This window comes from Centroberyx affinis, unplaced genomic scaffold, assembly GCF_046629955.1.
Source record: "Centroberyx affinis isolate AG114_WGS23_722 - 3 ecotype Tasmania unplaced genomic scaffold, CSIRO-AGI_Caff_v1 ptg001728l_1, whole genome shotgun sequence".
In the NCBI taxonomy this organism is placed as follows: domain Eukaryota; kingdom Metazoa; phylum Chordata; class Actinopteri; order Beryciformes; family Berycidae; genus Centroberyx; species Centroberyx affinis.
The window spans coordinates 174-72,262 of NW_027280135.1; the positions used below are offsets into that span (position 1 = coordinate 174).

Here is a 72,089-nt window from a genome sequence, read left to right on the forward strand (position 1 = left end):
GAGAGAGAGAGAGAGAGAGAGCGCCGTATCAAAATGCCGGTAGTCTACCTTAGAAAGGATGAAAGCCGAAAAAAGTTTATGGCAGCAAGAGGTTTTACTTTTCAACAGAGAAATGTGTTGCTGCTTCTCCTGAGTTTTGTTCAGCAAATTTGAAAACTGACAGCTTGAATTTCAGGTCGTACTTTTTTCTCTGTGCCACCATGGAGATCAACAAATGTGACTGACGTTTGAATGCAAGTAAAAAAAAAAAATAAACTGCTTCACAGCGTCAATGGCAACCGGCTTCTAATTGAGACCGGCCTTTATTTGTCAAAACGTGCAGCCACACCCGGCCAGTGAAAGGGACTCGGCGTTTAATTGAAGTTTTGTGGTAAACAGAAGAGTCTGATCAACACTCCGCATAAAGAATCACTGTCTCAGGTTTCACTGGTCGCTCTCCCTCCGTTCACCTCCGTTTGTCTCACACACCATCCTGACACGACACTGAAGAACAAACCTGGGAGGAAAAGGTCGGTGTTTGAAGGAACTGAATCACAGTGTGGAGATTTTAATTTTTGTGTTTTGAATCAAACTTTATTGGCAGGCCGAGGAGCGGATCCTGAAAAAAGTTCGGAGGAAAATCCGCAACAAGCAGTCGGCCCAGGACAGCCGGCGCCGCAGGAAGGAGTACATCGACGGACTGGAGAGCAGGTAGACCCACTGACTGACTGACTGACTGACTGACTGACTGACTGACTGACTGACTGACTGGTTCACTGACTGACTGACTGACTGACTGGAGAGCAGGTAGACCCACTGACTGACTGACTGACTGACTGACTGACTGACTGGTTCACTGACTGACTGACTGACTGACTGGAGAGCAGGTAGACCCACTGACTGACTGACTGACTGACTGACTGGAGAGCAGGTAGACCCACTGACTGACTGACTGACTGACTGACTGACTGGAGAGCAGGTAGACCCACTGACTGACTGACTGACTGACTGGAGAGCAGGTAGACCCACTGACTGACTGACTGACTGACTGACTGGAGAGCAGGTAGACCCACTGACTGACTGACTGACTGACTGACTGACTGACTGACTGACTGACTGGAGAGCAGGTAGACCCACTGACTGACTGACTGACTGACTGACTGACTGACTGAATGGAGAGCAGGTAGACCCACTGACTGACTGACTGACTGACTGGAGAGCAGGTAGACCCACTGACTGACTGACTGACTGACTGACTGACTGAATGGAGAGCAGGTAGACCCACTGACTGACTGACTGACTGACTGACTGGAGAGCAGGTAGACCCACTGACTGACTGACTGACTGACTGACTGACTGACTGACTGGAGAGCAGGTAGACCCACTGACTGACTGACTGACTGAATGGAGAGGAGGTAGACCCACTGACTGACTGACTGACTGACTGAATGGAGAGGAGGTAGACCCACTGACTGACTGGTTAACAGACTGACTGACTGACTGACTGACTGACTGACTGACTGGAGAGCAGGTAGACCCACTGACTGACTGACTGACTGGAGAGCAGGTAGACCCACTGACTGACTGGCTGGTTCACTGACTGACTGACTGACTGACTGACTGGAGAGCAGGTAGACCCACTGACTGACTGACTGGTTCACTGACTGGCTGACTGACTGTTTAAATGACTCATCCTTTAACTGACTGACTGTTTGACTGAACCCAGCAGCTCAGTGGTTTTCCTCAGTGATTAGACAATATGTTGCTGAAAAGACTTTTGATTTAAATCTGCTAATCTGTTTCTGCTGTACGACAGGAAGATTACAAACCTACAAAGTCCTACAAAGTGAGGACATTTTGCCGGTCTTTGCCGGTGCCAGTAATATAAACCTGTGTGTGTGTGTGTGTGTGTGTGTGTGTGTGTGACAGGGCAGCAGCTTGCTCAGCTCAGAACAAGGAGCTGCAGCGGACGGTGGAACAGCTGGAGAAACGCAACATGTAAGAAACAAGTCTTACTAACTGTTAATTAACTGTTACCTAGGGCTGGGCGATATGGTAATGTCAAATCAATATCATGATAATCATAAGGATTTTTCTCAATATCAATATATATCACGATATGGTTCATATATGCAAAAATCACATTAAATAATCAAATGAATGTTCATCTCATTGAACCGAATGGTGATGTTAGGTGTGATGTCAAACAAAACTGAAATATTCAAATAATATTCCTACCATACCTCATTTTATGAGAATTTTTAAGTAAAATTAGCTTGTCATCATCAATTCAGACAGCAGAAATGTGTCACGATATTAAAATATCTTCATATCATCACAATATGATTCCACTGAAAGACGATAAACGATAATATTGAATTATCACCCAGCCCTACTATTAACTACTGACTTATAAAGGAAACTGAAGGAATTCATATTGGAAGCTACATATGTTGTAATGGATTACATTTATTGAGTGTGCATTTTGTCAAACAAGCCGCTCTCTGCAGCTTGGTTTACGGAGGTAAACGGTGGCAGAGGGAGAAGCCTTGAGGTCAGAGAGGCTTTTGACCCGCAGGTTGCCGGTTTGAATCCCAAAGGAAACACTGTGTGGTGAAATGAAGTGAATGAGTAAGGGATGAATGCATCAGCAGAGGGCAAAGAGTTCAGGTTGTTTTCAGTGTGAGTGAAGTGTTCTGCGAGCTGCTTTGTGTTTTTGGAAGACGCCGCAAGCTGAAAAAAGTTAAACTCCGAGCGGAAAGACACCGGCCGTTTTTTTTTCTCTACTGTCCAATCAGATCAACGGGGAGGCGGGGCTTCTCCGGTGAGTCTTGTAAACAATAAACATGGAGGATCAGCCGGAGTTACAGTGAACTGAACAGAAAACAGCAGCTGAGAGGAAAATTAGAGCTGAACTAGAAACGTCTGGAAGCTTTTATTATTTTTAAAGATTTTTTGGACATTTTTGCCTTTTATTTGATTGACAGTTGAGACAGACAGGAGAGAGAGAGAGAGAGAGGGAGGGAGAGAGAGAGGGAGAAAGAGAGCGAGAGGGAGGGAGGGAGAGAGAGGGGGAGAGAGAGAGGGAGAGAGAGAGAGGGAGAGGGAGGGAGGGAGGGAGAGAAAGGGAGGGAGAGAGAGAGAGAGAGGGAGAGAGGGAGGGAGAGAAAGGGAGGGAGAGAGAGAGAGAGAGGGAGAGAGGGAGGGGGAGAGGGAGAGAGAGAGGGGGAGAGAGAGAGAGAGAGAGGGAGAGAGAAAGAGATGACATGCGACAAAGATTTGAATGTGGGGCGTCTTGGCTCCCTGGTATGCAGCTGAATGTTTATTGTTTATAATAACTCTAGCTGGACAATAAACAACAGCTGGCTGGGTGACGGACAGCTGACCGTCAGCTGATTCTGCGGTTGCCTAGCAACAGCAACACACAGACGCAGCAGCAGGCCGCTCTGCTTTGTGGCAGTGCAGCGTCTGGACTCTCTCTCTCCTCCACTCTGCCTCTGACCCCCTGCTGCTCTGAGGCCTGCAGGCTGGAGTCACTTCAGGAATCAACTCATCAATTCCAAATACAGATTTGGGTCAATCAGGAATTGGAATTTGATTTTGAAACAAACCTACAGGAAGCAGAATTGGAATTGAATTGGAATTTCAGGAAGTTGAACATAATTCAATGAAATTCTGTGAAATTCCAGGTTTTTGTTTTTTTTTCTTACCACATATCTCAGATTACACTTATTATTATATATTATCAATACTGAATATCATAAAATGTTAAAGGAACCTTTCACATGTTATCGTAACAAGTTCAACAAATCAAATACTTTTAATCATATGATTGAATGTGTTTGATTTGTTGAGCTGTCTTTTATTTGATTCATAATGTTTGATTCATAATGTTTGATTCATAATGTTTGATTCATAATGTTTAGCATCGAGACAAACTCTCTTAGAAGTGGAATTTCATGGAATTTCATGGAATTCAGTTCTGTTTCCTGACGTTCCGATTCACATTCTGTTTCCTCACAGCTGAGAGACTTTCACACTCACACTGCAACTGAACTGGAGTTTAACATGAATTCTCACTGAATGTTCATTAATGGTTGCAACCCTGGGGTCCAGTGGTAGAAGTTCTAGTTGTTCTAGTTGAACTGTTTGAACTGATTGAACTGGTTGTACTGGTTGTTCTGGTTGAACTGGTTTCACAGTGTGGCTGACTGGTCTGTTCTGGTCTGTTCTGGTGTTCAGGTCTCTGCTGGCTCAGCTGCGGCGCCTCCAGTCTCTGATCAAACAGACAGTCAGTAAAGGAGCTCAGACCAGCACCTGCATACTGGTAGGAAACACATACAGCACACTCACTGCTTCATTATGTGTGTGTGTGTGTGTGTGTGTGTGTGTGTGTGTGCAGAGAGATCAGAAGACTCTCCTCAGGGAAGGTTTTATAAAGATTGTTTATACTGGTGTTATAAGAGATTAACTTAACTCTGTGTGCGTGTGTGTGTGCGTTCTTATGCTTGAGTGTGTTTATCTGTGTAAATATATCTGTGTATATGTCTGCATGTGTGTATATGTTTGTACACGTGTGTGTTTGTGCATATGTGTGTGTGTACGTGCATGCATGCATTTATATTGTGTGTGTGCATGTGTTTATGTATGTTTTCATGTTTGTGTTGGTGTGTTTGTGTGTGTGTGCGCGTATGTTTACACGTTTGTGTATGTGGTTTTGTGCATACGTTTGCTTGTGTGTGCATATGTTTACGTGTGTGTGTGTGTGTGTGTGTGTGTGTGTGTGTGTGTCCTCAGATCATCCTGTTCTCTCTGGGTCTGATCATCATGCCGAGCTTCAGTCCGTTCAGCCGCGGCTCGTCTGCAGACGACGACTACAAGCCAACAGGAGGTCGGTCTGCTTCACCTCACTGCTCCTGTTTCTGTTTCATGAGCCGAGCCGAGCCGAGCCGAGCCGAGCCGAGCCGGGCCGGGCCGGGCCGGGCCGGGCCGGGCCGGGCCGAGCAGAGCAGAGCAGAGTGCTGTGATGTCCTCGTTCTTCTCAATAGACATTTAGTGTCACACAATGAGGCTTATCCCGGTGTTGATCATATTCGGGATATGGCGTTTACATGAAACACAGAGAAATCTGGTTATTCATATCCCCGTATACATGATAAATACTAGTATCCCGGTTACTGATGACTGCATGCTGCAGGCGCCTGTGATGTTTACAACACAAACCGGCAATTTCGAAATCTAATCTGATACAGCATGCGTTGCACAAGGGAAGCCGATGTCAACACCACCGTGTTCTGTAGTGGCCAGCGGACGGTGACCGAGCATCTCGTCCAAAATTTTGTAAAATTTGAAAGTTGCTGGATCAGAGCCACTTCTTTTGTTTTGATGTTTGGCTGTAGCAATGTTTCTTTAGTATTTTCCTCCTGACCTGACTCGCTCCACTGTACGTGTTGGAAACCGGCCTCCTGTAGTCTGTATACTACAGACTTGAACAGCTCAGCATTTCCATGCTTTCTCCCATCTAAATTGCCAAGTATATTTAATTCTTTCATCACCGAAAGACAAAACTCTGTTTCCTCATCGCTCCAGAAGTGAGACGCTCTCGTTGTTGTTGTTTGTGTTTTCCTGTTAGTCTCTTGGCTGAAGCTGTGCCTGTGCAGGTAGTCTGCAGCGGTCAGAAACCAGGATCAGATGTTTACATGCAACAGAATCCCGGTTTCCCGGAGTACTCCGGCTAGGATAATCGGGTTTCTCAAAAAAGGGATAAGGGCTTATCCAGGTTTCTGAAATCGGGATATGATGTTTACATGCGCAAACACAAAAACAGGATACTTCAAAAACCCGATCATAACCGGGATACTCAAGTCCATGTAAACGCAGTCACTGACTCACACACCGCCCACCTACAAATGAAGTGTTTTTTGTTTTTTATCACGTTGCGTCTATACTCTAAACTTAAACTAAACTAAAACTAAATGGCTTTCAGATGAAATAGGATAGAGTTGGATAGGAGTTCATTCCTACTTGTATTTACATTTTACATTTTAGGTGTTTACCCGACGCTCTCATCCACAGAGACTTACGATGACTTACGCAACAGTAAAATAAGCTTCAGTTCCTAGATCACCAACATTACAAACAGCCAACAGAGTAAGCAGTCAGTGGGGGTCAGAGGTCACAGTGTCCTGACGACCCCCCCAGTGAGAGGAGAGCAGTGGAGGTTAATTTGTTTTTGATGAGAGCGAGAGGAAGACGTGGGAGAGGAGGAAGAGTTCACAGGCAGAGTTTGAAGCTTTCTCTCTGCATAAAGAGCCAATGTTAACTTTGAATTCAAGTTTATCAAGTTCATAAAAAAGTGGTACAGAAAAACACCAAATCATTTTATGTCATGTAAAATAAATAATTTTTTTCTAGAGACTTGGTTTGCGGCAAGAATCAATACTTTGCAATAGAAATAATCTTTTTTTTTTTTTTTTTAAATCCACCAGTTATTTCCAGAAACATCCTGACAGACCCCGCCTCCTCGCTGCCGACAGACGAGGCTGCCGACGGCACCGGCGTCCAATCTGACGCCTTATCTCCGCCGCCTGACCTCAACCAATCAGGACCTCCGGACGGCGGCGGCGGCGGCGGCGTCCTCCAGCAGCCGATAGAAAACCCTGAAATCCCAGCCTTCGAGGGCGCGGTCCAGGAGGGGAGCCAGTCGGGGAACGGCTCGACTCTGGTCGGCGGGCGGGTGGAGCCGCTGGCCCTGGGTCTGAGGTCGGCGGCTGGGAAAGGAAGCCTGGATCCCGCCAAGCCGGCTCACGCTGACGAGATGTAGACAGTTAGCCTGTTAGCTTAGCGTAGCGGCGCTCCTCCTTGGTACCCACATTTACTTTTACATTGTAGGCATTTCGCTGACGCTCTCATCCAGAACAGCCTAAAACGAGTGAGTGGGTCGGGGTTCGGACACGTTGGCGGTTGCTGGGGTCGACCCTGTGACCTTTCAGTGACGGGACGGTCTCCCTAAATACTTGGCCAAGGGTTCCCTAACTTTTTCATGTCAAGGACCCCAAAAAGATGACTCATTTGACAAAGGTTTGGTCCCAGAGAACCCCATCTGCGGAGAGTGAACCTCCCATCAGAACGTCGTTATCATACACGCTCTCCCGGCGCCAACGTCTTATGAACGGAGCAACAGTGTTCCCCGTGATGCTGGGACCCTGGAACCTCCTCAGTGTCCCCTCATGGTCCCTGGACCTCAGTTTGAGGGATCACTGCAAACAGCCACCCTGCCGGCAAGAAACATCCAGAATCTGTTGCTGTGGAGAAGTGTGGCGTTCAGCCCGGCGTCCCACCTGGATCCTGTTCAGGACGTCTTCCCCTCTCAGCCTCGGCCTTATTACCAGATGGAAACAGGGTTCACCAATACGTTTGTGTTGGTAGTTTGAAATTCAGTCTGTTATGTTTTTTCTTCACAATGCACTTGTTATATCTGTACTGACTCTTTAATTAACAAAATCAACCTAATTAAAGCCCCTGGCATTTTAGCATTATTAGCAGTTCTCATTAAATCCAACTGCTAATGCTAGCTGCAAGCTGCTCCCCATTGGTTTCAGTGAGCAGTACCAACAATGCTAACAAGCTGTTTGTAAAGTAGCCTAAGGACAAAAAGACATTTTTTTCCTAAAGTGCCTGCCGAAGAACATTAACAGACTAAAATTGAAAATGTCATTTTATTCCTAATCTGTTGTTTCAGCTGGGATGGGGGGTAGAAATGAAATTATGGTGATTGTGCTCAATCATTTTTGAAGGGATTTTTCCAGACTGTTTTCTACTTGTAATGTGGGTTTGACGGGATGTTTTGCTTTGGTGTAACATTTAAATTTTTCAGTACCAAGACACAGTAGGACATTTCTGCTGTTGACCTTTGACCTTACCTGTCCACTAGAGCAGTGATTCTCAACCTTTTTCATATCAAGGACCCCTAATTTAGTCCACATTAGAACCGCAGACCCCCATTTGATGAGATTTTGTCTCTCAGACCCAAATCTGAGAATATTTTTACTGTCAGATGATTTTGTCCAGAATTCCATGACTGTCTGTATTGCAGGTAGAGAGATAACAGAGAAACTATGATCTGAACAGTCATTCTTCTACATTCTCTAATTGTGTTAACTTCTTTTAAATTAAATAATGGTGAAGTTTAACTCATTAATTCATCAATTTTCTGAGGACCCCCTGGAACCCACTTCAAGGACCCCTGGTGGTTCCCGGACCCCACGTCGAGAACCACTGCACTAGTGTGTGGACTCACCACCAGTATTCAGGGTATTTATTTACCCACACTCTATCAATAACTGCAAAATTAATTATTGAAAAACTGTTTCCAGAACACAAAGGAGTAGAGAGGGAGATAATTGGTGTATTTTTAAAACCGTTCCCAGTGCAGCCAGCCACAGTTTTCTGCTGTTTGCCACTGGAGCAGCTGGGAGCTCGGTGCCTTGCTCAATCCAGGGATTTCAGACAGTACAGGAAGTCTTATCAGTGCGGTTTACCAGAACAGCTGATGATAATGTTTGTTTTCTCACAAACTTGTAAGAGGACATGTGGACTGAAAACTACAAATGTTCTACCAAAGTGAAGTATTGTTTTGCCTTTTTGTAAACGATTTTGGACTTTCTGAGCGCGGATCCTCTTTTTTTTGGAGGATTTGTTGAGTGTTCGTGAAGTATGAATGTTTTTTTGTTTTTTTTTGCCAAAAGTTGAAAGTCCTCATGAATGATCGATGGAACTGCTTTCCTTACACATACTTAGAGCATTTCTGTCTGTGCCTGTTTCAATGCAAGCAAAGTGAACTGGGTTTATTTTCAAGAGACTGCTCCAATAACAGGATGAAAAATTGCTATTGTTTTTCTGACCTTTCCACAAATGCTTGTAACGCTGTGTTCAGGTACCTTGAACCTATTAATGAGATTTGTGTTTTGCTCTGTGATGATTCAACTCTCCTGTCTTCAGCCTGTGCTTAAGAAATGGCCTTTGGCCCTCTTTAGCTCCAAGATAAACAGTTTCTACAATCCAAACAGTTTTATCTGAAGCATAACACTGCAGTGGAATAACACCACTCCGCCTAAAAGCTTTGCTATCTTTGTGTGGGATACCTTCATTCATTAGCTCATAGGCTTTACGTTTTATATTTATTAAAAGGGAACAACCAATGGAGGCTGCGTCTGATTTCTTTTTTTAACTCTTAACTAACCAGGCAGCGTGACTAACAGCATATTCTAATTTGCAGTAAAGCTGAATGTAACTCTGGTAACCATATTTTGACTTTTGACATTTTGTTTGCATTTAAAGCTCCACTAGGCAAGATGTTTATAAAAATTCACCTGTCAAAATCTCACACTGGCGCTGCAGTCTCATCTCCACCGACTGTAGATTCTCCCTGTTTGTCCAAATTAAATTCTGCTGTCAGTTTGCTCACTGGTGGGAAATCTCCTCCACACAGGAAGAGACCGATCCAAACTGAAGAGGGAAATCCAGAAGAGTCTCCGTCCTCCAGCCCAACACACAGTAAGAAGACATTTAGCTTACTGATGTCTAGTTACAGCTACAATAATCGTTTTCTGTGTCTGGAGACTCCGGTGGGCCGGGAGATTTTGTTCCAGAACAGAGTTTGGGCCGGAAAATGAGTTGAATTAAATCTCAGCAGCTGACCAAGTAATCGTTGAGTCATTTGTATTGATTAACAACTCTATTAACCTCCACAGATATATAATGGTCATTTTGTGCTATGAGGAAAAGCCTTAGTAGTAATTGCTCCAGAAAGTAGGCTACATGTCAGGCTTTACACAGATTTGGTTTGGTTTAGTTATTCTTTAAGTTATAATAATGTTAAAAGTATCACTTATTGTTTGATGTTATCTATTAAAACACACACAGATTGCGATCTGATATCTGATATCTCCCTGTTTGGAGGCACGAATTCCAGAAGTGTGTCAACAGGCAGCAAACCACTGATGTCAGCAGTCCAAGATGATAAAAACAAAAATTTATATTTATTTTAGTTATTTTCACACTAATACAATCAACTCAACTTACAAAAAGTGTGTAATATCTGCTGCAGTTTGTTTACAGTTGATTTTAAATTCATGAATAAAAATGATTGCGTTGGCGTTCCAACGCTTCCAAGTTGTAGCAACTAGATTAGATCCACTTAATTACTTCCACTTAAATAAGAAGTGAACATTACTGCATAAAGAGGAACTTCACATCAAATCCAATTCTGTGTAAAGCCTGACATCTAGTGGTAACTGTAGTGCTATTGGCTGATCTTTGGTACTGGGTGATGTCACCTTCTATAGAGTACAACAGCTGGTGACAAAAGATCAGCCAACAGTAGATGGCCAGTTAAGTTCCCTACTTATCACCATTAGATGAGGCTTTACACAGATCTGTGTGGAGTTCAGCTCGTCTTCAGGTCACAGTGAACAGCAGGAAGCCGCTGAAGGTGTTGTGGCTCTCGTTGTTGTCGTACAGTCCTTTGTTTGCAGGGAGACGCAGGAAAACCACGTCGCCCTTCTCCAGCTCCAGAGTCACTCCGTTGGACATGTGTTCAAAGTAACCGTTGTTGACGTTGATTTCGTAGGTCAGCATTATCCTCTGGTCGTTCTTATATAAAGCAACACCCATGTGCACCGCCGACCGGTAATCCATGCCGGTGAATCTGAAGTAGTAGACTCCTTTTGTCGGTGCTGTGAAGAGACCTGCGGTGGAGGAGAATCAGAGGAATCGGCTTGTTTTGTTCACTGTGGACAGACTCGGGAGACTCAGGTTAGACTCAGACGTCTAAAGGGAAGAGTTCAGGTCAGAGGTAGGGACTCGAGTCACATGACTTGGACTCGAGTCCAAATCTGAGATTAAAGTCAGAAATTTATGAGAAAAAAAATAAACTCTGAAATTTGCAAGAAAAAATTGAGAATTTCTGAGATTAAAGTCAGAAATTTATGAGAAAAAATTAAACTTGATGCCATGTTTGTTGCTCCTCATCATGTTCAGTCTGTCTGTGTTGTGGGAGACTGAAGTTTTCCACCTGGTTGATCCTGCCTCGCAAAAAGAGAAGCAAAGTGGTTCCTTGCCAAAAATATGATTTTTCCATTTCTTTTCTCGCAAATTTCTGACAAATTCAGAGTTTCTCCTCAGAATTATACTCCCCTCTCTCTCTGGCTACGGTTAAAAGAAAGTTCACCCACACTGGCCCTGATCAGCTGTCCTAGCCGTGTCATTAAACAGTCTTCATGATAGTATTCCTACCTGTGACCGGGTTGTAGGCCTGGCCGACGTTAGTGAAGACGTTGGTGTAGACCAGCGTGGTGTCGGTGTTGAACGGTCCCAGCGGGCCGGAGTCCGTCAGAGCTGCAGAGAACGCCACCTTCGGTTTCTCTGCCAAAACACAACAATTATCTTTCTTCTCTTTTTCTCTCTAAGCATAAACAGTTAAGCAATATCACACTCTTTTCTACAACAGTTCTGTAAACAAAGCTATTTGTCCAGTAATGGTAATTTGAGACAACAGATTATGGTTTCTGTGTTTTATCCATCTCAGTTCCTCAGGACTTCACTACAACACAGAACCTGTTTCTATCAGAACAGCTGTAAGGCGGAGTGATACAGACTGTGAAAAGTCCCAGCTGCTGTTAGACTCATGGAACGCCTCCTGTCCAATCAAATTACTCGACCGGAACTAACTGTTGTGTAAGATATTATTTAGAAATGATAATAATAATAACAAGATTATTTACAAATTTTGATGTATATCTTGCTTTAATCCCAACCTTCAACAACATAATGAACTGTAATGAACTGAGCAGTTGTGTGTGCCTGTGTGTGTGTGTGTGTGTGTGTGTGTGTGTGTGTGTCTAATAGAAGTATGGGAGGGTGTTTATGCACTCTTAAATAGGATGTGTCTTTTTTAACACATCTGTGTGTCTTCTTTGGGACAACACACACTGTGTTATTTTTCAGCACAACATGTTAATGATAATACATTTTAACATGATATATGTTGTTATTAATATATAACACAAGTGTGTGTTGTCCCAAAGAAGACACACAGATGTGTTAAAAATGACACATCATTTGTAAGAGTGTGTGTGTGTGACCTTGTGTATGAAAGGGAAAGGTCAGTGTGACTGGTTAGAGCTGTAGTACTGTGTATTTTTGACTTTCATGTTTTTGTGTGAGTTTCTTTCCACTCTTCCACCACAACACTTCCTCTGAACTGGCATGTTGAAGTTCAGTTTGCCCAGTTTTTGACTCCTGTGTGTGTGTGTGTGTGTGTGTGTGTGAGTGTGTGTGTGTGTTTCAGTGTGTCCGTTACCTGCCTCCTCCCTCCTCAGCTGCTCCACCTCTCCTCTCAGCTCCTCCAGCCGGCTGTCGGCGGCGGTCAGTCTGGTCTTCAGGCCGCTCAGCTCGGCTCTCTGCTCCACCACCAGGTCCCGCAGCGCTCTGAGCTCCGTCCAGACGTCGGGCCGCCGGACGGCCGCCGCCTCGGCCTCGTCCGGTGTCCCGCTGCCGGGCTCCGACCCGGACAGACAGAGCAGCAGGAGAGTCAAGTACCTCATGGTGAACTGACAGGAGGATCTGGAGGTCTGGAGCGAGCCGCTGGGAGTTTTAGCGGGAGAAAAACTACAGTATGTCACAACCGCAACGCAAAGGTCACATGATGCCTTCAAGTGCTCCTCGTAAACTCCTGCATCTTCCCGCTGAGCACTAGACGTGTTTTCAATGTAACGTCTCTGCTTTAGCTCTCAGGATCTTCTTGGTTATGTATCGCCCAGTTTTAGACCAAGCAGTAAATACATTATTACATATTCACACAATGCATAAACAGCTGCAAATCAAAAATACACACCAGAGAAGTCTGTATGTCACTTTTAAACCTATAATTACGATATTTCCACAGCACTTGAAGGCAGCATTGGTCAAAGATCAAACACTGCAGTTTCTTAATACTGCAATACTTTCAGAGCTGAGAAGCAAATCTGAATTTTTGGATGATGATTCAAATCAAGACAAACAAATCAGTGAAAGACAGACGACCATGACCAAACTTTACTTCACAAACACATAACCATAACTAGCAAAAGTTCAGGACAAATTAAACTCTATCAATACTCACTGGGAATGTTTGTACACTATACAAATAAAGACAAATGACAAACCCGGTTATTTTGCTCGATATTGTGATAATGATTATTAATCATGATTATAAGTCTCAATGATTTTGGGAACATAATTAATTTATTACACTTTTTTCATCTTATATCACTATCATGACTGTTTTCAGCTGCAGTAGAAGTTTACTGTACTAATCCATTTATTGTTCTATTGTGTTATGTAAAGCACTTTGAGTTGCATTCTATGTACAAATGGTACTATATAAATAAATAATATTATTATTAAACCTACTATTATTGTTACCAGATTTGCTGGTAACGGTCATATTGTGGTATCCAGCCTAAGGACTAACTCGATTCACAGAGCCATAACAAACTGGAATAACTTAACTTTTAATATCCGCCTAATAAAAAATAAATCATCCTTCAAAAAGATTATGAAGAGGCATTTATTGTCATGCAGATGACAGACTGAATAGTAGGAGGTATAACTCTGTACCAGTTTTCAATATTCGAGTTCTGCTTCATATGGGTTGTATTATTCTCATTTCTTTTTTTAAATATTATCTATATATTGATTTGTAATTAGTATTCCACCTAAATGTACATTTCAGTGTTGACTGGCTTTGAATTGTATATGAATGTATTTTTTGCATTTTTTTTTATATTAATGTATATTGATGTAGGCTAATTTAGTGTATATTAATGTAATTTAACGTTATCATGTAATGTGTTATGTACAGTATGTCAGGTGTGGATTGCCACGGCGTCAGCTAATGGGGATCCTTAAATAAACAAACAAATTATTATGAATTAAATTAAGTGATTTAAAGTGCCTACTTGCCCAGACTCTATTACTCTGTGATTATTAATTGTTGAAATTGAAATAGCAACATATGAATATACAATACATAATAAATTTACAACCTTAACTGAATTCTTAAATAAGTGCTACTCTTCTGCATGGTGCTGTTTGGCCTGTAGGTGGCGCCACCGTCACACAGTTAGTTCAGAGTGACTCCAGCTGATGTTCTGACAGGAGACACGCTGCAGGAGCCAAGAGGGACATGAGGGACAGGCCGCCATGTTGGAAGAGTGACAACAAATTACAAAGACTGTAATGTTTTCATCTCTATGTCCCAAACAAAAAAGTGAAACCTATAGCCTAGTTTTTTGTAGTGTGTGTGTGTGTGTGTGTGTATGGGGGGGGAGTTTGGGGAGTACGGGGGAAGGGGGGTGGGGGGCAAATTAGGCTGTTGATGGGGAAACAAGATGATTTTATAGACTATCAAGCATAACTGCATAGAAATTGTCTCCAGTGAGCAGGCTGTGATGAAGTTTTAACTTTTTTTTAAATTTTGTTGTCTTTCCTTCAGCTTGGTGCTGAGTGTCCCGATGGATTTGAATATGGATTTGGACATTTTCAGACCAAGTGTTGATCTGATCTCATAAGATCTGATCTTTTAGAATCACATCTCAAAATTCGCACCGAAACGCCGGGCGTAACCTCAGAAATCCCAGAGCTTTGGACTCCCACGCTTTTTTGTTGTCTTCATACCAAAGCAAGGCATGAAGTCTAAAGTTTGTTTTGATTTTGAACAGATTTACTCTTTTTCACACCTCTGTTTGGGTGAACAAATTCTTTCTCTCTCTCTTCTTCCCCCCCAAATCCTCCATCCTCACCCTAAACCCAGAGCTGCAGTCACATTAAACCTCAGTTTGTTCCGCTGGGATTGATGACTCGGTTCTTATTAACATAATGTGGTGTTGAAAACTAACATTACATGTGTATCGCCCCAGACTAGACACATAGACGTGTTGAAAATAATGCGTTGTGTTTAAAAAGGAAGAAAAGGAGCGGTGACATCTGGTCACAACGCAGCCAGTCTGGTTTTCATTAACCAAAACATGACCTGGTTTTAACTGAATCACTTCATGCTCTGTAACAAGAACCACTTAAACCATTGAAACCACTTAGGAAATCAGTCCTGCTGCTCCGTTCCCAATCATCCTGTCATGACCAGCCTCCATTCAAACTTTTGACAGTTTAATTACAATAAGCCAAATACATAAGATTTTTTTTTAAATACCAGATAAAAGGAATGTATTAGGAATGTAAAGCTGTGAGGTTCCTTATACCATGTGTTGAAAATAAATGGATATCTTAACATTCTGACTGACTATTCTGACTAATCGCTTTCTATTTCTTTTCAGCCAGGCACTTGTCGCATCACGGGAGAAAAAGTGTCACATTTTGTCCTTAAAGGGATGATTCACCAAAAAATGTAAATTTGGTCATTATCTAATCAGATGAGTGTTTTTTCCTCATGTAACCAGCAGTTCTCTAGGCTCCCTGCCGGAGAAGCTTTCTTCCAAACAATTGCAATAAATGGAGTTCAGTCCTTTAGGCTTCAAACAGGCAAAAATGTCCATAAATGTCTCCATACAGCTGCAGCATAATCCTTCTGATGCCATGCCATCGCTCTGAGTGGAAAAAAGCATAATTTTATCAATTATTTAATGCAAATCGAGTCTTCCTCCTGTATTCAGCTTCCATGTTCCCAAACCTCAGACATTAGACCAGTGGTTCTCAATGTGGAGTCCGGGGACCACCAGGGGTCCTTGAGGGGGTTCCAGGGGGTCCCGAGCAAATTGCTGAATTATTAAACTTCACCATTATTTCATTTACAAGAAGTTAACACAATTAGAGAATGTAGAAGAATGACTGTTTTGTTCATAGTTTCTCTGTTATCTCTCTACCTACAATACAGAGTCATTGAGTTCTGGACAAAATCATATCTGACAATAAAAATATTCTCAGATTTGGGTCAGAGAGACAAAATCTCATCAAATGGGGGTCTGTGGCCCTAATGTGGACTAAATTAGGGTCCTTGATATGAAAAAGGTGGAGAATCACTGCATTCGACCTTAGAAGGCCCCTGAGCCACCAGGATGCCTTGGACAGCCGTTGCTGTGGTTATCTTATTGTTTAAAATTAAATTAAATTAAATTAATTAATTAATGACCACACAACCGGGGTCGGTGGAATTTGCTTTCTGTACAGCATGGTGGGTAAGCTCAATTCAACAGTGTCAGTAACATCAAAACATAGACAGATCTCAGCATCACATTAGACACATGACTGGCACAACATACAATATACACAAATTACCACAAGACAGAAATCACAGACAATATTTACAAGATTTACACAGGGGTTTTAAAGTGCAGGTACATCTGTCAGGGTTAGTGAGAAGCGTTCAGAGTCGTTATCGCAGTGGGGAAAAAACTGTTTTTAAAACGGGAGGATTTGGTGGGCAGGGACCTGTAGCGCCTCCTAGAGGGCATCAGCTGGAAAAGGTGGTGAGCAGGGTGAGAGGGGTCAAGAGATGGTTTTTTTTTTGGTCTTTTGATTGTGCGTTTGTGAAATAGTGATTCAACTGATGGGAGGGAGGTGCCAATAATCTTGGAAGATGTATTGACATAAAACCATAAACATAAAATCACCCTGTTACCCTAGAATAAACCCTGTATATATAAATTGTTGCCAAAAGTAATATCCAAGTGTCGGCCATATGACTGTATTTCTAAATCTCTCTTATGAGGCTATTTTCAAACCTCTTCAAACACTCACTAAAAAACAACCTACCAGCCCACATTTACATGTTTGTCTGTAGATATCACTTCAGCCACTAACACACTGGAGAGCCTCTCTGATCGCTGATTGCAATCCACTAATTGTGTTGCATTGCAGAGATTGCATTAACCTTATTCTCTCTCAACAGAATCTCCACTGGAAATGAAGCTTCTGTCCCTGCTGTGTGCTTTCGGTTGCTTAAAGCAGTGGTTCTCAACGTGGGGTCCGGGGACTGCCAGGAGTCCTTGAGAGGGTTCCAGGGGGTCCATAGCAAATTAACACAATTAGAGAATGTAGAAGAATGACTGTTTTGATCATAGTTTTTCTGTTATCTCTCTACCTACAATACAGATAGTCATGGAATTCTGGACAAAATCATATTCTCAGAGACTTAAAATATTCTCAGATTTGGGTCCGAGAGACAAAATCTCATCACATGGGGGTCTGTGGCACTAATGTGGACTAAATTAGGGGTCCTTGATATGAAAAAGGTTAAGAATCTCTGGCTTAAAGGGCGGGACCATCAGATCCTGTCAACGCTTTGTGGAGTCACGATTGGCCGAGGGAGGACCTTAGGATTAGGGATTCAACAGGAAGATGCGTTGGCTGTGCTCTGGTCAACATTAAACATTAAAAGCATTAAAACTCTTCGCAAAACAGTTGGAAGACATGCAGAAACATCACGTCTCGCTAATAAATACCTCACACACAAACTGGAAACTGGAAAGTTGTGACAGAAGTTGGTTGAAAATGTCGGCCGTCAACTGTTTACCCTCTCTCTGTTGTATGCCGGACAGAAACAAAAGCGACACATGCTGGAAACTGAAAGATTGACTGAAATATTATTCTTACCATGTATTTACCTGGTAAATACTGAATCTTTACCTGGTAAATTCCTTGGACTTAACTGGCAAATACCTAGTTTTTACCTGTAAGTACCAAGTGTTTTACCTGGTACATGTCTTATTATTTACTCCTCTCTTTACGTCTCCTCTATCTCACACCAGTAGTATTGTTAGTTCTCGTGTTTCTCCAGATTAAGACTACGTTTGCCTGGGTCCAGACCTTTGACTCCGCCCACTCCACTGAGTTGACTGATTCTGGTCTGGCATGGTGACATGAAACAGCGGTTTCTCGGTTGAAAAATGATCGGTCCAATGAGCGCCGGGGGGGACTAACGATTAGCCAATCAGGGCCACGGGTGGGACTAACGCCGTTGTCAAGCTGTTGTCAAGCTGTGTGTCGGAACCAAGGAGGAGTAACAACAACAATGGCGACCACTATAGACAAGATAGACGCTGCTATCCAGGCTGTTCTAAATCCATTAAAAGTACCTATTACTTTGAAATCCCAACAGCACTCTGCTTTGAAGGCATTTATTCAAAGGGAAGATGTTTTTTTCGCATCAGTGTCGACTTAAAATGACGTTAGATTCAGGCGGATACGTCGGTCTCTAGTGATCGGTTAGGGAAAATCGAATCCCCCTCCCCCACGGAAATCGGTTAGAGTGGAGGCAATGTCAGACTGAAGATGGAAATGGAGTGGAACGAGTTGACAATTCTGTCTGATATCAGGCAAACTACATGTCCCATCAGCCCCGTTGCTTCCCCCCACCCCTCCCCCTCCCTGAAGAGGATCAACATGTTGGAAGTGATTTTTCCATCGGCCTTTCTCTCCTTCCATCCATCAGTCCATCCACCTGTGGAAAATAAGTTTTTCCTCTACTGTGATTTTCATGAAGCGCTCCACCAGACTGCTGAATACGAGAAGCCAGTCAACATCCTCCACTGTGCAAACCAGCCTTTATTAAAGCTGAGTTTAAAGCTTTACTATGTTTAAAGTTTTACTGTTTGTGTTGTTCCTTTTTTTGCAGCACCCTGTAACTCATAGTTGCATAGCAATAATAATAATAATGTTTATTGCATGTGACCTGCCTCAAACCTTATTTTCAAAAGTGTAGGTACTTGTGGAGATGACTGTGTAAAATAAGAGCTTTTCTCATGTTGCTGAACACAAAGTGTGACTCAGTCTATCAATATTCCTATCTTTGGAGTTCAGTCTTCTGCTGACCTTTGAATATTGAGTGATAAAAAAAAATGGAAGTGTTGCATCAAGACGGGAAGTTAAAGATTAATGTCTCAGGTCAGCTCTTGTCAAAGGCTTTCCTGTTCCTGTTCCTGTGACGAAGTTTCATTCAATAGCGATCTTCGATTTGTCAGCGACTGTGACAAATGCATGAGGACAATCACCAATACATCCTGGCAACAGTTCATGCATTACTAGAATTTATAACCTCCTCCTCTCCTTATCTCCTCTCCTATTCTCCTCTCTTCCCCGTGTTTCCTCTCCTTTCCTCCTCTCCTCTCCTTGTCTCCTGTCCTCTCCTCAAGTTTTTTCTTTTATAATTTCATATGTATTTGATTTTCCCCTGTACATGTATTTTATTTTATTTTTCTTAAAATACTTCCAAAATAGTTATTGTTTTTAAGGATAGAATTATGATTGAATGATTTGAATACCAACTGAGGAACTCCAGGTAGCATTATGTTTCCAAAATTGACACACAGCTTTTTGTACTGAACCTCCTCATTATGACCTCGTCTCTTAATGATGTCTGCTGTGATTTCTCTCTGCTGCTGTCACTGCTTTGATGTGACGAGACTGTAGCTGCTGAGGTACAACTGAACTGAAAACTAATTTTCATGAACTTGTTGACTTGTTTTTGCTCTTTACCCTGTAGTGTTGTTTATGTGTTTGTTGGGAATCCAGTGTGGTTTTTTGAGTCTTAATGAGCTCTGGGTGTGAATGGAGTCAGCGGTGCAGGTGACTGACTGTTTGATGTCTGCTTTTTCCTTTCATTTTGAAGCTCTTTGTAACCTCTTCTTCATCGTCTTCATCTTATTATGATTCATTGTAGTATTATTGCTGCTGTAGCTATTTTTTATCATGTTATAAGTTGTTTTTTTTCTTCTTCTTCTACTTCTTCTTCTTCTTATTATCCAAGGAAAACATCTATCCATAAACCACAAACTACCACATCGAGCACACAGCAAAAGTGAAGGAGAGAAAAAATATTGTGAGAAATACACAATAATGGTAAAGTGGCTTGGTGGTTAAGAGATTCCCCAACAGATTTGAACCCCCAAATTCCTGTTGAGGGATATTTATATATGTGAAGGAACAAAACAAACTGAGACACTGTAGATTCTCCCTGTTTGTCCAAATTAAATCCTGCTGTCAGTTTGCTCACTGGTGGGAAATCTTCTCCACACAGGAAGAGTTGAAATCCAAAAGTGTCTCCTGAACAACAGCAGCAGAGACAGCTGGACTCACCGACGATGGCTGAACCTCTTCACCACATCTCTAAGAAGAAGAAGAAGAAGAAGAAGGAGAAGAAGACATTTAACAAATTTAGTTTATTACATCACATACGTGGGGTTATATAGGGTTTCTGGGAAATTAAGTCCTCAAAATCTCCATCAACACGTGAAATAAGACGATACGGCCAAGATGAACTTAATTCTTTTTACTCACAAAAACACATTTCATCAGGCGGACAGCTGAGGTTAGAAGGTTTGTTCTTCTGCACATGCAGAGCAAACCTACAGCTTTTTGAATATTTAGATCCTTCTCTGTTGAATAATTGAGAAGAGTAACCTGGGGGGTGGGGGGGGCATTCCCCTGCCGACGGACCACTTCCTGTTCACATGACAACGATGCATGGAAGAGTAAGTTACTGCACTGACACTGGAATACTAGCTATGATAGATGGATGGATGGATAGACAGATAGGTAGATACATATTAAATAGATAAACAAGTTAATGGATAAATAAAATTGAAGAACTGATACATGCGTTAGATAGATGATACACAGGAAATAATAGATACTGACATACCTGCATACACAATACAAAGATACAAAGATAGATAGATAGATAGATAAATGGATAGATGGATAGATAGATAGATAGATAGATAGATGGATAGATGGATAGATAGATAGATAGATAGATAGATAGATAGATAGATAGATAGATAGGTAGATTTTGGAGGTAAAATAACTGAGAATAATCCAATACGTCACAAAATTGTATTTCAGATTACGTTACCGATTACAATTTTAAACTGGTAATTGGGGAACAAATAAATTTTTGAAAGCATTCCCACGTTGAAGTTTACTACATCGTTTTTTTCCATTCTTCCTAAATATACAGCATGAGACAAAAGTGTGTAATGTGAATGGAAATGAAGCATAAAAACTGTTGAAATGACTTTTCATGCTGTTAAAACATGATGTTAGAAGATAGATAATCTCTCAGGAAACTGGTATAAAATGTCTCGAACTTCTATTTTTTTTTATTCAGTGTTGTTTGCTTATACGTTTGTATGTCCTATATTATACTATACTACAGATGGTGTCGTTTCATTTATCACCTGGTCTGATGAAGGTCTTGTACTGAAAGCTTAACCAATAAACTGGTGTTTTTTGCATAGCGGTTTTGTTCTGACATTTTGAGATTTCTTCCTCTATTGCACCCGCACTACATTTCTTTGGTGTGCAGATCCCACTTCTTGCTATGTCCTATATTCTGAAAAACAAAAAACATAAAAAAAACATGTTGAAACCGGCATGTTAAGTTGAGTTTGTGGTATTTCAAAAGAGCTTGATTTCCATAAAAGGATGATTCTGCAGCACAGTGATCAGCCTGGAGGGAATCTGACAGACATGAGCCGTTATCTTTACTGAAGCCATTTCAACAAACTGATGGAGGTGACGGAGAATAAAGTGGAGGTTCAGTTCAGTGGAGGTGAGGGTTGGTGTTGTGTTGCCATGGCAGTGGCAGCTGTAGATGGTTTATCAGGAGCAAAGTGAAGAATGCTCTCCATCTGCAGACAGTCTGGGGAGCGGAGCGTCAATATGTAACGGTCAAATCCCCGTCTGGCATTTAGGAGCTGCTGTTTGTGGAGGGGAAGTGGGACGGCTTTTTATTAAGAACGGATCAGCAGTGAAGCTTGATAAGAGTTTGGATCAACAACAAACATCATGACTAGAATACCTGGATTTATTCACTAAGTACTAGGCTTGGGCCCTTTATTCGATATTATCAAATATCATGATATTTCTTGACTATTGCGATATTGCCCCCCTCCCCCCCAAAAAACCCATTCCGCACCCCTCCCAGCCATGTTGATTAGATCACAATTGTACAAGCTTTTAAACTGATAAACCTTTAATCTACTAGGGGTAGGATAGTAAAAAAACACAATAATTATACTTGATGTGAAAAATTTGTCTTTTTAATTCAAGTGTTTTCCCTTTTGCACAATCGGCCTGTTTTTCTGGAAATAGCAGGAATGAGCAAATTACACCAAATGGCCGTTGTTTCCTCCAATGCTTGAATAGTAAGATCTAATTTGATAAAAAAAAAAAAAAAAACGGTTATGAAGGTGACCGGTGCGATGGTGATTCCCTTCCAAACCAACACATGCAGACTTCCGGTCCCGGCGCTCCCATCCTGGTTTCCAGCAGGTTAAACCTTCAGTCTTCTGGAAGGAAATCCATAATTGATGCTGTGTGTCCAGCGTGCCGTTTTCCACCCGGCCCACATCACCACTCTATTTCTGTTCAGATTCCCCCGACTGTAACATCATGTCCTGACAGCATGAAAAGTCATTTCAACAGTTTTTACGCTTCATTTCCATTCCCATCGCACAGTTTTGTCTCAGGCTGCATATTTAGGAAGAATGAAAAAACATGGAGGGAGATAAACTCCATCAACGTGGGAACAGTTACTTTCAAAATCTAAATTTGTTCCCCAATTACCAGTTTAAAATTGTAATTGGTAACATCTACATCTAACTCTACTCAGTAGAAGTGATGAAGCCTCTGGGATGAGTGGCGGAATGTCTTCAACTCTTCATTTTGAGTCCAGTGGACTTTGTTTCTATTTTCTTGGATATCTCACTACCTGGAGGACTGAAATGAATCTGTACAGACACTCTGAATTGTTATTTGGCTGCTGGGATGGTCCAGCAAGAGATCTTCAATCAGAGAGCCTGGATTCAAACCTGCGGTGTTGGCAATCATCCACCCTGCCGAAGTCTTCTTCACCAAGACTGAATCCCTACCAGCTGCAGACCCTGACCTCTGACCTCTGACCTCCCTGTGGAGGGGGGCGAGAGAGGATCACAGAGGATCATTAATTACATGGCTGTCATCGAACATCATAGAGAGGGTAAATTGGTCAGATCCTAAGGAGGCTAATGTGTTACCATGGTTATCTTCTGAAACTCATGCACAGTCCAGACAATTAAACGATGCACGTTTCCAGGGCAACATTCCATGGCAGCCATATTAGGTGTACCTGAGTGGAGGAAGAAGCAGAGAAGAATTTCCACAGTGACGACGGGAAAAATGCGAAGAGTGTGTTCAGTTCAATTCAGTTCAATGCACTGAAGTATTGTGACACAGTTATTGGTTAAATGACCTAATTCCACTAACATTACCTAAATACCACAAGGTAATAACGTTACCTACCGTTCCAGTTTGTAGGGCAGCAGAAGACGTGCTATCAGGTTACTGTTTACATCCTGATACTAACACAGGAGAGTTTGGAGCAGACTGTGGAATGTTAAAGCTCCCATATGGTGTAAAGCAGGACTCCCCTTGCCTCTGTGATGATAAAGGAGTTGGATGGTCTATCTAAACATGGTGAAAGCATCAAAACGCACGGTCGGCAACTAAATCCACACAATCCATATTAGAAAAGCGAGCCTCTAAACGAGCCGTTTGGACTTCCGTAACTTTGTGGCGTCACAAAGGTTCGCTCATTATCATTTTTGTAAGAAATAATAGACTAACAAAGTGTTTTTTTCAAAGCGGTTGAGCGGTTGTCATTGTTTATTACCGGAGAGTTTTCCCTACCTGTAGCTGCCGGGCCGCGGCGTCTCACGTTTCACTCTTGAAACGGTCAGCTGATCGGAACAGAGGGGTCGTTAATATTAATGAGCCTTAAAGACACGGCGACAGAAACAGCCTGTTCTTGGTAAGGCTCAGAGAGATGCTGGAAAATGAACGTGGAGAAATGGATTGAGAGTTTTTTTGGTACATGACACCACACACACAGCTTTGAATGGACCTCAAGACACAAAATAAAACACTGGAAAGTAGAGAATATGGACCTTTAAGTTTCACAGCAGGAGACTCTGTCAGATTGAGTAGGGGAGTGTAAAAGCCTTTGTCAGATTTTGATGTTTTGATCGTTGCTGCAAAACCTCTCGCCTCAGCGACTTGACGTAATCCGATTTATATGGAAGCTAGCACAACGGTTCACATAAAAAATGCCTGCCTTTCTATCTGTTCCAGTTCTACAGTCCAGAATGTCCAGCATCTTCCAGTCTGCTGAGTCAGGCTGAGTGAGCGGAGTCCTTCAGGACAGGAAGTGGAAGTGAAGCCTGTCCCTCCCAGTCTGCCTGGACCTCAGAGGAACAGACTTATGTAACTCAGCCTCAGCTGGCAGGAAGACATCTTTCCATGTAAACACAGAGCTGCTGCTGTACCAAGGGGGAAGTGACTAATTACATTTACTCACGTAACTGTAACTGAGTGGCTTTTTTTGTCTTTTTAAAGTCAGTAATTTTACTCTTTTGCTTAAGTACATCTTACTGAAGTATTTTAAATCACATCCAATACAGAGGACAGATTGTGTGTCTCTCCATCAGCAACAGAAACATTGATTCGTACATTGATTCAGCCATTCACAAAGAAGCAAAGAGCAATCTGGCTTTACTTTGTTTCTGCACTTTATTTTGTAATTTCCTAGTATCTAGTTTGAACTCTGTCCTCTCTCCTTTTAGAACCACATGGAAAAGATCACAGCTAACAACGTTCTCTGTTCTAAAGAGGAACTCAGGAACTTTTACTTACTTTTTACTTCAGTAGATTTTTACACCAGTATAAGTAACAATACTTCTACTTGAGTAGGACGTTGCAGTACTCTTTCCACCACTGTACTGCACACTTTAAGGTATGAGAGACGAGCTGTCACTTAAAACCAAAATGTGAACTGAATGCCGCACTGTGACGGTTTTGAATTTTCAGGCACTTCAGTCACTTTATTCCACACAGCGTTAGCAGGAGTTAGTCATCTTCTTCTGAGATACATACACACATGCACACATTTCAGCAGAGGGGTCAGAGGTCAGTGGGCAGCCAGGAGCGGCGGGGGGGTCGAGGTTTCTTGTCGTGCTTAAAGAAGTCGATTGAACCTGCGATCTTCCAGTTACATCACAGCCTTTCTAACCACCTGCTGCCTGTTTGAGCCACATCAACAACACAGGAAATTGAACTGCAAGAGTTTTATATATTGCACCAAGATGTTCCTTCTCTTAGCTCACATGCCCCCCCTCGTTCTCTCTTTCCTGTTTGTATCCACTGCTTATTATCTACTAAAGTACAAATGCCATAAAAATGTATCATTAGGAACATTTCGAAATATGTTTCATGTTGTTCTGTCTTTAATAGTCTCCTTAATCTCAAGCGGAACGACTAATCAGTTTATTTTCCGGTTTTATCAGCTGGCACTGGATGGTATATGAAGGGGTGATTTGTTGCGGGGGTTTTTTTTAACGCTGTCAGCCATTTATTTTAATTCCCTTACTGGACCATAAAGGATTGAAAATAGAATAACAAGCAGAAAACAAACAGGTAAACAGAGACTCTGGTTTTCATCAAGCGTGCTCTGAAGAGGAGTGGAGGAATCAGTGCTGTTGGGTAACAGCTGATAAGTAGCTGGTTGGGGGCTCTGTGTGTGTGTGTGTGTGTGTGTGTGTGTGTGTGTGTGTGTGTGTGTGTGGGGGGGGGGGGGGGGGGGGGGGGGGGGGGTCTAGGGGGTTTACTCGGCTCTGGAGAGGAAGCTTGCTGACTGACTCCCACTCTGTGTTAACCTAATGGATCTCCTCTATCCACTCAGCATCTCGCCGCCCACCAGATAAATTCCCCTGACAGAGCGCTCGTCGCTGTCAGATAAATAAATGCAGACTGGAGAGGAGGAGAGGTGAGAAGAGACAAACAGGTAGAGCAGAGGTTCAATCCCCCTGCTCTGAAGCCCCGTGTACACCTGCTGGCTCTGGGGTTCAATCCCACCCAAACCTCCTCAGTCACACTTGATTTGGATAGTCCAAAGCCAGAGGTGGGGACTCGAGTCACGATTTTAATTGCTTGAGGCCTAGTCACACACTAATCTGGGTAAATTTGAAAGCGCACGCTTATTTCTCCGTTTTGGTCTTCCATCCACACTAAAACAGCGTTTTCCACCACCGAAAACTCAGCTTGCCAAAAAACGCTCTCCCAAGTGGTCACAGTGTTGTAGTGCGGATGGGGAAAACAGAGCTTTTCGAAAACGCTGATGTGCAACATGTGATCCATCCAGGCTGTACTGGCTGTTTCAACGGCTCAAGGAGCGGTGGTTGTGTCTGGAGAGCCGCCCCAAACTCTCAGTAGAGAAGAACAACTCTACCATTACTTTTTCACTTTTTGATTTAGGCATTTTTTCAGAAACTTAACTCACTAACGGACTTTGTCTCGATTACTCAGTAAACAACAACCTTTTAAAAATGCCGGTGGCGGATATGGTGTGAATCAGCCGGCCCAAGTGGCCTGCACACGCCCATGGAAGAAATTATGTGTTTTTGGCAGTTCACTGTGGACAGGGGCCTTTTCAAAAACGCTACTGTGGCAGAAAACATTCGACTTGCGAAAGCGCCATTTTCAAATTTACCCGGATTAGTGGGGACTAGGCCTGAGGCTTGACTTGATGCATATAGAGAAGACTTGAGACTTGACTTGACTTGACTTTCTGGTTTCTTTCTCGTTCTGGTGACTTGGGACTTGACTCTGACTCGTACTCTGATGACTTGAAAAGGTTTCTAAAGTCTTGACTTGAGATCTTGTGTTTGTTTAAATGACTTAGATTGAAAGTGATGAGATTTGTTCCAGCAGACGACTGAATTTAAATTCTGTGTTCTGAATTTGTATGGAATGATTTAATTTATTGAAGTTGAAACTGATTATAGAAATCAAACTCATGATGCTCTTACCAAGTTTTTTTCCTATTAAAACCATATTGCATTGAAAATTCCTAGATATTTAGTTTTCTTTAAGATATTAAATTGATACTGGACTCTTGATTTGTTCTGACTTGACTTGCTGTTCTACATTTAGACTTGAGACTTGACATTAATGACATGGACTTGACTTGGTAATCTACATTTAGACTTGGGACTTGACATTAATGACATGGACTTGACTTGGTAATCTACATTTAGACTTGGGACTTGGGCAAAGCTGACTTGGTCACACCTCTGGCTAAAAACATCACATGCAATACTTCCCAAACTGTGTCAGCTGTGTGTGGTAGCGGTGGGAAGACCGATTCTTCTAAATGACTCGATTCTTTCAGGCTGCAGTGAATCGATTCTTGACTTTAGCATCACAGCCAACAGCACTTTGGTCTCATTTCCAGCTGTAAAAACTCAACATGCTGGCAGAATAAAGTCTACCCAAAGTACAATTTCTGGGTATCGCTCTGTCCCATCCAGCAGCCATTCCCAACTTGCTATCGTACCAGAGAGATCCAGATCTTGCAGGAACCAGCCACAGCAGAACGGCTGCTAGAAGACATATTGACATATTGAGACAAACCGGCTTTCGGCTGTGCTTTCAGGAAAAACAACACAGGTTCTATTTATTTCTTATCTGTGTCAGTGCTCTGTAATCTAGTGCGACCGCTAATGGCTTCGGTCCTAGATATTTAGTTTTCTTTAAGATATTAAATTGATACTGGACTCTTGATTTGTTCTGACTTGACTTGCTGTTCTACATTTAGACTTGAGACTTGTGTCTCAAGACTTGAGACTGACTTGGGACTCGAGCAAAGTTGACTTGGTCACACCCCTGACCGAAGCTGATACTCAACTTGCTACTCAGTACAATTTTTGTGTCACTAAAAAGTGTACTGAGTTTCAGGTGCTGCAATAGTGTGAAAAGTAATCTATAGATATTCAATGTCTGGGTTACTGTTAATCTTAGGGTCGGGGTCAGGCTAACGTCGGTGTAACGTAGTGTTAGGGTTACATAGTCTTCAGAGATGCAGCAAGTGGCACTTTGTTGAACATCTACTTTCTGTTAGGGCTGAACGATTTTGAAAAAATATCTAATTGCGATTATTTTGACTGATATTGCAATTGCGATATGATTTGCGGTATTAGAGGGAATGATAATTTTTACATCATTATTCTCATTTTCATAAAAAAACGTATTAAAATGATTATGGTGTGATTTTTGCGGGGATTTGTATGAAACAAAGATGTTTTCTTAAGTCTGTAGAATATGATGTGTAGGCCAGGACATCTCTGCAGCACCACAATATTTACTTTAAAATGGTGTTTTGACACATTTCACCTTTAACAAATATTGCGCCTCCTGCGATTTGAAAATTGCAGTAGGCCATATTGCGATTTCGATAAAATTTTGATTAATTGTTCAGCCCTAATTTCTGTCACCTGATAGTTTAGTATCAATATTGGACGATCCAATTAAAGTGTTGCCACCTTCACTACTGTTTTTCCCTCTCAGCCTCAGTCTAAATCACAAACTGGGGCTGCAGCAGAGAAGAGCAGCCCATCCCCACTAATTGAGACGCTGTAGATAAGATAATAAGAGATCAGATAAACTTTATTGTCCCTCGAGGGGAAATATGTCCTGGACTCAGTGCGGCTGCTGCTGTCACATCAAAACAGGCTTTAACAGACGCAGAAAGATAGATTGCAGTACAAAAACAGCAAACTGACAACATTAATGTAAAACAGTGCAGTGTGCAGTCTTCCACAGCTGACGTATCACCCCGGGGTGTTTAAGGCTTTAATGGAAACTGGCACAAACACATTTTTGCAGCGGCTTTACCTGCATTTGAAACCTTGACACGCTCTCCTGGGTATGAGACGGTCAGAGGGGATTTTCGGACCGCCGGCTCCTCACAGATGGCCTGTCTGACTCCTACAACCTTCAGAGCCGTCGGCACCGCACCACTTATCTTGGATTTTAGTTGCTCAGACAGATTTACAAGCTGAGCCCTGATACCGTATCTGATATCTCTTTCTAGCACATGTCCATCCTCTCAACCCCAAAAACTCTCAGTCTGCGTAAAAAGTATAATCCCTGCTGTAGCCCAGAGGCTGTCAGCATGGACGCTCCAGCAGAGACAGCATTATATGTATATATATGTATATAATGTATATGTATTATACGTTCTGTCTGCAAAACTTGCCAATTGACGCTCCTTTGTGTGCATATTATAGAGAAAAAAAGGGTCATGCAGCCGCAGACAACTGATGCCAAGTGGGAGGGGCAACAGATCCGGGACAACTTTGACAATAATTTGAACTACATTTTAATAACAAGACATTCCCAGATGTTTACAGTTGATACCATGGCAGTAAAGTATATGGGACGGCTGTAAACCAGACTGTTCTTAAACATCATAATCTTACTGTTTCGTCGACCAGTGGATGGAGCTGCGTTTTTCTGTGACAACAATGTCCTTTGGAACTCATTTTAATGCTCCGTGTTGTGTACAAGTCGTCAGTGTCCCTAAATATGAAATGCAAATGATTTTATTTATTTTATTTTATTTAACCTTTATTTATCCAGGTTAGCCTCATTGAGATTAAGAATCTCTTTTTCAAGAGGGACCTGGCCAAGAAAAGCAGCACAAAGTTACAGACGCCACAACAAACATCTCATCACATTACAGCATTATACATGATCAACAAACATTCAATGTTTCATATAAAAGCAATTTAAACTATGAGGAAAAACAATTACAATTTTCACCATCCTCCCTACCTTTAACCATTGTTTTAAAAACATTCAATGAGACCAGCTCCTGTGGTTTCAGGTCCTTGTGGAGCTCATTCCATGCCATAGGGGCTGAGAACTGAAACGCCTTTTTTTACCAAACCCTTTTTTACATTCAGTAAAAACAAGTTTTGTGAGCGTTAACGGTAATTTTTGTTAGTCTGCTGGACAATGTATGTACATAAATAAAATGGGAGTTGTTTCAGTATCACCTTATAAATAAAAATATACCAGTGACTCAGCCTATGTAAAGTCAGGGATGGCCAACCCACTTTCCAATAGAGAACACAGTGGTGAGTTACAGATTTACAGTACATGATGTCATGTATTTCAGAACTTTAGCTATAGAAGAGGGACCGAGATAGGAGTCTTGTCTTTTTAGTCACAAACTAGCTCAGCGTGTTGTCAATACACATTGAATAGCTACAGGCCTTTGGGTCAAACACCATCTCCTCTGTCTTTTTTACATTCAGGGTTAAATTAGATTCACCCTATTTGCCCAAACTCTGGCGTCAGTATGGTCACTGGTGGGAACTCTTCACAAATCTACACAAGAAGTGAGGAATCAAATCTTCAGAGCAAAATTCAGACCAAAAATTTCTCCTGAACAGCAGTGAGCGAGCGCACTGTCCAGAGTCACACTGCATGGTTTCTGGGCAATGAAGTCCTTCAAATTTTTTAAAATGCAAACAGTTATTTCCCACTGTTACTTGGGGGCCAACAAAGTGCAAAGTTGCTTGGTGCAGCCTTGAAGGAAACACTCAGCACTGATAATGAATACAGTATGAAGTGACTAACAAAAGGTATGTGAAGTAAGTGTAGGTGTAAGTGCGGTCCGGGTGGACAGTGAGGGGGTGGCAGCTAAAGGTAAACATTAAAGGTAAACACACACAACGTTTAGGACACCTGAGTGCCTAAAATATAAATGTGATATTAAATGTCCATCTGGGTGCATGAGTAGGCTGAATCAAACCATGACAAGTATCTGCAAATTCAATTCAGTTTGGCCCAAGTCTGAGAACCAGCTGGTGGACATAATGTGCACTCTTGTCCTTCCTCAAAGCTTTTTTATTGAGTGTAGGCATTTTGCTTTTATTGATCTGTGAAGTGCTTGTAAAGGAACAGCCATGATGGAAACGAGATAATCCTCAGCCTGGAGCAGAGGAAGATAACAAACACGGCTATAAACTGTAATGGCAGGAAAGCATAATGGGGGCAAAGGGACTGGGCAGGACTCTCACTCACTGCCACAGTCCACTGTAACACACTGCTCCATGTTCAATATATACTGTATGTACAGCCTGATATGTACAGTCTGCTGTCTATACTATGTAGATTGACAGTGGTCCACTAGATTAAAGTGGTTCTTTAGTAGGTGATGGTTCTTTGTGGAACCACACAGCCTTTTAAAGAACTAGTTAAGAACCATTATTTTTCTGTATACTGTCTAGCCCAGTGATTCTCAACCTTTTTCATATCAAGGACCCTAATTTAGTCCTCATTAGGGCCACAGACCCCCATTTGATGACATTTTGTCTCTCTGACCCAAATCTGAGAATATTTTTTATTGTTACTGTTTACAGAGAAACTATGATCAAAACAGTCATTCTTCTGCATTCTCTAATTGTGTTAACTTCTTGTGAATTAAATAATGGTAAAGTTTAACAATTCAGCAATTTGCTGGGGACCCCCTGGAACCCCCTCAAGGACCCCTGGTGGTCCCCCGGACCCCACGTTGAGAACCACTGGTCTAGCCTATATGTAGACTGATATGTACCATGTGTGTCAGTATGTACTATATTAATATGTTAGTTGTTAATATTATAGTTCATATTTATCTGCACCAATGCCACCAAAATAGATTCCTGTTCTTTTACTGTAGTTAGTGATAAAACTGTTTCTGAATACAATGCAATAAAAATAGAATAATAGAATAACAAGTGTTACACCTCCATGGATGAAAGTTTATTTTCATCTATCATCTACTTTTTCTGTTTTGTTTTTTTTCTGGCATGTTATGATACATTTTCATTATTATGTACTTTCTCCTTTTCATTACATTTTGATATTCATGTCCATGAAAAGGGATTGAGTGTTGAGGGACTACATGACTGAATTTCATTTATTTGAGAACTTTAATAAATAAAAACAAAGTATAGCGAAAATCAGAGACTTACTTCCAAATTAATCCTACAAATAACTCCGCATACATTTTCAGCTTTTGTGTTTTTTAAACCTTTTATCTAAACGGTGCAGGGAAAGCCAAATAAGCACCGCGCTCTTTTTCAACACACACGATGAAAAAAATATTTAATAAATAAAATACAATAAAATAAACAGTTTAATGTTAAACACCACAGGAGCAGCAAGAGGCCAGCAGAGATCCATTTATACAAACACTACCTCTCCTCTTCCTTTCCTCTCCTTTCCTTCCTGCTCCACTCCTTTCCTCTCTCCTTTCCTCACTCCATTCTTCTCCCCTTTCCTTCCTACTCTCCTGCTTTCCTATCGCCTTCCTCTGTTCCTTCCTCCTCTCCTCCTTTCCTCCCTCCTGCTCTTTCTCTTTTCACCTCATTTCCTTTTCTCTTTTCCTCTCTCCTTTCTTCTCTCTTTCCTCTCTCCTTCCTCCTCTCCTTTCCTCTCCACATTGAAACTGAACCCTGGGACACAGCCAGTCAAGTGGACACACACACACACACACACACACACACACACACGCACACGCACGCACCTCTCTCTCTTACACACACACACACACACACGCGCATTCACGCACGCGCACCATTTCTCTCATCTCTCGCACACACTCTTGCGTGCAATCTCTCTCTCTCTCTCTCTCTCTCTCACACACACACTTGTAAACGCAGATTCCTTCTTTTCTCTCTCTCTCTCTCTCTCTCTCTCTCTCTCTCTCTCACGCACACACAGATGCATGCTTGTATCTCTCTCTCTCTCTCTCTCTCTCTCTCTCCGCCCAGACCTCAGCCAGTCAGTCAGTCAAACAGCAGCAGACTGACAACACACACACACACACACACACACACACACACACACACAAACACAGTTTACCCCACATTTAAATTAACCGACATAACCGGAGCAAGTGGAGCAGCATACACCTGTCGGACTGAACAACAGTAGCAAGACCGTCTGGATTCATTTTTAAACGGACTTTTTCTTGGATCCTGCACCTTCTTATCTGAACGGGATTTTGTGACAAGCCGGGTTTCCCTCTGACATGTCTCTTTCATTCCAACATAAAGTGGATTACTAGGCTGTTGATCGGAATTTTGTCTTGTTCTTTGAGGTTTTTAATCCCTTTCTGAACCATCTCGAGGGAAAGTTGACAACACACCGGCGTCAGTTGAAGACGTTTAACCTAGCTAAGTAGTTAGCTAAGATAAGGTTTAGCTAGTCTTACCTGACACCGGGACTGATGGAGACCTTCCACGTTGACTTCTGCCTGTTTCCACCAGCAGTAACACCCGTTTAAAGTTTTCAGTCGCGGGGGAATCAGTTTTAAAAGGTCCGTATTAAGCAGCGTTGATTTTAATCGTGATAAACGTGCGGGATTGGGGTATTTTCTTCTCACCCGGAGGACTTTGCGGGCTGGACGCCAGGTGTCTGGTGGTTCGCAGCCACGCGCCCGACCCGGCTGGTTTTCGCGGGCATGGATGGTTTTTGTCGCGCGCTCAGCTGATCTCTCTTCTCCATATAAACAGTATGAAGAGGAAACCAGAAGCCCACTGAGGTAGGCTATAAAGTCAATTTGATTTCAGTCACATCATTTTAGAGCAGTGATTCTCAACGTGGGGTCCGGGGACCACCCGGGGGGTACTCGAGCGGGTTCCAGGGGGTCCCAGGCAAATTGATGAATTGTTAAACTTCACCATTATTTCATTTAGGAAGTTAACACAATTAGAGTATGTAGAAGAATGACTGTTTTGATCATAGTTTCTCTGTTATCTCTCTACCTACAATACAGATAGTCTAGACAAAATCATATCTGACAATAAAAATATTCTCAGATTTGGGTCCAAGAGACAAAATCTCATCAAATGGGGGTCTGTGGCTCTAATGTGGACTAAATTAGGGGTCCTTGATATGAAAAAGGTTGAGAATCACTGTTTTAGAGGATGTATTGCCTGGCATTTGGGCCAGGTATTTACGTTTTGGCTATTGATATTGCTGCCTTGAGGGGATTTCTTCACTTAAACAGCATTTTAAGAAGAGAAATTCCTCTGAAAATGACCGAAATTCAGTCCTGCTGCTTATAGCCGAACCTGCTGATATACAAGACCTGCTCCTTCTGTACCTTTGTGATTGTGGAAAACTACACTCTAAAAATGGATGTGTCATTTTTAACATTTTCATCTGTGAATGTCTTCTTTCTTTGGGACAGCACACATTTGTGTTACTTTTCAACACAGCATATATGCTAATGACAATATATTAAACTATAACAGTGATTCTCAACCTTTTTCAAATCAAGGACCCCTAATTTAGTTCACATTAGGGACATGGACCCCCATTTGATGAGATTTTGTCTCTCAGACCCAAATCTGAAAATATTTTTTATTGTTTGATATGATTTTCTCCAGAATCCCATGACTATCAGTGTTGTAGGTAGAGAGATAACAGTGAAAATAGTATTTTCTTCTAGATTCTCTAATTGTGTTAACTTCTTGTAAATTAAGTAATGGTGAAGTTTAACAATTCATCAATTTGCTGGGGACCCCCTGGAACCCCCTCAAGGACCCCTGCTGGTCCCCGGACCCCACGTTGAGAACCACTGGCCCAGCTTGTATGACGCCAGCTAAAATAAATTTGAATAATTAAATCAGTTGTTGATTATTTTGTTGTCAGCTGAAACTCACTAATGGATTTAAAATTTATAAATAGCCTACATGAAGATTTTACATCCAGAACACCCATTTTGAGTGCCTCATTCAATAAAACACAGTATAGAGTCCAGTCTGTAAAAGTGTTATAAAGTTGCCTACTATCGTTTAACAAGTAATATAATTTGTTTTAATACTTTGCTATCAATCATTTAGTAAGAGTAGATGGACACACACACATTTTCAAATTTGTGTATTATGGGCCTATAATGTGTTTTTGCTATGCAGACCATGCTACCATTCCTACATGTTTGCCAAGACAAGGTATAGCCTACACTGAGTGAAACCTGTGGTCGCTGTAGCTGTAACAGAGATGGCAGGAAAATGGTCGTCATTTCCAGTCTGGGGGAGTTGTTCTCCCACGACACACTGTGGCCCCGAACTGGCAAAGGCCACACAGGACTGACGTGGACAAAATTGTTGCAGTGAATTCGACCGTGACGAGCCAAAGCACACTGTAAAAACGAACACGTTGGCTCAACTTAAAAAAATAAGTAACCTGGCTGCCTTAAAATCTTGAGTTAAGAGAGCTAAGGATGTCTAGTTCTTTCCACTTCCATGTATGTTCCTACCACTCACAATAATAAGTTAAAGTGACTAATCTGAAACTGATAAACAGTTAGATCAACTTGATATTTAAAGTTCAATCAATAACATTTTTAGTACTACTAACAAGGAAATTCAAGTTGTAGGAACTAAATGCCTAGTTGAGGTGACATTACATTATGAGTCAAACCAACAAACATGTATTTCTATCTTCTGTTGCACAAACAAGGAAACATAAGTTATTTCAACTAAGCACCTTAGTTGAATCAACATAATATTTTAAGGCAGCCAGGTTACTTTTTCAGTAAAAGTTGGCCTCACTGGCAATCTTAAGTTTGATCAATACCTTGAATAGCATTATTTGCCAAGTCAACTAAATCACTTATTTTCTAACAGGACTGAGTGGAATGCATTCATAAACAAGAAATCACTTTAAAGAAAAATATATACTATTTATTTTGACCTCAACAACTCAAGTTCATACACAAATGTTTGTTTTTTTTTCAAAATCAGAGTTCAGGTATTATAAGATTCTTAACAACATGCTGAAAAATGCCAAATCTTACAATATTTTTTCAAATTGAGAATCCTCTCCTCCAGGATCACAGCAACGTCAACGACGTCCTTGGCGAGCAGGTCTTGTTCACCTCCAGGCTCTTTAGTGATGAAGAGTAGGCCAACATCCACTCCCTTCACAGCTTCCTCCTCCAAATCAGTGGCCTAAAGATCATTATGTATTAAATTATTGTGTGTGTACCATATTCCAAACTTCATCATGTATAGACTCTGGCACAACCAGGACAGCATTATGATATATCCTCAAATTAACACCAAATGACTACTCCGAACTTCATCCATGACTCCCCCGAAGGAGAGCAATATGATACATTTTTATATTAACACAGAGACTCGAGTTAAAACCCTTTAACGAGCAGAGAAAACACATGTCCCTTATTCATGAGAAAATAAATAAATAGTTGTAAGACACAGAGTCTATATGTCTTTTTTATCACTGTCCCTCATTGTATTGTGTAATGGCCATTACATCCATTGGGTGACAGTGTAAAAAAAAAAATCCACCACAAGACTGTAAAAAAACATAAGTCGACTGGTGCTGCTCCATGGTCTAAAACATCCCTCATCTTAACATGGAGTGGGAATGAATGAATGACTGACTGAATTTGTAGGTAAATAAAACATTTTCAATTTCTAGACAGTTGATCACATGTACCATCAAGTTATAGGTAAATGTCATGTAGATGTCATGTAAAAACATGTTTGCTGTAAAGCTGCCTGATTAGGGTATAAAAGCTAGCACTGTAACTATATAAACAATGGCTGTAACGCACCTCACAGACTTTGATGAAGTTGGAGGGATCCTTTCTCAGGTAGTGAGGCAGTCCAAGCAACACTGCAGCTCTGCTCTTCTGGTTGGAAGTCTATAACACAGAAGAACAGTAAAGGAAGACACACTGTGTCCCAACTGTAGCAATCGAGATCTGAAGATGGAATGTAGGCATGCTTGTATAGGTTATTTTTGACAGGATAAGTAACAATAAGGTAAATAGCAAAATACACAGGAGAAAAACACCTCAAACAAACTAAAGTCTGTCTGTCACTGCTCTAGCCGCGCTGTAAACACAGCTGGTGGACCTGAGCATCCGCAACCAGAATGTGATTTGAGCACCGATTGAGAACACACACGCAACTGAGCCAGTAGACATTTGTTAGTTTCTGATAATCACAAGATAACATTGCCCCACTATTACAAGTGATGTCACAACTTCAATCTTTCTTCAGTGGTGAGAAAGAATTTGATTAAGATCAGACTATCCTTACTTGAACATCAAGGGACTGAAGCAGACTGTGAAGCTTGGTACTGCTGCTGGCTCACACTCTGGACAACTCCAGCAGTTTTGGAAAATACTTGTCAAGTCCATCTAAGAAAGACTGGTGGAGATCAACAGAAACCAGGCGCATGAACTCTGCAGCAATCTGCAAAGAGAACAAGAAACTTCATCCAACAGGGGACAGGACAGGCTGCTCCAGACCACTCAATATGACCTCCAGCCCTGTAAAGAAAACAAGTCAATGTCAGATTGATATCTCCATATCTTGTGCAATTTCAGTCAAATCCACAATGTCATCCACAGCAAATACAGAATTACTGTTAATAAACCAAATTCAGCCTTTTAACAAATAAACCATCACTGACTAATATCATGCAGGGATAGACAATAAGTGAGAGCATTTTATCTTAATATCAGCATAGATTAATTTAAACATCAATGCACTGACAAAGAGTGAAGCTTTGTAATGCAGCAGTAAACACATTGTTTTATATTATATCCATGTTAAGCTATCTGTTGATAAGCTTGCTAGATAAACAGTGGCTCTGTCCCAAATGGAAGAAAACATATTTTTGGTAGCATTTCTTGGTAGGAAGTGAAACTTTTCAAGTTTTAGGTTGTCTCAAATGTATAGGATCCATAGAAAGCATCCTTTCAAGGGACCTAATTTTAGCCAGTTTTGAGGGAAGCATGCCATGGTTCCTTTAGCAACTCTGATATCCCATAAAATATTGTGACACTGGGGGAAGAATTCATATTCTTCACTGTAGTGCAGTCAGTTGTTTCTAGAATATTAATAAAATCGCTTAGCTTAGCTTCGCCATACAAAGGTACAAGCTAGCTAAAGTTAGCACTACTGTCTGCAACCATGCAATTCACTGCAGTTTAGATTGTAGACTTATGAAATTAATGAATATCTGATTTACATACACAAACACCCTGGCTGAATTTTGATAGTTAATATATACAGGGAGCTAACCAGGGTATTATTTTATGGATTTGAAGGCTTGCAGCGAATGTTTTCCTCGTTGCCCCGGACTGGCTGCTGCTCGGCAACTTGTTACCGGTCGGTAAGTCGGTCATCAACGTTTTCCTCATTGCCCCGGACTGGTTAACGTTCCCCAGCTGGTTACCGGTCGGTAACAAATCAGTAACTTAATCAGTCAGGGGCAAGGAGGAAAATGTTCTGAACACAAATCAATGAGGAAAGAATTCTGTAGTTAGCTAGCTAGCTATAAATAATACGAGGATTTGGCAACAATTTTAACATTAGGTAGGATGGCATTGCACGTTGTAACTTACAAAAATATTTACCTGAAATTATTTGCTCTGTCTTGACTTGCTGTCTTGCTGTCCTCTCAAACTGCAATGGTCCTTTTTTCTGGATGATGCATGTGGAGCACGAGGGTATGTCCGTGTGGGCGTGTGCGGGTTGTCCAAGGCAGTTTTGCAGGGGCTACTACTCACACTTAATTGAGTCAACTCAGCAATTTAAGTTACCTGGACAGTTCTGATTTGACTGATGAGTTGACCACATTAAAACTTTAAATTTCAAGTAGGCCCAATGTTTTAGTCATTTTTAGTTGAACTGACTAAGGAAAAAGAATTGAGGTAACTAAAAGCCCAAATTCGTTTTTACAGTGCAGGTCCCAGTGGCCGACCCACCTTATTAGGCCGGATCTCTCAGTAGGAGGTGGAAGCAGGCAGGCTCAGATGACAGGAGTTGAATTAATTTGTGTTACATGTTTTGTTAATGCGTGTGAATATCTCCCTTGTGTGTCTCCTCAGTTCACGGGGATAAATTATTCACTGGTCTACCTGCTGGGCAGAGGATGGCCTGCTGCAAGGAGGGCGCCAGGCTCCTGCTGGTTCTGCTGGTTCTGCTGGTTCTGCCGGGCGTCCGGCCGGCGGACGGGCGGTCCTCTCGACACCGCGGCTCCCGGCGTCAAACCCGAGCGCACCACGAGCCCCGGGAGCGCCAGAACATCACGCTGGCCGTCATCTTACCGCAGAGCAACACGGATTACCCCTGGGCCTGGCCCCGCATCGGCCCGGCCCTGGAGCGGGCCGTCCGGACGGTGAACGCCGACCCCGCCCTGCTGCCCGGCCACCACCTCACCTACGCCTTCAAGAACAGCGAAGACAAGGACGGCATCTGCTCCGAGTCCGTGGCCCCGCTCATGGCCGTGGACCTCAAGTTCGCCTACGACCCGTGGGCGTTCATCGGACCCGGCTGCTCCTACACCTCCTCCCCCGTCGGCCTCTTCACCACGCACTGGGACGTTCCCATGGTTACGGCGGGCGCCCCGGCGGTGGCCTTCGACGGCGGCGTCTACCCGTCCATCACCAACACGGGCCCCACCCACAAGAAGCTGGGGAAGTTCGCCCTGCGCATCTGCGAGCACTTCGGGTGGCGGGAGCACGCCTTGCTCCTGTTCAGCGACAACAAGGTGGACGACCGGCCGTGTTACTTCGCGGTGGAAGGACTGTACACCGAGCTGAAGAACGCCAACATCACCATCCAGGACAGCGTGTTCGAGGAGAACAAGCCCACCGTCAACTACTCCGACATCCTCTACGATGTGCAGAGCGAGGGCCGAGGTGAGTCACCGGACGTCATGAAATCAAGTCATTTTCACTCCAGACACCGGCCAAATGCTGGTGAATTTTGTCTGTGTTTGGTAAATCCGTCCGCCAGCCGGTTAGACAGGAAACCAATCATCATTTAGACATTTCCGTGGATTACAAAACATCGGATTTGGATGATAAATTTAGAAATCCTCCAGCCACTGTGTCCAGTGAACAAAAAAGATAGTTTCCCACCCTGGTTACTTCATGTCTCCAGATGGTTGGATCTTAAACAGGCATTTCACCCATAATAGATCTGAACTCAAATTATCAGCCAATCAGTCAGACATACAGTATTGTTCAGTATCTTGCATAACAAATGAATGGAGACAAAGGCCCATTGACAAACAGACTGTAGAGGCAAAGAGAAGATGCAAAAAGAATGCAAATTTATTTACATGGTGGAGAAAAAATAGGCTATGTGACAAAAAGTAACAAAGGTGACTGAACGTTTTGGTGCTCAGCTGATCAGCAGCACTAACACACTGTCTACCAGCAGACTGTAAAAGTAGGATACAAGTGAAATTGGCCAATCTATGCTGTCATTTTTGCTACAGTCTTTACAGTTAATTAGATATTTGTTTGTAGTGCTTTGTTATCGTTTGAACTCCGAAAAAAGCCCTCTTCACCGTAATAAGTCTTTAAAACAATATATGAATAAACATATGAATACATTTTTTCCTCAACAGTGCTCTCAGTGAGGCTTTATACGATTTCATCATGTGTTTTTTTTTCTATTTTTCCAATATGTAATCGGTGTAATCCTGATGACACTTGTACAAACCACTTCATTTGTGAGTGCCCCTTTAAGCCCGTCACTGGCAGTGTGTGAATAGTTATTACCAGTAACTGGAATCAATTCGTCCTTTTTCCCCTGACCTTTACTGGATCTTGTTTCATGTAATGTAAATCTATCTGGAAAAAGCTTCTGACACTTAACAATACTGGTATTTCTCAAACAGCAGGGCAGCATTTCCTAACTGCCATGTCCTCCTGCATTGATTGGTTGATTGACTTCATGTGACAATTCAAGAGTGTTTCGTTTCAAAAGTATGTATCCACAATTTGAAAAATGAGGCTCCTTGTGGTGCCAAAATGATTGCTGATATGAAAGTAAAACTCATTATAGGATCGTTTATGTTATCAGCTATCTAAGAATTTACCTACAAAACACAATCATCTTCGAGGATGGGATCTTCTGTATTTTTAAAATATCGAATCATGAATTTAATGCGATGTATGCAGAGTTTTTCATCAAAGTTCAGTTCCAGTTCCAGCTCCAATTCCAGCGGAATTAGTTTCAATACAGATAAAAAAAAAAAGAAGAAAAAAATCACTCCGACAATTACAACACAGAACAAACTAGAGAGCAACAGAGAAGAAGAAGAAAGCAGCAGGACATGACGGGTCAAAGTGCAACAGTAAACATTCACATCCATATCATCAGTGGTGGAAAGTAACTAAGTACATTTACTCAAGTACTGTACTTAAGTACAATTTTGAGGTACTTGTACTTTACTTGAGTATTTCCATTTTATGCTACTTTGTACTTATACTCCACTACATTTTAGAGGGAAATATTGTACTATTTACTCCATTACATTTATTTCACAGCTATAGTTACTAGTTACTTTTCAGATCAATATTTTATATTTAAAACATTTGATCATCTTTATAAAATAACTATAAAATAGCATTGTTATAGATTAGACTACCCAAAAGTAAAGCTAAATTGTTAAGATTAGCTTCACGTTGACAACTTTAAAATGCTGCTTACATGTTCATGTATGTCAATAAATCAGTATTAATATTCCAATAATTTATGTAAAATATAACTCTCTAAATGGGGACAGTTTGCATAATGAGTACGTTTACTTTGATACTCTAAGTACATTTTGCTGCCAATACTTATGTACTTTTACTTAAGTAAGATTTTGAATGCAGGACTTTTACTTGTAATGGAGTATCTTTACATTGTTGTATTGCTACTTTTACCTAAGTAAAAGATCTCAGTACTTCTTCCACCACTGCATATCATATATCATAATCTCACGCTGTCAGGTCACAGGTTGTGATGCATTACCGCAGAGGAACACAGTGTTATGGTTAAAAATGTACACACAGTATAGGGTTTTCGACTGAAGCCCTTCAGTATAAGCAGGATACAGAACAGCTGACTGGAGCCTGTATCACACATGTTGTTCTTTATCTTTTCTCCCTGCATTTATATGCTGTAACAAATGGATCAGGGACGGCCTCGCACTGGAAACCGCCACTGGCTTGTTTCTTGTTTCTTTGCACATTATCAGCCTTCTGCCACCACAGACTCACACACACACGCCAACACACACACACACACACACACACACAAACAAAACAAAGCATGCAAGTCATTATTTATAAGCAGAAACCGTAGCGCAGCGGTGTGTTTTGAATGTTTTCTTGTTGATTCAGCTGCACAGAGGAGGCCAGATATTCTGAGTCCATGTGAACGAGGCTGCAGAGTCTGTCCGTCTGCTCGTCCCGTGCCGGTTCTGGTTTCTGCTTATCGCCCGGTCATCTCGCTGCCCCCCCCCCCGCCCTCCCTCCCCCTCCCCTCGCCCTCTGAGCGGGGCGGGCAGCGCGGCTTGTTAACCCGGACATTAGCTCTTGATCCTTGCCGCAGGGCAGCATCACAGCGGCAGCAGCCCGAGCCAGAAATGTGAGCCGAATCGATGCGTCTCCCGGGCCAGACGGCTCAGCGCCCCGAGGACACAGTGGAAAACTCTCTGCTCCGGTGAATGATGCAGCAGATTTTCAGGATGCGGGAGGCGTTTGGGAGCGCGGTGTGGGGTTGATGCTTGACATATGGAAATAAAAAAGGGTGCAGCGGGAGCATGGAGAGCATATCAAGTAAAACAAGACCTTACAGCAGATTTCTAGGATGCAGAAATACCTTTTTTTTTATCCGTGCATGTGGTTGATGTTTGACCCGAGGAAATGAAAGAGAGGAACTGAAAGAGGGCGAACACATGGAGAAAACAAAGACTCGGAGAAAAATAAGCACCTGTTAATGCATTTCAGCTTTCCCGGATGGCCAAATGTATTGCTTTATTCATGTGACTTTGCATGCCCAGTATGTAAGATCAGTCCTGGAGTCATAAATTTGCCTTGCAGTCGACCGCTTCCCGTATCTGCAGACGTGAATCAATGTCAAAGCCAGTCAAGAGCACAAACAAACAGACAAACCCTCAATCAGTTCCCATTGAGCGTCCCTCGCTCGTTCCCACACGGGTATAAAACTCCCGGCAGGGCATTTATTAACAGAGGTCAAGAGCCCTGCTGCCGTATACGGAAACTACAGTCGGCCTATCAGATCTGTAGGTATTTCCTGCTAAACACACTCGGCCGCTGGGATCATTTCCACTCGTCTTGCTCTTTTATCTCTTGTCATTTTTGTCTTACTATACACTGTAGGCATGTACAGTACAGTATGCAGTGGTGGAAGAAGTATGCAGATCTTTTACTTAAGTAAAAGTAGAAATACCACAGTATAAAAATACTCTGTTACAAGTAAAAGTCCTGCATTCAAAATGTTACTTAAGTAAAAGTACAAAAGTATTAGCATCAAAATGTACTTAAAGCAACAAAAGTAAAAGTACTCATTATGCAGAATGGCCCATTTCAGAATAATACAGTATATGTTATATTATTGAATTATAATTATTGATGCATTAATGTGTGAGCATCACTTTAATGTTGCAGCTGGAAAAGGTGGGGCTGATTTCCACTACTTTATATACTGCTGGGTAGCTTACAGTAATATAATAATACATCACAATTTATTAGTTGATTATATTTTGTATTAATAATCTGAATCTGCAAAGTAACTAGTAACTTAAGTTATCAAATAAAGATAGTGGAGTAAAAAGTACAATATTGTGGTGGAGAAGAAGTATAAAGTAGCATAAAATGGTAATACTCAAGTAAAGTACGAGTACCTAAAAATTGTACTTAAGTACAATATTCGAGTAAATGTACTTAGTTACTTTCCACCTCTGACAGTATGTAGCCGACTCTCATTCAAAGCTGCTTAAAAGGAGCGCAGCAGTAGAATAAGCTTCGATTCATAGATTAGCAACATTACAAACAGCTAATAGGAAGGAGGTCAAGGGTCAGAGGCTTAGTAGCCAGGTAATAGATGGAACAAATGAAGGTTTTTGTTCCGAAACGCCATATATCCATATCCCATCTTGTGAAGGGCTCATTGCATGGGTGGAATATGGTCTCAATAAAAAATGTAAAATGCAAGTCTCCAGGGTCATCGTCAGCAGTAACTTACACACCTATATTGTGTTACACTAATGAGTTGAGTGGGAGGATGGTTCTCTATCAATGTGCAAGCCTATTGGTCAAAAAACAAGGAAGTGATACATCATCAGTAGAAAGGAGAAATAAGGAAGAAAGAAAAGGGGAGGGAAGGGGGATGGAAGCCATCCATTTTGGAAAAAGTTTGCTACCTGAAATTCATCATAAAAAAATCATCAAAACATGATTCTGGCCTCAAAGAATGAACAATTTTGTATGCAAATATCTTAAGATGACTCCTAACTTCAATACTAACACACAATGTGCTGTGAGTCATTTGTTTTTAAATGGTATATATCTCATTTTGGAACAAAACTCCTCAAATACTCCTTCTCCCCTTTCATCTGCAGTCTGTCAGTAGAAAAGAGGAACCTGGCTTCTGCTTTTGGTAATTACTGTTTGGCATTTATAAATCCACAGGACGTTATCTAACTGTTCCTCCTGCTATTAAACTAGAGTGAGACGCTTTCAACACTGATCCCACCTACACTTACCTGTTATGGACTGACAGCATAATTTATGGTTAAATGAAACCTCCATAATAGTGAATTCTGGGAAAGGGTCAAGTTCAGTCTCAGATCCACTAAGAAATCACCTGGTGGTAATGGTGAAGTTTTTGTCATCCAAAAGTAAACACTATAGTCTAGTTTTGTTTCGCGGTACAGACAAAACTGGCAGTTGGTAAATCTTGGTCATACGATTAATTTATTTATTGATTATTTACTTCACTTATATTTTATCTATTCTCGGCTTCGAAATGTGAATGAATGTATCTAAGGGATTTCTATGGTCCCAGCAGGGTGGGGGATAGGGAAGATGATGTTCATTTTTCATATGATGTAAGAAATAGAAAATAAAATTTAAAAAAAATGCAGTAACAAAAAAAAGAGTCTAGTACTAGTTCATGCTGGAAAACAGCATGTTAAAGTGTCATCACCTGTTTCTATCATCTATCTCAGTGACTCTCAACCTTTTTCATATCAAGGACCCTAATTTAGTCCACATTAGAGCCACAGACCCCCATTTGATGAGATTTTGTCTCTTGGACCCAAATCTGAGAATATCTTTTATTGTTAGATATGATTTTGTCCAGAATCCCATGACTGTCTGCATTGCAGGTAGAGAGATAACAGTGAAAATACGATCAAAACAGTCTACATTCTACATTCTCTAATTGTGTTAACTTCTTGTAAATGAAATAATGGAGAAGTTTAACAACTCAGAAATTTGCTGGGGACCCTCTGGAACCCCCTCAAGGACCACTGGTGGTTCCCGGACCCCACGTTGAGAACCACTGATCTATCTCATGGTCTGATTCCAGAAACCTCTCTCCCTGTAAAACTCCCGTCTCTGTTATCAGTGTCAGTCTGTGGAGCTGGAGGCTGATCGTTTCTGAGTCTGAGCTGGAGGAAACATTAAGCCAGCCAATTTGAGATATGGAGTTGTTTTGTTTGTATTATGTCCTAGGCAAACACAGTGCAGCAGTGTGTTTGGTGTAATTTCACAGTGTGAAATGGAAAGTCATGTGTAGAAGCCAGCAGCAGGTTCTGGGGGGGGCGATGGTGCAAATCCCCCCGACTGCAGAAAACAAGAAAAAGTGTGTCGCTCCATAGAAAATATTCTTTATTTGATGACATTTCCTCTCTATGGCCTTCTCCCAGATAAAGAGTAAAAAGCAACAGGCAGCAAGAGGCTAGACAGACAAACAACAGCTGATGGTAATCAGACAATCAAGCCCAACTATTCAGGTAGAGCAAGAACATCAAGAAGCCCAAGGCCAATCAAATCACATTAAAGGAGATGACAGGAGATATAATAATGCACATAGATGTATGCAGACATCAAGGTACAGTGATTACTAACATTACAGGATAGGGATATAAAAAAAAACATCTTTTGAATAGATTTCTCAGACACACAGACAGACACTCTTAAAAAGGACGTGTCATTTTTAACACATTTGTGTCATTTTAAATTCTGAATGCAGATGAGAGATGCTTCATTTCTCAAGTTTTGTTATAATCAGATCAGTGGTGTCTGGGATTAAAACACAGACAATTAATCAAACGTTGAAGTGCCCAAGGCCAATCAGTGTATTCATTTTTTAAGATGATTTTTTTTCCTTCATTAGATGGCCAATAGTGAAGAAAGACAGGGGAGAGAGAGATGAAGTGTAACACAGGCAGCAGGTCAGATTCGACCCCAGGGCGTCACGGTGACACGGCGTGGGCCTCAGACCGCTGAGCCACCGGGACGCTCCGATCTCTGTCAGTTTGAAAATGCCGGAACAGAGCGACGACACACATCATTCCCCAAAGTTTTGTCAAAATCCGATCAGTAGCGTCTGAGATTTTGTGCTTGCCTGATATCAGACAGAACTGTCAACTCGTTCCACTCCATTTCCATCTTCAGTCTGACATTGCCTCCACTCTAACCGATTTCCGTGGGGGAGGGGGATTCGATTTTCCCTAACCGATCACTAGAGACCGACGTATCCGCCTGAATCTAACGTCACTTTAAGTCGACACTGATGTGAAAAAAACATCTTCCCTTTGAATAAATGCCTTCAAAGCAGAGTGCTGTTCGGATTTCAAAGTAATTGGTGCTTTTAATGGATTCAGAACAGCCTGGATAGCAGCGTCTATCTTGTCTATAGCGTCTCCATTGTTGTTATTACTCCTCCTTGGTTCCGGTGCACAGCTTGACAACAGCTTGACAACGGCGTTAGTCCCGCCTGTGGCCCTGATTGGCTAATCGTTAGTCCCCCCCGCCACCATTGGACCGATCATTTTTCAACCGAGAAACCGCTGTTTCATGTCACGATGCCAGACCAGAATCAGTCAACTCAGTGGAGTGGGCGGAGTCAAAGGTCTGGACCAAGGCACATTTTGTGCATTTCAGTAAATTTCACTTGATTCATGCCAAAATGACTTCTTTCAAGAAATCATCATAAAACAATGAAGAAAATCTGGAAACAAGAAACATTCACAAACACAATTTCCCTTTTACCAAGTAAATGTCCTGAAACAAGTTATATTCTCCTGAAAGAAAAAAAAAGTCTAATTTGTTGTTAAAATTATCTGCCAGTGCAATAAGATGATTTCACTAAAAATTAAATAAGCTTGATAAGTCTGGATACAAGATTCAAGTCAGTTTTCGCAGTGTGGCGGACAAAAAAGAGTGTGAAAAGAAGAGTGTGAAGAAAAGGGTGTGAATAGAAGAGTGCATGTGAAGCAAGGTGGATAAAGGTGATGAAGTGATAGTAAGTGTGATGTAAACAGCAGAGTGTTTTCCAGTGTGAAGTGACTAAACAAAACAGACGACCAGGTAACAGCAGCGACCTGATGGAAAGTTTTCCTCCCGACGCAGCAGAAGGCCGAATGTCAGGCTGGCTGTGACTCATTAAAGCTGAGCCATATGTTACACACACACACACACACACACACACACACACACACAAACACGCACACTCTCACCCCCCCCCACCCCACCTGCGATGCATTTGTCATGAAGAGGTGAAGAGCTGTACTAGTCCATATATTTCATTTTCATTCTGGAATTCCCTTTAAGATTTGCACTGATATTAGTGAAGTTCCCTATAACAGTGGTTCCCAACGTGGGGTCCGGGGACCGCCAGGGGTCCTTCAGGGGGTTCCAGGGGGTCCACAGCAAATTAACACTATTAGAGGTCATAGTTAGTGGTGGTGTTGTACTGGACTGCATTATATTGAGAGGTGTTTCTAATTTTTTGTCTTCCCTATTTATATACATGAGGGGGGCAGAATATTAGTAGAATAATATTACTCTCAATAGTAGTTTGCACCACTGCAAACTATAACCTCAATAATAAACATATAATTAAATTTACACATTCCCGACAATGTCAACAAAAACTGAACATTATAAACTTCCTAAAGGTAGAATTTATGGCAGAGCTGTTGCATTGAATTGCATTAGATTGTACAGGTGTACCTAATTAAGTGGCCACTGAGTGTAGGCCATTATTAAAATCAGTATTAAGAAACGTGCAACCAGTGAGGGTAAATTGATAAACACTTTGTTTTTTGATAACAGAGCCAGGGGAGTAGCAATATTTGTTAAGAAAAACATCCTGTTTATTTCCACTAATACTATCTCTGGTATTAATGGTCGCTACATAATCGTTACAGCATTGCTGTCACAAAACATAATTTTGGTTGTTTATAGCACAATAACATCTGATTTAATGTGATGAAGAAGTGAAATAATCATTTTGAGTATATATATGTATATAAATCTGTAATTTACCATAGCTGTAAGGTGCTGGAAAAGCTTGAAAATGCTTGAAAAGTGCTTGAATTTGACTTTGGAAAAGGTGTAGGAATCCTGACTGTTATCTCTCCACCTACAATACAGATAGTCATGGAATTCTGGACAAAATCATATCTAAGAATTAAAATATTCTCAGATTTGGGTCCGAGAGACAAAATCTCATCACATGGGGGTCTGTGGCTCTAATGTGGACTAAATTAGGGTCCTTGATATGAAAAAGGTTGAGAATCACTGTCCTGTAAGACATAACCTCAGGATCCTGTGGAAAGTGAATGTCAGTTATATTTGGGAAAGGTGTTGCATGTGTCATACCAAAATGGCTTCACTTTAAAGTTCAAGCACACTTCGACAGTTGATGATGTTGATGATGGACGCACGCTGCCTGCTGCAGGGCGTCGAACCCGCCTCCGAGAAGATCTCTCTAACCGCTGTTATGAATGCGTGGTGAAGAAAAACCACCAACTAAACTTCAAAGTGTCCAATTATCCCAGTGAGAGGAAGACAGAGGGGACACCAGAGGCCACCTGTCAGTGGAGAAGAGACTAGAAGCTCCACACTCAGCTGAGAAGAACGGAGAAAGTTCAACAGCCCTCCAGCTGATTAAATACCTTGACCCGCCGGTTCCCAGCAACCGGCCAATTAGGACGAGAGGAGAGAGAGGCGTCACGTGACTTTTCAACGCTTGATTGCTTTTGTGGAAAGATGGGAGACTAAACGTATGGAAAACAGATCCAGAGTGTTCACTTTAAGCTCATTAGAGATGCGGGACGTGCTTGTGTTTCTCTGGAGACTCAAAGCGGTTAATCTTTCACAGGGCCGCTTGTTTTCCTCCAGCATGCTAATTATCAAAGCCCTCATTAGCCAAAGCCAGTTGCAGTTTGGTTAGCTGTCACAGCTAACGGGAGCTAATTGAGAGCGGAGGGCTGAACGAGCGTCCAGAGGCCCTCTGGAGACCATGAGAGGCATTTCCATCTGCATTTAGCTGCCGTTCTCATCCAGAGAGACTTACCATGAGAGCAACAGCAGAACAAGCCTGAATTTCTGGATCGTCAACATTACAAGCAACCACTAGGTTAGGGTGAGAGGTCAAGGGTCAGAGCCGCAGCGTCCTGACAAAACTCCTGTGGTCCTGAAGATATGGAAGTGTAGATCTGGAGGTATGAGGTGGACTTTCTCTTTTCTCCTGTCTGTACTGTTTGTTTTGTAGTTAAAGTGACAGTCAACCCAGTTCATAATGTTAATTTTCTTCTTCAGTCTCACTCTTGAGTTCTGTGTTCATCATCCAACCAAGATCTGAGCGTTCCTAACATTCAATAACTGTAATAAAATGGAGCTTTTGGCTGCTGCGTTTTCTATAGTGAAACAGTTCAAAGAGCTGCTGGGCGAGTGAGCTTCACTCTACACTAGAGAGAGAGAGAGAGAGAGAGAGAGAGAGAGAGAGAGAGAGAGAGAGAGAGAGAGAGAGAGAGAGAGAGAGAGAGAGAGAGAGAGAGAGAGAGAGAGAGAGGAGAGAGAGAGAGAGAGAGAGAGAGAGAGAGAGAGAGAGAGAGAGAGAGAGAGAGAGAGAGATCTGTGGTTGCTATTTATATGAAGAGTTCATTATAAAGCACAATGGCATAAAATATGGAATGAGAATATTTGTACAATAAGAAAGTTGAAGGCCACTTAATGAAAAATTAAGTGTGGGAAAAGAAAATACAATAAGATCATAAAAGAATAACACATAGCACAATAGCAAAGTAGCATATGAGATGTGACAGCATCATCATATTATACTGAACAAAAATATAAACGCAACGCTTTTGTTTTTGCTCCCATTTGTCATGAGTTGAAATAAAAGATCTAAGACTTTTTCTATGCACACAAAAGGCTTATTTCTCTCAAATTTTTCACAAATTTGTTTAAATCCGTGTTAGTGAGCACTTCTTTGCCAAGATAATCCATCCACCTGACAGGTGGCATATCAAGATGCTGATTAAACAGCATGATTATTGCACAGGTGCCTTGGGCTGCTCACAATAAAAGGCCACTGTAAAATGTGCAGGGAGCAAAAACGAAAGTGTTGTGTTTATATTTTTGTTCAGTGTATATTGTACGAGCAGCATGTACCCATGTACTGCAGGGTGAGACTTTTTTCTCTCAGTTACCAGGAAGCAATTAAATGTGCGACAGCAGATGAAGGTTTTGCCCCGGAGAGGAAGGACAAGCTGGTGAGTCTGTGTGCGACTGACCGGCTGTCAGAGTCGTCTCCCTTCCTTCAGACCGTGGCAGAGGCTGAATCAGTAGGTTGGAGTCTTGTCCTGTAGCAAAGTGACACACCAGCTGAAACAGGGCAGCAGTAAACATGTCGTCCCTGTCTGGACCGGTCAGTAAACAGATACGTCTCCCCCCATCCTCCCCCCTCTTGGGCTGATAAGTGTAATTTTGAAAGACCACAGTGGTGAGATGCGTCATTCCCCCAAGTTTGGCAAAATCCTTACCTTGCGAGGCAGCTGGATTCGCGAGATCACGATCATGCGAGAATCCATCTTGCCAGGCTTCAAGTGATGCGTTTGTGGCCGAACCACAGCGGTGCGGACCAATCAGCGTCCTGTGAGGGCAGCTGGGGGCGGGGCTTAGGTGTGACGACAGCGAGAAGCGACTGTTCGTTCACAACAATGGCGGCTCCTAAAGAGGCTAGCGTAGATGCTGCTGTAACATCAGTTATTTCTGAACTGGAGAGGATTTCTTCATTGAAAGAAGAGCAAAGAACGGCACTGAAGGCTTTTTTTTTTTTGTCTTTCCTCTTCGCCGCTGTCCTACTACGTCATATGGTTCATTGATCTGATTGGTTGAAGTTAGCCCGTGATAGACGGTGATAGACAGATGGTTCATCCAATCACCTGCCAAGTATTTTTTGAAAGTGCCTGCCCTTTTCCAAACAGTTTCCAAGGACGACTTCCCAGATGGTTCTGTGTAACAAACCATCTGGCCCGTCAGGTTAGTAGCAAAGTGACACACCAGCTGAAACAGGGCAGCAGTAAACATGTCGTCCCTGTCTGGACCGGTCAGTAAACAGATGCGTCTCCTTGTTTTGACCTGTAAGTGTAGTTCTCTCTTGGGCCGATCAGCTGAATGCAGCGGTGAGATCATTTCTCCAAATTTTGTCATAATCAGATCAGCGGTGTCTTGAGATTTTGTGCGCGCCCCCCATCCTCCCCCCTCTTAGGCTGATCAGTGTAATTTTGAAAATGTGAGACCACAGTGGTGAGATGCATCATTCCCCCAAACAAACTGTGTAGCCCCCCCCCCCCTTAGGCCAATCAGTGTAATTTTCAAAATGCTGGAACAGAACAATGACACGCATCATTCCTTGAAATTTTGTCTAAATCTGATCAGTGGCGTTCGAGATATGTGTGCCAGAGAGATGGACCGGGGGCGGATCCATAGTCCTTCCCTTGATTTCATCCGAGGCCGACAAAAAAATGTCACTTGATCTTACAAAATGACTGATAGTAGAAAACTGGTCAAAAGTCTTTTTATTCAAGAGCATTCACATACAGAAAATGTGTGTGTGTTATAGGAAAGCTCAGTTTTTACAAATATTAACATTAATCACATTGGACAGAAAGAAGATATGATCAAGAAAAATTAAAGGAATAGGCATACAGTCAAAACAGGAGAAAAAGTGATACTAGAAAACTAAAACAAGTTATGGAACTGTTGAGAGGGTAGAAGCAGTAGATTTAAGTCCTCTATTGAAAAAATGATAATACTAGATGTGGCCTAGAGGTTTCAGAAGTGTGCCTGTGACTGGAAGGTTGCCAGTTCAAATCCTGTCCTGGACTTCCTCGAAAACAAAGAAAACTAGAAGGGCATGCGGAGAGCGCAGACCTCCGCCAAGGCCAATAGTCCAGTCTGCTATGATATACAAATTTCGTGAGTCGGATCCGGATCCGCTCCAAAATTTAATGGGTTCTTCCTTGGCCCATGCTACACCCTTCCACCAAGTTCATGAAAATCGGCCCAGTAGTTTTTCCGTAATTCTGCTGACAAACAGACAAACAAACAAACAAACGGCACCGAAAACTGCCTCAATGCCTCAATGGGCTTCCGTACCTGGCTAAGTATTTCTTATGTCGGTGGTATTGATCAACAAACCTATCACCCCCCAGCAGAAGTATTATGGTCTGTTTGTGCTATGAGGCAGTAAAAACCTTACTTAATGTCTCTTTAACACACTGTACACTACCAGTCAACAGTCTGGACCCACCTGACTGAATGTTCTTCATTCTCTTAAAGCCATTTTGATCTAAAGGCTTCTGCTTAAATGCTTGAAATAGTTTCTTAGACAAATATAAATAGTGAAGTTGATCCTATGTATGAATTTCTTTCCATCAAGGCAAAGGGCGACTACTTTAAAGAATCTAAAATATAAGATAGTTTTGATTTGTTTAACACTTTTTTGGTCGCTGCATAATTCCATTTGTGTTATTTCACAGTTTTGATGTCTTTACTGTTATTCTACAATGTGGAAAATAATAAAAATAAAGACAAATGTGGGGTGTCCAAACTTTTGACTCGTAGTGTATGTCATGTTGAAAAGTAACATAAGTATGTGTTGTCCCAAATTCGTCCTTTCAGAGTGATGTGTGTCTTCTCTGTGATGTTTCTCTCTTTAGTATCAGCTGTGCCTCCCCTCCAATCAGGTAAAAACCTGTCTGACAACATATATAGATCAAAAGCCAGCAGCTTGGCAGCATCTCCGGCTTTATCTGCTCATGCTGAAATGCAGTATGATGTTTTTGGCCTCAGCTCAGCAACAAGCCATCCATCACTGTCCCAGCGCCGGCCTTCTGGTCTTCGTCCTAAAAGACCATTTAGGTTCAGACCCGGGTTCAGTCATGTTCATCCACTGCAGATCCATTAAACAGAATAACGTCATTCGGTGCATTTCCGGACACTGCTGGCTGTTCAAAGGAACGTTTCAGGATGTTTCTAAGTTTATTCTATTGATCACCAACCAAACCCCTCTTAAAAGAAGGTTCAGAATATTAGCAGCCTATTGATCACTAACACTTTACTCAGAAACAAATTTGCTGATGTGAAAACTTTTTTAATGTCCTAAGAGGGGCTCAATTATTGATCAGTCAGAAGATTTCGAAAAATGTCCCATTATTTTACAATATGCGTTTTATAATCTTTGAGGAGCAGCATATTAACTAAAAGGATTTAGTTTATTTTGTATTTGGGCTACAGTTTGTCTGAGATACTGAGAAGTGTTGTCATGTGATAGGCCGGGCATTCAAAATTTGAGGAGGGTGCTAATAGCTAACTAGCAGAGGATTGACCGAGTCAGCTTTGCTCAAGTCCCAAGTCAGTCTCAAGTCTTGAGGCACAAGTCTCAAGTCAAGTCCTGAGTCTAAGTGTAGATTACTAAGTCAAGTCCAAGTCAAGTCCATGTCATTAATGTCAAGTCCCAAGTCTAAATGTAGAACAGCAAGTCAAGTCAGAACAAATCAAGAGTCAAGTATCAATTTAATATCTTAAAGAAAACTAAATATCTAGGACTTTTCAATGCAATATGGTTTTAATAGGATAAAAACTTGGTGAGAGCATCATGAGTTTGATTTCTATAATCAGTTTCAACTTCAATAAATTCAATCATTCCATACAAATTCAGAAAACAGAATTTAAATTCAGTCGTCTGCTGGAACAAATCTCATCACTTTCAATCTGAGTCATTTACACAAACACAAGATCTCAAGTCAAGACTTTAGAAACCTTTTCAAGTCATCAGAGTACAAGTCAGAGTCAAGTCCCAAGTCACCAGAACCCAAGTCAAGTCAAGTCTCAAGCAGTTAAAATTGTGACTAGTGTCTGACTCAAGTCCAATTCATGTGAGTTGAATCCCCACCTCTGCTAGTTAGGTATGAGCTACTAGAACACTAGTTAGTTAGTTTTTTGGTTTTAAGTTTTTTTTGTGGCATTTTTGCCTCCATTGGACATATCAAAGTAAAGAGAGAAAGGAAGGGGGAGGAGAGAGAGAGAGAGAGAGAGAGGAGAGAGAGAGGAGAGAGAGAGAGAGAGAGAGAGAGAGAGAGAGAGAGAGAGAGAGAGAGAGAGAGAGAGAGAGAGAGAGAGAGAGAGAGAGAGAGAGAGAGAGAGAGAGAGAGAGAGAGAGAGAGAGAGGGAGAGGGAGGAGGGAGGGAGGGAGAGAGGAGGAGGGGAGGAGAGAGGGAGAGACGACACACAACAAATGTCCGGAGCCTGATGAACTTTAAACAAAAAAATAAAAATGTCTCATCAGAAATTCCCTGTCATGTCTCTTCCCTCCTCTCCCTGCGGCCTGCCTCCTCTCTGATGTGTGTTAATCAGGTGTATCTTTGAACAGGAACCCGTTAATCAAGCCGCGGCGTGCCGCTCGTCTCCGCAGGCGGTCCGACATCAGCGCCATTCATCTGGCGGGTGTGAAAGGCCCCCCCGGAGCCCATCACACTCATCACACATCACACTCTTTTGAAAACGAGGAGCGGAGGAAGCGCTTTGTCGGCCGGGCTGCGGCTGTCAGCTTGGGAAACTTGTTTACATTCAGACTCAGCTGACGCTCTCATCTTGTGCAATTTATCACATTGTGATTTCTGTTTTGATACTGGCATTTTTATAGCGGCTATTAAATGGGTCTTTCTTGGAGAACGAGAGCACAGTTCATTGTGCAAGAAAGAAAATTGATTTCTGTGTAGCATTTGTACACATAATTTGATTTTCTAAATACAATCAGACCATGTTCAATTAATTTCTCTTAGTACAAATACCCACGAATGAGGAAAACTTCTCATTTTCTTTGAGAAGAAAATGAGAAGTCTTTTCCCCTTACTTTTGGTGCCTTAAACTCGCTACTCACAACATTCATTTCATTTATTTATTTATAAAGCACTTATTTAACAAAGTGCTTTACAAGAATAAAATAAGAATAAAACGTTCCTTACAGAATGCAGTTACTAAGAAAAAAAGACGCAATAGTAGATAATAATAAAAAACAACATTGAAATATGTATGAAGAAATAATGCAATAAAAATGCAAATAATTCAACCCATAACCCATGTAAGCAAGTCAGTAAAAAGACAATCAGTATGATAGGTATAATATTTCTGATACCTGTCAGCAGGATGGCTTCTGTGCATGGGTGTGAATAAAGAGAGAGAGCAGCACAAATAGCTGAAAAACTGAATTTAGGGCAAAATAAAAAAGCCTTGGAAACTTTAAATTGCAGAGAAGTTGCATCTGACTAAATCTATCTCTTCAGGTGTCACTGAAGCAAACATGCCTCCCACAACTGTTGCCATTATGTGTTCTCCCTTTCCCAGCAGCTGTAATCTGTGTTAATCATGGCTGTAAATGAAGAGCGAGGCTATTTAATAATCACAGATAAAGACGCTGGCGGCTGATGGAGGCGTTAAATCACAGCGGGAACAAAGAGTGCGAGTGATGCAACCGGCCTCTTGATTAATCATCAGATATTTGTAATTGGAAATTTATCAAGCCATCGCGTGGCGTGTTGCTGTGTCCTTTCAGTGCAGCACCTTCCCTGCTGAGAAACACAATGACCTCACATGCTGGCAAACCTGTGATTATTGGTTTATTGGTTTATTGGTTTATTGGATGGATCCCCATTAGCTGCTGCGCACACAGACGCTGTTCCTCCTGGGGTTTCACGTCAAAACATTAGATATGCATTTTGATTCACAGGTTTGTAAGGTCTGTAAAGGTAAAGGTCTTAAGATGATGCATAATGAGCTTTACTTTCATGCCATCAGTTATTTTCCAGTAGGTGTTATTTTGAGTGTGTGACCTTTTTTTTTTTAATACATTTTATTTATAGATTTTGAATATAATACAAAATTGTGCACAGAAGTATTGCATCAACAGTGCTATTTCAGACAACAGACAGAAAGAAAAGAAAAAAATACCTTTTCAGAGGGTATTTCAAATCATAATAATCTTAGTGGTCATAATAAAAATAAACAAGATAAAGAAAGTTAAATACAGACATTGGACAATGGAAAAAATTGAATATACATATATATAAATAAACAAATGAAAATAAATAAATAAATGATAATAAAACATCCACCCAAATGGTAAGTCCAGGCTTCATGGACCTTGTACAGTCCAACAGGAGACCGTCTAAATCTAGACCCTTATGCTATGGGAGGGAGCGCAATTTAAATCTGTCTACAGAAGATAGAAACGGCTGCCATACGTTATAGAACCTGTCAGTTGAGCCTCTAAGAGTATACTTTATTTTTTCTAGGTGGAGAAACTGCATAAGATCTCTAATCCACTGACTATGTGACGGTGGTGATTCTTGCTTCCATTTCTGTGTGACCTTTTATTTTGAAGATTGTGAAGATTTCATTTTGGAACGAAGCTCTTCGCCTGTTTGTCTGAAACTGAAAACTAATTGAGTTTCAGAGGCGCTAACCTCGCCGACCGAAGCTCAAACATCCGTCGGCGTCATCCTCCTCCCGACCTCCCGGCTTCCCGATCAGGGACGGGTGATGTCACTTCCCGAGGAGGCGTCGTCCCGTTAACCGCCTCATCTCCCGTCGCCATGGCGGCGGAACGGGCGGGCGACCATGCCGAACAAATCTACCCACGAGGCCGTGCTGTAGCCCTCTTTTCCTCTTCCTCGCCCCGTTCCTGTCCATCTGGCCGTAGTTAAAGATTAATATGCTGGAATCCCAGAGCCGAGGAGCCAGGGAAGCCAGGAGGAGACGGACCGAGAGAGAGAGAGAGAGAGAGAGAGGGAGAGGGAGAGAGAGAAAGAGAGAGAGGGAGAGAGAGAGAGAGAGGGAGAGAGGAGAGAGAGAGAGAGAGAGAGAGGGATGGAGAGAGAGGGAGACGGAGAGAGAGAGAGAGAGAGAGGGAGACGGGGAGAGAGAGAGAGAGAGGGAGGGAGGGTGACAGGGAAAGAGAGAGGGGGAGGGAGGGATGGAGGGAGGGAGAGAGAGGGAGAGAGAGAGGGTGACAGGGAGAGAGAGGGAGAGAGAGAGAGGGATTGAGGGAGGGAGGGAGAGGGAAAGTGAGAGGGATGGATGGAGGGAGGGATGAATGGCAGTGGAGCTGAGAATCACAATATCCAACTGGATTGAAAACAGCGACTCTAAACCCCATGAATTCACCCTGCTGTTCAATTCATGAGGTTCAGATTTGATGCTGTCGTGATTCTCAGTGCTCAGAGATTTCAGTTTCAATTCAGTTAACAGCTGAGTTGCTCTATGAACGTTCAACAGCTCTGTTCACAGCTTTATTGTCCGCTAATGTCAGATGAGCGGTTTATCTTTGGTGACACCAAACACAGAGTTTTCACAGACGTTTAAAGTAGCTTAAACATTTCAGCAGGGTTGCAGAGAGGAGGCGGAGGAGTGAAGGATCCAACATGATCTCATAAAAAAATTTTGAAAGTCTGAAGTGCAGATTTAGGTGCCGTGGACATGAATTATGTGAAAACTAGAAGGGAGCGCAGACCTCCACCAAGGCCAATTGCTCGTTCGTGAGTCGGATCTGGATCCGCTCCAAAATTGAATGGGTTCTTCCTTGGCCCATGCTGCACCCTTCCACGAAGTTTCATGAAAATCGGGCCAGTAGTTTTTCCGTAATCCTGCTAACAGACAAACAAACAAACAAACAAACGGCACCGAATACATAACCTCCTTGGCGGAGGTAATTACATTCCTCCACCATGAACTGGATTCTGTGACAAAAACATTGAATTGAATAAAACATTTTCAGCTAAAGGTTGACTAATGGTGAAGTTTAGGCAACTAAAACAACTTGGTCAAGGTTTGGGAAAGACTTTGGTCGGTTAAATAAGAAAAACTTTCGCAAAAATTTTTTATTTGACTCACAGTAGAAATGTACAAACTGGGAATTGAATTCCGCTCTTCGGCATTGAAGTCAAACTCATCATCCATCCTTCACCCGACCACAACACCCTGACTGTCACTGAGCTGCTGCACTGAGACTCTGCTGCCTGTTTATAGTCGTGTCTCCTTCATGGAACTGTTTTCTGCTGGGAAAACTGAGTTTTAATAATTTGGTAATTTGGTGTTGACAAGTCGTGTGTGAGATCACGTTGGAACGTTCCTGGTTCAGTGTGTTGTCTGGAGACGCTGCCATGCCTCCTAACAGCCACTAGGGGCAGAAAGGCCAACAGTGAGTGAATTAATGAATATGTGAGTGAGTTACGTTCAGGATCCATGAGGTGCTTCACATCTAAAAAGAGATCTAATCCTTGACAACGTAAAACTAAACGCGGAATATTCTGGAGGTTTTGAAGCTTTCTCACAATATTTTACTGCAAAATCAGCCACATTTTGGGGGGTGTAACCATCAGTAGTTTTGAAACAATGAGCAGTGAACATTAGGTAACAAGATAAAATTTGGTTATTTCTACTCTTTTTGGCTTTACATCAGGTGCAGGATCACAATGAAGTACAATTACCAGCATAAACATTACATTACATTATGTCATTTAGCAGACGGCTTTGTCCAAAGTGACTTACAATCAGTCCATTTTGTCAACATTTTGTAAACAGACCGCAATCTGGAACTAACTTTCTTTTTTTATTCAATTAATTCCTCATATAGTGCACTTGATTATGATGACTTGAGGTGATGGAAGAGGTCAGTGTGGAGCTAAACCATGAGACAACAGCATGTTATGTCCTGTTAATTATGTGTTTAATTAAAAAAGGAAAATTAGCTCCAGAGGGCGATCTGTTTATTCTGGTCAGAATTTGTTTTGCAAAATGGATATAAAGGTTTTTGGAGTGAAACCCTTCAGATAGATACTTATTGAGTTAGAGGAACATTATCTTGAATGTCACATGAGTCACTCTGCCCCGGCTGGAGCGGAGGGCTGGAGGGGGAAGATATGCACCGGCAGACACAGAGTCACACAGATAAACCATCAGGTCGCTTCATACCTGCTGCTCCACAGCGGGTCTGTCTGACTTATCATAAACTGGAGCTAATGCACTCCACTGATGCCTTGCAGTATTTTGGTTGCTGGGGTGTTAGAGGCACAAGTTAGTGTTAGCATTTAGCATTTGACATTAGCCTTTGGCATTTAGTATTAGCATTTGGAAGCAAATTTGATTTTATGAAAAATCATTTTAATTTTTGTCATCATCATGTTGTGAAACTGAGGAAACTGTTTGGAATATGCTGAATGTGACATCCTCAAAGTACTTATAATGGAATTTAGATAAGGGTTAGGAGATGGAGATAAAAGGCACAAACCTCACAGTATTAGCATCTGTCAGCAGCCTGATCTTCAGTCTGAACGTCCATCTGGTTCCACTCCTTTATTCAGCTCCTCCTTAGCAGTTTTCTGTGTGGGGGGGTTGATTTTCCCCGAACCAATCAGCAGTGACTGACGTATCCGGCCACTCTGACATCACTTCAGTCACATGACGCTGCAGCCAGTCAGCCTCTACATCCATAGTTAGCAGACATTTACCAACTGACCCAAGAATGTCGTCCATTTTAACAAAGATGTTGTCTTTGCAAAGACAATCCGTTGGTTAAGGAGGTGAATTCAACAAATCTATTTTGCCTAAACGACAATGAAAAACCGTTGCACGAACGGTTCAAACTTTAGTCCCGCCCACAACGGCTCTGATTGGCTCGATTGTTTGTCCGAGTGAGAACAAGCCGTTGATGAGGGACACACCAGAGTGTAGGGACGAGACTCAGGAGTCTGGAACCAGACTAATCTGTCAGCATTTGGTAGGAACTCCAGTGAATGTCCATGGGGCAAAACCATTCCTTTAAAAAACCACACTTACTTTTTTTGGGGGCATTTTAGCCTTTATTAGACAGGAAAGACTGGGAGAGAGAGAGGGGGAATGACATCACAGCAAACTGAACCACCAGACGCTGTGAAAACTCACACTCATGTCCTTCTACTCGATACTGTGTATTAAATTAGGTTGTAAAACATTTATGAAACTGATTGGAATGTGCTCCATATGATTTTTCAGAGATTGGATTGTACCGACGCTGCCAGTTCTCTCCCAGCTGGTGTGTCAGTCTGCTGAACCAGCCGGTGTGTTTCCCAGTCACATCCAGATCAAGCTGCTGGTCAGAGACAGACGCACTGTGTCGTGTTTGTTAATGAACTAAATAAACATCGCTATAAAGTCTCTGGCCAAATGCTGCTGAATTTTAGATGAAGCTGGTGAGTTTGTCTACTGAAATTCAATTGCACTTAGTGAACGAGACCCAGTGTGAAGTTAGAGAAGTGGCTTGTGACTAGAGAAACTGGGAAAATCTGGGCGTGGAAAGTGAATGAGTCTCCTTGCTAATAAACTACCCTCGATCTGCCCTTGAGCAAGGCACTTAATACCAGTCCAGTGGAGCTGCTTAGTGTCCGACAGCTGCAGACTGTGGTTGTACTGGACAGTTTCCAGGTGTGGAAATGTTGAACTGTGTGAATGTGAAGCAGGTTGGGACTGAGAAAGAGTTCACATGCTCAGTCAATCTTCCCAGCGTAAATAACGGTTCAAAAAATGGATGTTCATAAGCTCTGCTGTCTTTAATTATGACATTCATCCAGAGTGGAAGTAATGACAATTGAAAAAAATGACAATTTAAAGGGATAGCCAACTAGAATAATTATGTAATATCTCATTAGAATGTTTTATTTTAGTCATTGTTTGGTGTATAAAACAAGAAACTGTTAGAATCTGAAGTTGTTTCTCTGCTGAGAAAAGTCGATCAGCTGATTTCTCAGTTTTTCTGCGGATTAAAAACGACTTTTACACGTCGATCTCTCTCTCTCTCTCCCTCTCTCTCTCTCTCTCTCTCTCTCTCTCTCTCTCTCTCTCTCTCTCTCTCTCTCTCTCTCTCTCTCTCTCTCTCTAGTCTACAGTGAAGCTCACTCCACCAGGTTTGGAGCCAATTGTGTTTTTAACTGCAACTGCAAATCTATGATGACAGAAATTATTTTTGCTGGTGAATGTTTCAGTTCCAACTAGACTGAGCTAGCAGAGGGAGTTTTGTGTAAAAGGTTTGAATTTATCAAATTTGGCCGCTGAGCAGCCGCCGCTCTCTCGCTCTCTCTCTCTCTCTCTCTTTCTCTCTATTTCTCTCTCTCTCTCTCTCTCCAGTGTAGAGTGGAGCTCGCTCACCCAGCAGCTCTCTGAACTGTGTCACTAGCTCCATTTTATTACAGTTATTGAATGTTAGGAACGCTCAGATCTTGGTGGATGATGAACACAGAACTCAAGAGTGAGACTAAAGAACATTTTTAACTGGGTGGGCCGTCCCTTTAAAAGTATTGACAGTATATGACTTTGATTAGAGGAAACATATAATAAGCCCAGAGAGCCTGTGTGGGGGAACAGAGACTTTGTGTTTCTGAGTCATGCTCCCCCTCGGCAGGAGGCCCTCCAGGACTTTGTATGTAGTGTAAAGATGACGACATGCTGTTGTGTCTCCATCCATCCCCCGCAGCTACGACCTGAGCCAATTAGCCTCCTCGACAGGAAACCGCCAGCCACGGCTAAACCGAGCCGCAGGCCACGAGTCCCCTGGACTAGATACACCGGACACACAAAAATATTCAGGACATCTTCCTGATATCGAGCTGCAGCCTCTTTCTCCACAATCCACATTAAAAATCCTTCTCTAACTCATCTTCTTCTCTTTACCTACATCTCCTCCTTTGTGATTGGTATAGATTTGATAAAGGAAATCAATAAGGCTTTTAGTTGGAATCACCTCATCAGTGGACTTTATGAAAAGAGGAAGTGTCCCAAATATTTTGTACATTCAATGTCAATAGATGAGATGGAGGATAAACCCACCTAAACTCAATTTAACTGCCTTATTGTTTGGGGGAAATGAATCATAGTAGTAGTAGCAAACTGATGTATGTAATTATGTTATTGTCTGTTGGTAGTTGTTTGTCTCATGATGATCACCACCTGGAGGTTATAGTTCACCCTCCTTTATATCTAATGCTACATCATTGGATAGATACATGCTGTCTCTCCTACTATCAATCCCCTTTGAAAAACTGGGCAATACCAGGGTCCTTAGAGGATTATTCTGGTTATTTTCACAATGCTAAAAAGTATCAAATGTATTATTATAACTGAAATGTCATGATAATTGTTCGATCACAGCTATTTAAAGATGTGTGTAACTGCATTGTGAGTGTTACTGTGTCTGTAGAAGGAATCACTGCGCTCATCCTCGCTTTGTTTGGTGCGTAAAAACTAATAGAATATCTTCAGTAGGAAACAGATGGTTCACACTCAAAAAGAAGTGGCTTTTTTAAACCTTTTATGTTCTCATTATACACTTTTTTTTATTATTATAAATGCAAAAGAAACATCATGCTCAGACATTTCAGCTAGTGCCTTCTTCAGTGTGGCTGCACTTGAAAAAAATGAGCATAATGAGAACGTAAAAAAAAATCCCACTTCTGTTTGAGTGTGAACCGTCTGTTTTCTACTGAGGGTTACTGTGTTGAACGGACGTGTTGTAATTGCTTTGTGGGTTTAACTGTTGGAAATCGAGTTGGCCCTGTGTGTGTGTGTGTGTGTGTGTGTGTGTGTGTGTGTGTGTGTGTGTGTGTGTGTGTGTGTGTGTGTGTGTGTGTGTGTGTGTGTGTGTGTGTGTGTGTGTGTGTTGGACAGCAGCTCTAATTGGAGGTACAAAAAGCTCTACAGTGAAGTAAGTGATGACATTTTAAGACAAGATAAGGACCAGGTTGAAAATAACTGTACTTTTGTAGTTAAAGGCAGTAGATGTTGTGTACTTTCATAGTTTAAGACAGTAGATGTTGTGTACTTTCATAGTTAAAGGCAGTAAATGTGTACTCTTGTAGTTCAAGACACTATGTACTTTCACAGTTAAAGGAAGTAAATGTTGTGTACTTTCTTATTCAAGGCAGTAGATGTTGTGTACTCTCCTAGCTGAAGGAGTAGATGTTGTGTACTTTCCTAGTAGGAATATAAGTTGTGTACTTTCCTAGTTGAAGGAGTAGATGTTGTGTACTTTCTTATTCAAGGCAGTAGATGTTGTGTACTCTCCTAGTTCAAGGCACTAGATGTTGTGTACTTTCCTAGTTGAAGGAGTGGATGTTGTGTACTTTCCTAGCTGAAGGAGTAGATGTTGTGTACTCTCCTAGTTCAAGGCACTAGATGTTGTGTACTTTCCTAGTTGAAGGAGTGGATGTTGTGTACTTTCCTAGCTGAAGGAGTAGATGTTGTGTACTCTCCTAGTTGAAGGAGTAGATGTTGTGTACTTTCCTAGTTGAAGGCAGTAGATGTTTTGTACTTTCATAGTTAAAGGCAGTAGATGTGTACTTTCCTAGTAGAAGGAGTAGATGTTGTGTACTTTCCTAGTTGAAGGCAGTAGATGATGTGTACTTTCCTAGTTGAAGGAGTAGATGTTGTGTACTTTCCTAGTTGAAGGAGTAGATGTTGTGTACTTTCCTAGTTGAAGGCAGTAGATGATGTGTACTTTCCTAGTTGAAGGAGTAGATGTTGTGTACTTTCCTAGTAGAAGGAGTAGATGTTGTGTACTTTCCTAGCTGAAGGAGTAGATGTTGTGTACTCTCCTAGTTGAAGGAGTAGATGTTGTGTACTTTCCTAGTTGAAGGCAGTAGATGTTTTGTACTTTCATAGTTAAAGGCAGTAGATGTGTACTTTCCTAGTAGAAGGAGTAGATGTTGTGTACTTTCCTAGTTGAAGGCAGTAGATGATGTGTACTTTCCTAGTTGAAGGAGTAGATGGTGTGTACTTTCCTAGTTGAAGGAGTAGATGGTGTGTACTTTCCTAGTTGAAGGAGTAGATGTTGTGTACTTTCCTAGTTGAAGGCAGTAGATGTGTACTCTCCTAGCTGAAGGAGTAGATGTTGTGTACTCTCCTAGTTGAAGGAGTAGATGTTGTGTACTCTCCTAGTTGAAGGAGTAGATGTTGTGTACTCTCCTAGTTGAAGGAGTAGATGTTGTGTACTTTCCTAGTTGAAGGCAGTAGATGTTTTGTACTTTCATAGTTAAAGGCAGTAGATGTGTACTTTCCTAGTAGAAGGAGTAGATGTTGTGTACTTTCATAGTTAAAGGCAGTAGATGTGTACTTTCCTACTAGAAGGAGTAGATGTTGTGTACTTTCCTAGTTGAAGGCAGTAGATGATGTGTACTTTCCTAGTTGACACACACACACAGACACACACACACTCTGAAAATTTACTTTGCCCTGTAAATGCTTTTTCCACATGAACAATCACTCAAACTGACTCGCTCTCTCATTCAAACAGTCATTTTCTAGTATTAGGGAAGCAAATGTCAAAATAAAGCTTGACTTCGTCTCTGCAGGAGTCGCATCTGAAAGGCTCGGGCCGGCCTCCACTCATTGTGTTTGGAGGAATTCCTATGGAACGGACGCACTTGATAATGGACTGTTTACAAAATAGGAAGCGGTGATGATGCTCTCCCGCTGACAAAGCTGGACCGAAGCCATTAGCGGTCGGACTAGATTACAGAGCGCTGACACAGATAAGAAATAAATAGAACCTGTGTTGTTTTTCCTGAAAGCACAGCCGAAAGCCGGTTTGTCTCAATATGTCAATATGTCTTCTAGCAGCCGTTCTGCTGTGGCTGGTTCCTGCAAGATCTGGATCTCTCTGGTACGATAGCAAGTTGGGAATGGCTGCTGGATGGGACAGAGCGATACCCAGAAATTGTACTTTGGGTAGACTTTATTCTGCCAGCATGTTGAGTTTTTACAGCTGGTCTAAATGTAGATTACCAAGTCAAGTCCATGTCATTAATGTCAAGTCCCAAGTCTAAATGTAGAACAGCAAGTCAAGTCAGAACAAATCAAGAGTCCAGTATCAATTTAATATCTTAAAGAAAACTAAATATCTAGGACTTTTCAATGCAATATGGTTTTAATAGGATAAAAACTTGGTAAGAGCATCATGAGTTTGATTTCTATAATCAGTTTCAACTTCAATAAATTCAATCATTCCATACAAATTCAGAAAACAGAATTTAAATTCAGTCGTCTGCTGGAACAAATCTCATCACTTTCAATCTAAGTCATTTACACAAACACAAGATCTCAAGTCAAGACTTTAGAAACCTTTTCAAGTCATCAGAGTACAAGTCAGAGTCAAGTCCCAAGTCACCAGAACCCAAGTCAAGTCGAGTCTCGAGTCTTCTCTTCATGCATCAAGTCTCCAGCTATTAAAATTGCAGTTTTTAAGGTGCAAAACTGCAGTTCCGGAGTTTACTTTCCTGGTTTGTCTCTGCAACAGTTTGTAATCAGCAGCTTCTCCCTTGTGATCCGGGGGCTTAATGTTCTTAGATCGTCGAAAAACAATCTTAATAAGGACTGTTTATGTTTTACTTGGCTTTTCTTTATTAGAAGCCTCTGAAAAAGGCACAACACAGCTAATTGGGTCTGCCTGCTGCTGTCAGTGCATCTGTAATCCTAATGTTCCTCTTCATAATGTCACACTGAATCCTGTTTCTTAAGCACTTTGGGTTTGCTCTCGCTCTCACTCTCTAATTAGATACGTGTGTGAGGGAAGTGAGAAGGCTGACAGGTTCTTCATTAAAGCCTAAGCCTTTCAATTAGACTTTTGTTTTCTTTTTGGTTCAGCATCGAGCCTGGCAGCGTCAAGCCTGATTACATTAAACCCCCCCCCCACCCCCCACAAACTCCTTTCTGTGAGTCAGAGAGCAGAGGAAGCCGCTTAATGAGAGAAAGTTAGCGGAGGAAAAATTACAAAGAGGCAGAAGAGGAAGAGCGGTTCTCCTCTTTCCACCCGACGCCCACAAATCACTCGCTTCCTTCACTCACAGCCTGATCGGAGAGAAGTGGAGAGAGAGAAGACGACCTGCTGAGCTCAAACACTTCTCTCCGCTCACTCTGCTGAGAGGCTGGAACATACCAGGAGATATATATAGACTAGAACTGAGTGTCTCTTTTATTATACACACCTTCATTTATACACACTTTTATTTATACACACCATTTATACACGCTTTTCAGTCATGACAGAGATCAGTTTTGTTTACTTTAGTTTTGTTTTAGCTTAGTTTAGTTTACTTTTGTTTAGTTTAGTTTTGGTTGTTTTAGTTTAAATTAGTTTGTTTTAGTTTAGTTTACTTCAGTTTAGTTTAATTTGCTGTAGTTTAGTTTCAGTTGAGTTTACTGTAGTTTGTTTTAGTATAGTTTACTTTAGTTTACTTAGTTTTAGTTTAGATTAGTTTACCTAGTTTGTTTTAGTTTAGTTTAGATTAGTCTAGTTTGTTTTATTTTATTTTAGTTTAGTTTAGTTTAGATTAGTTTACCTAGTTTTAGTTTAGATTAGTTTAGTTTGTTTTATTTTATTTTATTTTGTATTAGTTTAGTTTAATTTGTATTAGTTTAGTTTAGTTTTAGTTTTAGTTTACTTTAGTTTGTTTTAGTTTGTTTTAGTTTAGTTTACTTCAGTTTAGGCTACTTTAGTTTGTATTAGTTTAGTTTACATTAGTTTCCTTTTGTTTGTTTTAGTTTAGTTTAGTTTTACTTCAGTTTAGTTTAGTTTGTATTAGTTTAGTTTAGTTTTAGTTTAGATTAGTTTACTTTAGTTTGTTTTAGTTTAGTTTTAGTTTAGTTTACTTCAGTTTAGGCTACTTTAGTTTGTTTTAGTCTAGTTTAGATTAGTTTACTTTCGTTTATTTTAGTTTACTTCAGTTTACTTTAGTTTGTTTTAGTTTAGTTTTGTTTAAAGCCTAACATTTGATTGTAATACACCATCAAAACAGAACAGAATATCTATTTTATTATACATATACCTGTCAGACATCACTGCACCTTTAAATCAGGACAGAGGTGAGTTTAGTTTAGTTTGTTTTAGTCAAGTTTGGTTTTAGTTTTGTTTGTTTTAGTTTATTTTGGTGTGGTTTCCTTTGGTTTAAAGCTTCTCACTACAATTTAATACATCATGGAACAGAATAGAGTAGAATACAATACAATAGAATAGAAGACATCACTGCACCTAACAATCATGACGTGACTGAGTTTAGTTTACTTTAGATGAGTTTAGTTTTGTTTGTTTTAGTTTGGTTTGATGTTGTTTGTTTTAAAGCTTGTTACATTGTATTACATCATGAAAATAGAACAATAGAATTTCTGCAGTAAAATCCGGGTGGGAAATTCATGGCAGAAGATAGCAAAAAGTTTAAATACTTGAACATGAACCATCTGTCCTTTTACTGTTACAGTGTTGTCATTTTACCGTCGTCTCCCATTGTAAATCAACAGTTTCTGGTTTGTGATCTGCAGTCTGAGGCCCAGGAGGGAAAGAGGATCTGATGTTGGACAGGTCTGGGGTCAGAGTGCTTGTGGCTGTAAAGGCTGTGATAACAGATATAGAAGAGCTGTCATGTGGCAAGTGATGTTGAACTTTAGTACCCTTGGGTTGGGTCCTGTCGCTGAATTGTGTTTTAAGTGAATCACAATGAGTTTATTAAACCTTTCCGTTTAAAGTGTTACACTGAAATCCAGTCGGAGGAAATTTATTCCAAATATAAAAAAACGAGTCTCACTTTTTCCCACGGCGCAGTGAGGGCATCACAAGGCAAATTCAGGTCAGTCAGTCAGTCAGTCAGTCAGTCAGTCAGTCAGGTAACACTTAGTGAGATGTTGCTTCGTGAGATGGCCTGTAGAGGGCGTCTTTGACTAAGAGATGGCCTCTTGTCTATGGGCTAAATGACACATTCAGTCCCATACTGATGATGTCATGTTGGATCTCACACAGAGCCACACTCTTCACTGTCAATTTACAGACATCCACATCTTCTTCTGTCCTGCAAACCTTAACGGTCGGTAACGTTACTCCTTGTGGTCTGAGATGCTGGTGGAGCAGGTGATCTAACAGATAAACGCTTTGTGCTAGCGGAGCATCGCTCCACACTGAGCCCCGCTGTCTGCCGTTAATTTACATACATCCACATCTTCTGTTGCCCTATAAACTTTAACGTTAGGTATCTGTGGTATCTTATTGACGTTAGTGGAATTATTTAACCGTTAACCGTGTTGTGATGCTTCAGTGCTGTGAACTGAATTGAACACGCGCCGTGGGTCTGTACAGGATCTATGCTTGTTTTTCTCCTATTTATAAGTATTGGTAAACTTAAGTTTTACGTTTCCTCCGACCAGATTTTGGTGTAACACTTTGAATGGACAGGTTTAATAAACATAAATAAAGAGAGAGTCACTTAAAAACAATTCAGCAGCATGACTAGTTTCTTTATATCTTGTCAGAATCTGCTTTGTCGGCGTTCCTTTATGTGCTAGAAGTGATTTTCAGACTGTTCCTCCAGACAATGGCAGTGAATGGAGAGAGAAAAAAACACAATTCTCCAGTCTGTTCTACCGGAGCAACAGATCACAGAATCACTGATTTTGGGGTTTTATCATGGAGGAAGAGACACAACCCAAGACTCTACCAGAGTCAATACAATTTAAAGTCTAAAGTTTAGACTTTAATGTCTGGAGTTTTCTACTGGAGTTGCAGACACTAAATACAACCTTTATAACTGGAGAGTTTCATTCTAAAATAAGACCTGACACTCTGACAAAATAATTGCATGAAAGTCAAACACATTATGATTCAACAGTGATTATATCAGTCATCTTAAGACTTTGGCTCACAAATTTCAATTTACATACATACATTTGACCAGGTCTCTCTTGAGAATGACACCCCGTGTCTCAATGAGATTACCTGTCTAAATAAAGGTTTAATAATAATAATACATTTTTGAAATGCTGGATGCTGAAATTCTGGTAGGGAAATTTTAGCATTTCATAATGAAACCCTTGTCAGTTGCACCAGCATATTGACTATTATTCTTTTCTGATTGTTTATATATATCTATACACTTTGTCCCATGATGAAATCCATTGATTCTGTTCATCAAGAGTCCCTAAAACCTTGTCAGTTTAAGTTCAGTGAGAATTTTACATGCATTCTACATGAGAGGAGACCTGATAGCTACGATCTGGCTGCAGACGAGTTTCTCTGTGAATGAGGAACAGTAAGATCCTGTCTGTCTCAGCTCAGCGGCTTCAGACTTACAGAATATCATCTGTAGTCTTTCAGTCTCCAATTAGAGCTGGAGTCTGAACGCACTGAGATGAAAGACTGGAGGGGGGGGGGGGGGGGTTCACAAAACGAGCTCACAGGAAGATAATTACTCTTTCCTGTCTTTCAGTTTCCTGTCTCTTTTCTCCTCCTTCACCTGCAGCGTGACTGGCGGCTTTGGCCTGACCCCGACACTTAACACTGCTGCAGCTGGAACGTTTCATCATTCTTTACCCCAAGTTTTACTAATCCCAAAATCTAATCCTTACCGGCGCAGAACGACTGCTGCTACAGACTCGCAGGAAATTACTGTCAGGAATTATTTTTAGTATCACTAAGAACTGAATTAGGCAAAAGTGGCTTCATGCACTCAGCTCTCTCTTCATGGAAATCACTTTAAAATGATTTAAAATTAAAGAGTTTTGTCTCTTTATGACTTTTCGTGTGTAGAGACTAAAGAGAAGACAGTTTACTGTTTCACAGACAGTGTTGGGCAAGTTACTCTGAAAATGTAATCAATTACTCTTTACATATTACTAATTTTAAAAGTATTCCCATTACTTTACTGATTCCTCAGCAGCAGCATTAGTTCCTTTGCGTCTCGTTGGCAGCAGCGGCTCCTTGTTTCTCTCTGAGTTTCTCATCTCTGTGTTTCTGTATCAGATGCTTTGATAAACTGGATGTTGTGTTTTTCTCTGTGGAGTTCTGCCGCCACACAAAGTTCACAACAGACCAGAATGTTCTCTGATCCTCGACTGAGATCAATTCAAAGTAACAGGAAAACTTCCAGCTGCTGAATGTCTGCGTCTCTCCCTCAGCCTCCATGTTCTGTTTTGATTCTTTAGCGAACAGCCGACGTAAAGCTGCCACAGGTCCTGAAGAGACAGATGAGGAAAAAACTAACAGGGATTTGAGAAAAAAAAAAAACTCTGAAAATGTCAAAGGAGAGAACAGAAAAGGCTGAAGGGGGTTCAGGTTTGAGTAATGCAGTAACAGACCATTGCTGAGATTAATAACTGGAAAATTTGAAATTGTAATCCCTTATACTACTGTTACTGAAAAAAGTAATCACTTCATACCACAACAAGCTTTTCAGCTAGCTCTCTGCTTCTAGCTTGTTGTTAGAGATTTAGACTTTATTAACTAACTGTTCCTCTGGTTGGCAGGAGATTTGTGATGTAACTGCAAAACCTCCCGCCCTGTTGTACTTTGTCCGTCTATCTGTTGTGTCTCTGTTATTGTTGCTTTGTAGTTTATATGTTGTAAATATCAGAACCATTTTCACCTGCACTAGCATTAATTCAACTGGCTGTGTGGAAATAAAAGCCACTTGACTTGACTTGACGACTTTCCTCTGAGAGCCGACACACAGCTGAGAGTCTGCAGACAGATGATTCACTGAGACGAAAGAGTGAAGAGGAACTGGGTAGAAAAATGAGCTCAAGAAGATAATTACCTTTTCCTTCATTCCATTTCCTCTTCGACCTTTCCTTTTCTTCTCCTTCACCCCTCTTACGTTCAGAGACGGCAGGAGAACGGAGACTTCATGCTTTGATTTGAAATGAAACGCAGTGGGTCCATATTCTGCACTCTCCAGAGTTTTATTTTGTGTCTTGAGGTCCATTCAAAGTTGTGTGTGTGGTGTCATGTAGTAATCTCAATCCATTTTTACACGTTAATTTTCCAGCATCTCTCTGAGCCTTACCAAGAACAATATTAACGACCCCCTCTGTTCCGATTGGCTAACCGTTTCAAGAGTGAAACGAAACGTGAGACTACAGGTAGGGAAAACTCTCCAGTAATAAACAATGACAACTCAGCTTTATTTTATTTATATAGCACTTTACACACAACACAGTTGATCCAAAGTGCTTTACAACACACACACAGGAAAATAAAAACAAAAGAAGGAAACAAACACAATAAGAGAGGAGAAAAAATCAGAGTGATGATAAATAATAATGATAATAATAATAGTAAAGGCACATGGTCACACAGAGCCCAAAGTGGCTACAGAGACTTCAGGGGGAATACCTGAGCTAGTTAAGTTAATTTAGGCACAGTTAAAAGCTAGTGAGTAGAAGTGTGTTTTAAGATGACTCTTGATCTCAATAGTGGGGGAGAATCGGATGGTGGGAGGAAGAGAATTCCAGAGTTTAGGGGCAGCAATAGAGACAACCGCTCAACCGCTTTGAAAAAAACACTTTGTTTCTATTATTTCTTACAAAAATGATAATGAGCGAACCTTTGTGACGCCACAAAGTTCTAGAAGTCCAAACGGCTCGTTTAGAGGCTCGCTTTTCTAATATGGATTGTGTGGACCTTTTTATTTTATTCAGGGGAAGTTTCACTGAGAGCAATGCTCTCTTTTTCAGGAACGCCCTGATCACATTCACACACATTCACACCTGGAAGCTGACCAGTACAACCACAGTCTGATCTGCTGCCACTGAGCAGCTCCACTGGAGCGGTTGGGGTTAAGAGCCTTGCTCAAGGGCAGCTCAGTGGTAATGAGGGAGGGAATAGCTGCTTTTCACTTTCCCCACACAGATTTATCCTGCCGGTCCGGGGGATTGAACCGACGACCTTCCGGTCACAAGTCCAAGCGGCTTGTTTAGAGGCTCGCTTTTCTAATATGGATTGTGTGGATTTAGTTGGCGACCGTGCGTT

General features: G+C 41.5%; 3 protein-coding genes across 3 annotated transcripts in view; 2 read left to right on the top strand and 1 right to left on the bottom strand.

The window, feature by feature from the left end:
• Positions 1–583: 583 nt before the first annotated feature.
• On the top strand, positions 584–9,537 carry LOC139651926 (cyclic AMP-responsive element-binding protein 3-like protein 4; the record flags this gene model as incomplete). The annotated part of the gene is made up of 5 exons (XM_071528820.1): positions 584–690; positions 1,909–1,977; positions 4,222–4,306; positions 4,777–4,870; positions 6,468–9,537. Coding segments are annotated over 5 exons (690 nt in total), but the record flags the coding sequence as incomplete, so codon positions are not given.
• A 900-nt stretch (positions 9,538–10,437) lies between these two features.
• LOC139651924 (complement C1q-like protein 2) lies at positions 10,438–33,366 on the bottom strand. The gene is made up of 4 exons (XM_071528818.1): positions 33,287–33,366; positions 12,341–12,624; positions 11,275–11,403; positions 10,438–10,727 (listed from the first exon to the last, which is right to left on the bottom strand). The coding sequence occupies exons 1-4, from the start codon at positions 33,364–33,366 to the stop codon at positions 10,438–10,440; spliced, it is 783 nt and encodes a 260-aa protein (XP_071384919.1).
• Positions 33,367–38,823: 5,457 nt separating this feature from the next.
• The window catches only part of LOC139651925 (atrial natriuretic peptide receptor 1-like), a gene marked incomplete at its 3' end in the record, with an annotated part of 56,584 nt that continues 23,318 nt past the window's right edge, over positions 38,824–72,089 (top strand). The window contains exon 1 of the mRNA XM_071528819.1: positions 38,824–39,592. Coding sequence (XP_071384920.1) covers positions 38,824–39,592 — 769 coding nt within the window. The remainder of the gene's footprint in view (positions 39,593–72,089) is intronic.

What these genes read in the sequence shown, in the direction of transcription:
- LOC139651924 (XM_071528818.1), bottom strand. Translation starts at nt 33,366, where the DNA reads ATGCCCGCGAAAACCAGCCGGGTCGGGCGCGTGGCTGCGAACCACCAG. An exon ending in GCTGAGGAGGGAGGAGGCAG is followed by an intron (nt 11,404 to 12,340) that starts GTAACGGACACA and finishes GTGTTTTGGCAG; the next exon opens with AGAAACCGAAGGTGGCGTTC. An exon ending in GGCCTACAACCCGGTCACAG is followed by an intron (nt 10,728 to 11,274) that starts GTAGGAATACTA and finishes CCTCCACCGCAG; the next exon opens with GTCTCTTCACAGCACCGACA.